Below are 72,089 nucleotides of genomic sequence, written 5' to 3' on the forward strand. Positions count from 1 at the left end.
CCATGATTCTAAAGCTGCCAAGAGTGAGCTTTTAATGCCCACATGGATTTAGTCATCAGCATTCATCTTGCAACAGGGCCATAGAAGTCAAGTGACTACAATAAGAGACGGAAACATTTCCCAAGTTCTTACATTTTCTTTTCCTTCTATAATGCATACTTAAGAAAAAGAGATAAAGGCCAACTTTCTCCCTTTTCTCCTTCATCACTTTCCAGATTTCATCATTTTACAAATTTTATTATTTCTATGTAATTAATGAAGTGTTTTGTGCTTTGGTAATTATCATTTGAGCCTCTTATATCTAAACCTTTTTATACTCCAAGAGCTTATGCAAGACTTTAATTTTATACTTTTTTATTCTAGTAATGTGGGAGTAATATTGCATGCATTTCACAGAATACTGAACTCCAACCAATTTTTATGTGCCAAAGATGATCCTGTCAACTGTGTTAAATAACAGTATTGTTTTTAATGTAATTTTTAAATAACTTAGTAAAAGTTAAGCACATAGAATAGAGAACAACCATAAGAATATAAATCCTGAGGGCTTTTTAAATATATTAGTTGGAATATTATGTGCAACAGTTAGCTGTTTCTATCAAAAAACAGACATATTAAAATAAAAAATAAGTTGGAATAAACCATATGGATGAAAATTTCTCATCTGTTAAATAAGATTATCCCAAATAAAATATTTATAACACTTAACTGTTTTCTTTCAATACAAATGGATTCTAGCAGGTAAAAATGATATAAGCTCATAATGTTCACTCTGTGAAAACTGAGTAAAATACCAGAAACATAAGTAAGGAAAAAATACAATAGTATTTCATATGAAAAGGACTTAAATATATGGACAAGGATTAAAAAAAACTGTCTCAAATAACAGAAAATGGATATACATCTTTTATTTATTTAGCTCTGACCAAAATTATGTATTTCTTCAGAATTACAACTTTGTCTTAACAACACACTTTTATTTTCAATTGGCTAATTCTCATGCTTTTGTTTCTGACCTTCGAAACATATCTTATTGTACCCATGTAGTAGTTCTATTAGGAGAAACATCAAAAACAGCGGTGTTCAGCAGGTCTTTTAAAAATTGTACTATTAAACAAATAACATGAAAAGACTCAACAGATCAGCTAACAATGAGGTACTGGAAGCCAGCCAGTCTTCAGGCAATAAAGAGACGGTTATTAGTTCACTTGCCTACTAGGCTGAAGATTTACAGGGAATAAATACAAATAAAATCCAAAAGCATTCCTGTAAAACATTACATACAAAAGGTGAAATGGGGGTAACTAACAAAGAGAGAAAGTGTAAACATTTAAAATATATATTGAATTATGACCTCTAGCAATATGACAATGCTATAACCTGCTTGGCAGGAAAAATGGCACGCAGAATTACCAAGCTGCAAAAATAGAACAAATAAAAAAGGAAAGAAAAAGATTGGCCATGTTGAACAAAGACATTAAAAACAACCGACTGCTTTAATAAACATAATTCACAAACAAACATGCTAAAGAAAGAGTAGCTTCTCCTGCCATACACAATATATTTTATATATGAAGTGATTGAGTTTACCTTGGTCTTTCTTTTCTTAAGCACTTAACAAATGCCCTTTTAAATATAGATAGATTAGATAGATAGATAGATAGATAGATAGATATAGATATCCACTACCAGAACTCTGCATTCTATTCTGGAGTGAGAAAATTATGATGTAATATAATATATGTTTTTTTTAAATACTTTTGTTCACTTTTCTGCTGAACAACTAGAAGGAAATATCCAATTGGTTGTTGAATATGTAGCTCACAAGCTTGAGCAAGTGAGAATCATGATGATTGTTGGTGGTAAAAGGCATGAGCATGAATTAAGAACTGAGAGTGAAAGTAAGAGTGAAGTAAGAATCGAGCCCTGTGATACATCTACAGGTAAAAAAAAAAATAGAATTAGAAAAAAAATCCATAAAATAGAGACTAGACAAAACAGAGGCACAGACTGGGAATAAATGAGTAATATAAAAAATACTAACTCTTTGGACCTATTTAGGTGAATCAAAATGTTGCAAATTTTGAGTTGTACATAATGCACTAGAGGGCTCTATAGCAGGTCAAGGTCATGGTTAAAATTGCACTCTTTCATGGGCTATGTCAGCCAGCCAATCCAGTGATGTTAGAGCTATATCGACTATAGATGAGGTTGTTACATACAGTCTAACACAGATTTCAATAGAAGACTCACAGTGTGGACTGCTGAGGCTGAGAGAAAGGCTGTGTCTTATGTAACAGGAACTATTCAACATTTTCAAAGCAGAACCTCACTTGTTACCAAACTCTAATAGACATAGAGCTTCTGATCAAGTGGCCAGCCTCAGGAATATATGAAAGGAGCTGACCATAAAAATAGTAATATTCTCAGATATAAGGGTCCAATATGATGTAAATGATACTTTTGAGATAAGAACTTCATGTGTAAAGAAGGCACAAGTAAATACTATGAACGAGTGGCCTAGTCTACCCCATCACCCAACTCTGTTACACTGATGCCCAACCTCATGGAGTTTCACCATACAGCTTGTGAATGATGAAAAAACTCATATCCAGTTGACAGATGAATCAGGTTCCCATGTTAGAATAAGCTGAAGATAAATTGCTGCCACACTGAAGCCATATTCAGGGTGGATCTAAAGAATAATAGGGAAGGAACATTTTCCTAGCATGCAGATCAGCAGGAAATATACTTGACCATTTAATTTTCATAGAAAGATAAGATTCCCAACATACAGCTATCCTTGGATTCCTTTTTAAAAATTAACTAAATGGATTTGTCTTTTCTCCTTTTTTGTATGCAGGGCCTCTGCCTGTACCGCCAACAGAAGATTTGCAGAATTGTTATTTATTGCCATGAAATTCCTCACAAAATTGTCTCACATCTAGATGTCTTTAGGTGAAACACCATGGAATTTATTGGTCACACCATATTTCATAGACTGAACTGTTCTGGTCCAATGAAGTGATTAAAGACCCCTAAAAGACTACCGAAGTTACTAGCATCCTGCATAGGAGGGATAATATCCTCCAGAACACAATATATATATATATAGTATATATGTATTATATATATGTAATTTTAAGTTCATCTTACCACTGAGGCACTGGCTGCCAACCATCCACTATGGCTGATGCAGTATACATATTGAAAAAGTAGTATGTGGTGCTAGGTTTCCCAAAGCTATGGTTTAATGAATTAATGGAAATCAATCATTCCCTTTGACTCAATTATACAAATTTTACTTCCTATCCTGATAAACACTGGCTGTGCTGGATTAGAGGTCATAGTTCCTTGGAGGGAAATTTCCACCAGCAGAGAGATTAAGATTTTAGTAAACTTGAAGTTGTAAGTTATACCTGATCACATCAGTATCCTCATACTAGTAAATATGAAGAAAATAAAAGAAGGAGGGTGCCTGGGTGGCTCAGCTGGTTAAGCGTCCGACTTCAGCTCAGGTCATGATCTCGCAGTTCGTGAGTTCAAGCCCTGCATCAGGCTCTGCGGTGACAGTTTGGAGCCTGGAGCCTGCTTTGGATTCTGTATCTCGCTCTCTCTCCTCCTCACCTGCTTGTGCTCTGTCTCTGTCTCTCAAAAATAAATAAATGTTAAAAATTGATTAAAAAAGGAAGGATCTAGTGGTACATTTAATTTTTCCTCATAGCTATGAGAAACTAAGGTAGATTACTAAACAATAGAAGAGAAGATTAATAGGTTATTTTTGGACTTCCACATCTGATAAAAATTGTGAATAGGCAATTGAAGAAATCAAAGCCGAACAAAAGCAAGTTACCCTGAGGTAACTCAGGGTCCCTGACCTCAGGGAGAAAGTCTTGGCCATCCCTGTGGTCTCACTAAAATGTTTATTGACTCTAAAGGGAACTGATGAGGAAGAGGAAGATAATATCAACAATGTCTTCAGGGCCAGTTGCCATAGCAAGAGCTTCAGGTTGTTATCCCCCTGCGTGGAGATTGTAGCTTGTTGCCACCTTGAGTTGTGTGGTGATTGCTTGGATTCAATGGACTGCAGATGCATATGTGAACAGTTCAAAGGATAGACTGTATTAAATCTTTGCTGTTAACTGCCTCACATCTTCTCAGCCTCGATCCTGATTACAACCCCAGATAAAGTGCATTTTTTTCTGTGCAAGATTTTATTTGTTTTGTTTATAGAGATTCAAGTACACACCATCATTTCTTCCTCACAAAGCTTCTCTAACATCACATTGTGGTTCCTAAAGCGGAGTGCACTCCCTTGGCCCTCTTAAATGTGCAAAATGAAAATGTAGTGTCCTTAACACAAGGGAACAACTCACAGTTAACTGTAAAGGAATCTAAGGAATAGATGTTTCTACTTTTAGTTTTCATCACAAAAATTTTTGAGATGTTTTTGATACAATTCCTCAGAAGAACCAACAAAAATAAGAACTGGTCTCCTATGGTAATTGCTAACTCAAGAACAAATCCTACATTTGTATTCTCTCCTTCCTGGTCGCCTTCCCCTCCGTCCCCGGCCTGCTAACTGAAATAAAAATTTTTGTCTCAGGTTGTGCTCTGGGAAAGCCAAGCTAATCAAGCAGTCATCATACTAGAAATGTATACATACCTAATCTAGATAAGAGTAAAACAATCTTTTGTTTATGAAAACCTTCAGACCCTGGTATATTTTTAAAATTGTGATTAAGCATAAAATTTTAAACATACTTTAATCAATTGTCTCTCCAAATATGGTAGAATGCATTATAATTCAACCATTTTTAGCAGGTATTTGCTAAATATTGGCCACATAAGAGGTCTTATACAAATCAAGATACACTACTTTATACTATTTCCAAAGTATTTCCTTTAGGAGATTTCAATTATGTTTCCTGTGTCATCAATTATTCTTAATGGATAAAATATAAAGTGATGATAAATTATTTTTAAAGGTGTAGGAATAAAAACAAAACAAAAGCAAAAAGCAAAAACAGCAAACAAGCATAAAACCTTACTTACACCACGACTACTTCTATATCCACCCCGACCACCACCACCACAAATCTTATTAGCTAGTGAAATGTTTTGATGACTAATCAGATACTGATATATTCACTGAAGACTCAAAATCATATTTTCTATGAATAATGAAAATAAATTATAGCTCAGTTACATATACTTGAAATCAGTGAACACAGAACTATTTTCAACCAGTTTTAATCAAGAGAATGAAAGCATAAAACACACACACACACACACACACACACACACACACGGCAACCTTTAGGGGTGCCTGGGTGGTTCATTCGGTTGACTGAATCTTGACTTTGGCTCAGGTCATGATCTCACGGTTCATGAGATCGGGTCCTGCATTGGCTCTGTGCTCAGCATACAGCCTACGTGGGATTCTCATTCTCTCTCTCTCTCTGTCTCTCTCCCTTTGTCTCTCTCAATGCCTCTCCTCTGTGCTCACTCTCTCAAAATAAATAAATAAACTTAAAAAAATTGGGGGGACGATTTTTTAAAAAAGAATAAATACGCTGTTATTTCTTTATATTAATTATAAATATTGATTCTAAATTTGGTTACCGGACAGTGCTTTTATTTATTTTTTTCAATTTTTTATTTAAATGTTAGTTAACATACAGTGCAATACCGTTTTCAGGAGTAGAATCCAGTGATTCATCACTTACATATCACACCCAGTGCTCATCACAAATGACAGTGCTTTTCTTCCCCCGTGAAGACTACATCTCCAGTATGGTCTTTTCAATTGGCTTATTATATATTTTTATTGAAAAAAAAAAACCCTAATTTCTCAGAGTTGAAAGCAAGCAATAATACTAAGGCTTTTAAAATTGGAGACAATGGGGTGCCTGGGTGGCTCAGTCTGTTAAACATGTGACTCTTGATTTCAGCTCAGGTCATGACCTCATCGTTTGTGGGATCAAGTCCCATATTGGGCTCTGCACTGAGCCCAATTATTGACATTGGCACTTCAAGGTTAAGTTACCAAACTTTGCACTATTCCAATTCTGTCAGTAAGTTGACAATTACATCTGGAAATTTGAGGCTACTGTGCATATATTTTGTTGATATACAAACTGATTTCAGTAAAGGGTGAAAGTGAATACTAATATAATGCAGTCAAGATTATTTCACAGAATATAAATTGACCTAAAATAATTAATATACGGACTATTCCCTAAAATGTTAGAGTTAATAGAATTTGAGTTACAGGTGTAATAGATAGAGGTTGTAATGAATAAATTATTATAAAGAAGAAATAACGATTATTTTTTGAAAAATTCACCTATCATTTATTTCAAGTGATATTTATTAAGTGCCCATTATGTGCCAGATTGGGTCCTGAGGATATCATGGTTAAGTAAATGGCTCTTCTAAATCATTTATAGATAAGTTGAACTTATGTCCAGTTTTCCCAGGAACGTGCATATTTATGTCTGTTTTAAAATATTATTTATTGGGGCGCCTGGGTGGCGCAGTCGGTTAAGCGTCCGACTTCAGCCAGGTCACGATCTCGCGGTCCGTGAGTTCGAGCCCCGCGTCGGGCTCTGGGCTGATGGCTCAGAGCCTGGAGCCTGTTTCCGATTCTGTGTCCCCCTCTCTCTCTGCCCCTCCCCCGTTCATGCTCTGTCTCTCTCTGTCCCAAAAATAAATAAACGTTGAAAAAAAAAAATTAAAAAAAAAAATAAATAAAATAAAATAAAATATTATTTATTAAGAAGACTCTTTTTGCTCTCAAATGTACCATTGTATACATGATAATATGATTACTCTATTTGAAAACCTGATAAAACTCTTATATAGAGAAATATTGAAAGAAATTTAAGTCACTAAAGTAGATCCTTTTTTTTTTAAAGTAAATTAGATCTTTAGTTCCTTTTATACTTTCAATCTTATCTTACCTGCATCTACTGAGGCAACTTCTTTTAAACCGCAGTGAAGCTGAATAAATATCTGATTATCTATCAACAGAATCAATCTTACACCACAGAAGTCAGTAAATTAATTTCATCCAGCGGTGTTAAATCCTGTTTGGAGAAAACTGTGTAAAGAGGATTATGACAACATATTATAAATTGACTGTAAATAAACTTGTAGCCTTCTCACGGGGAAAGACATATTTGCTTTTACAAATGAGTGTTCCATCATGCTCTGTTCCCCTGTTTTAGATAAAACTGAGATATAGGGTATTTATCATTAGCACTTTGTAGATGTAGAATGTATTTTAAAGGTATTTATTAAATAAATACTCTTTTGAAAACAACACAAAGTCCTAAGATGTAAGTCCAATATAAATTGAATTCTATAATGTGATAGAACAGGAGTGGAGTCCAGATAATTAAAAAAAGTTTGCTCAGAACTCCAAAGAAATAATTAAAATTTCTCACTGGCCTAAAACATTATTCTTTAACTGTGCTTAGGTTGGATCTATCTACTAGGAAAGGAAAAAAAAAAAAAGGAGAGGTTTTGATAATTCATTTTTTAAAAATTCAAATCACCACATAACATTTTGAGGCACAGAGGTATTAGAAATGCATTTTGCTAATTTAATGAAGTTTTTCATGTATTTACAAATATGTAAGAGAAATATAAACAACAATGAAATCTATTTCTCCATAGAGATAGTAAAAATAAAAATTATAGCTCTTCAAATTACATCAACAACAAACTCTCAAAATAATTTGTTTCTTATTCCAATGAACAAGATATTACTAATCCTAATGTACATAATCTGAATACTTTTGCTGCATATTTAAGAAAAAAAAGCTTCTATCATATTTCAGAGTGGGGAGAGAGTGGCAATGACTTCTTCACCACTCTTCCTACACATAATTCCTCTCCACCATGTTTCGTAAAGTGTATTTCTTATAGTATATGCTTATTTAATATTTGATGGATTTTGAAATTTAGAAAATAAACTGAGAAGAATAGCTGAGCATTTGTGGTTCTTTGGGGGAAAAATGAAATGATAAAATGGATACAACAGACTTGTCTCTACATTTCTAGATTTAAAATAATAATAATAATAATAACTTTGCTAATTCTGGTAAAGTGAGTGAATGGAACTAGATCATTTTCAAACTGCCTTACACTGTTATTTTTTTAAATGACTTCCTTTCCTTGGGGGGAAAACAACAACAAAATTTTTGAGTTATGTTCATCAAAGAGACCTGGGAAGTGCCACAGCTTGCAGCTGAATTTAAATGGTTTATAAGGAGATAACAACATAAAGGTTACGATTCAAAATTAATTTTTTATAATTAGCCGAGAGGATTTTTAATTGCCTTAAATATAAATATTACAGAGTGTGCTACCTAAGGCAAAATGAGTTTCCTTTTTGAGATTAACCTTTTTTTCTATATTATTTACTAGGATTTTCAAACATTTATTAACAAATTTCTATTTAAAGGTCTGAAACTCATTCTCAAAACAAAAAAAAAATGCATGTTGAGTTAAAAATTCATGTGATTAAAGTCATATTTATTTATGTATATATAGTAGTATCAAAAATACTTAATAGACAATACATTTTGTATAAGCTTATGATTTTGAGTGACAAGATAATAGCAAATTAAAATTTTTTCCAAATAAAAACTAAAATCATCCTTCATTTTTATGAATCACAAGATAATTATTTACCAACTTTACAACAGTCTACCTATCTACTAAGATAGATGAATAACTATAAATATAAATATATCTTCATGATAGTTAATTTTATGTGTCAACTTAAAGGGTGTTTTTTGATGAGGTCAAAATTTAAATCTGTGAATTTTGAGTAAGGCAGATTGCTCTCAGAAATGTGACCTCATCCAATCAATTGTAGGCTTGAATGGAGAAAATAATAATAATTTGAGTCTTTGAGGAGCACATGAAGAAATTCTCCAGATGACTGCCCTCAGATTTCATTGCACCATCAGCTCTCCTGAGTCTCCAGCATTCAGCCACACTGCTGATTTTGGATTTGCTAGGCAGCAAAGTAATGTAAGCCAAATCCTTAAAGTAAATGCATAGATGATAGATACAGATAGATGATGATAGATGATAGATAGATAGATAGATAGATAGATGATAGATAGATGTGAGAGAGAGAGAAAGAGAGGGAGGGCTGACCTTTGAACCATGTAGAGTTTAAGGGCACTGAACCCCCATTATGGTCAAAATCCATATATAACTTTTGACTCCCCCCAAACTTAACTACCAATAGTCTACTGTTGACATCAAACCTTCCCAATAAACAGCTGATGAACACATATTTGGTACGTTATATGTATTATATACTGTATTCTTACAATAAAGTTAGCTAGAGGAAAGAAAATGTTATTAAGAAAATCATAAAAAAGAGAAAATGCATTGATAGCACCGTGCTGTATAAGTGGACCTGTGCAGTCCAAACCCTTGTTGTTCAAGAGTCAACATATACACACATAAGGGTTGTACATAATACATATATAATATAATATAATATAATATAATATAATATAATATAATTATGTATCATATAATATATTAATTTTGTCTCTCTGGATAACCCTGGCTAATACACTCTTCAAAATCAATGTGATTTAAATGATATGTATTTACAGAGCCATCATCTCTGACCTTGTAGTAGCAACATAAATGATTACAATATGAACAAAAATTCAATCACAATGCCATCAAAAGGAATTTCTAGATAAATTTCTTAAATCAAAAATTTTATTTCTCATCTTATGTAGACTATCATAAAAAATAATCTGACCTTCACAATAAAGCAAGTTCCATCACTTCTTCATCACAAAATATGTGGTGCCACACTAAGCTAATTTTTATTTTGTTCCAAATTGATTTTAATAAAGTTCAGTTACAACATTTGTTAGTATGGATATAATATTCTACGTTGTGTTAATAAGCAACTCTAAGAATTAATGGTCTATGAAAAGAAATTATTTTTCTATCTCATGCTAAATGTCCATTGTGAAATGAATGCACCCCTACTACAAAAAGAGAGATAAGTTTAGGTAAGAGAGATAAAAGAGATAAGGTTAACTGTGAGCTTAAAGCTTTAGAAGTGACACATATTACCTTGACACAAATTTTATTGGCTAAAATGATTTATATGACCTCTCTTGATTTCAAACTCCAAGGATGTACAGTTCTCTTTCTAGATGGATCATCACAGATCACAATTACTAAGTCTGAGATAATTGGCAGCGATGGAAGGATTATCATTCTGCAGAAAGAGTCACTGCAAATTACGCTGCCAACATTGACATTGATAAGGTGCAGCAGTATAATCCTTCCCCAAGAGAAGCAGCAAATATTTTGAATTGTAATACAATATCACACCTATTTGGTGTCAATCTTGTAGAGAGAACTGCATACATTGTCAACAGACAGAGGTAATGGAAAGTGATATTTTGGTGTGTTAGAAAGATATTTTTAAGCGAGTGGTATAAAAACAAAACAGTAGAAGTGTGAGTTTTTTGGGTAGTAATAAATATCTTGTTTCTAAAATATTAAAATATGAACCCAACAATCATATCTCAAACAATGCTATTTTAAAAGTCTCCTGGAATCAATAACCTCCAATTCCCATTATATGGCAATTGCATATATTCCTGATTTGAAACACTTCTTTGTTCTTGAGAAGTTTGCAAAGAAGAATGAGACCAAGAAGAAGAACTTGAAGGGACAAATAAAGAAGAGGAAAAATAAGAAGGAAAGGAAATAAAAAGAGAAATATGGACTTAGAAATACAATTTTTCTTATCAGTACCATTTTTATTTCTCACAAATCTGTGATGTAAATTAAAAAAAAGAATCACCATTTGCTGTAAGAGAATAAAATTTTGATAGCATCATAGTCAAACCTTTTTATTTAAAAACACACAAAAAGAATTAACAGAAAATATTTATGTAAATTAAAGCTTTATAGTGAAATAACATTATGATTTGTATTTTTAAATGACAGTGAAATATGCTTTTTCCTAGTAATGATGAAGATGTGTATGTGTGGGAGGGTGGTAAATCTTTTCTTTTTCTGATGGCTTCAACTGGATTGTGAATCTTACCAATTATCCAAAATTGTTTTACATGAGATGACTGGACATTTGGGAAAGTGCACATGTTTTGGAATGTAGATTTGAGTTGCAATCTTGACTCAGAATGGTAGCTAGTGATTATGGACTAATAGTTACCTTTTCTGAATTTAATTTAATGTATAAAATAATGATAATCATAGTGAAATCTCTTGTCATGATACTTTTTCTCCAGCCTTATGAATACATTGAAAACTATCAAAACACATTTAAACTATTATTTAAAACTCATCATTTCACAAGAAATAAATACATGGTTTCTTCTGTATTGTTTTAGCTGAAAATAAGACCATTTGAATTTTTTGCCTCCTTTTTAGTAATTTCTGCTTCAAATGTACTTATACAAAGTAAGATTCTATAGATTTGCTAATTAAAACAGTAAAGTTAAGGAAACATGTTAGAGAATTCAAGGAATGTTTATGGGGACTTTGTACTTAGTATTTACAGTGTAAATTAACCATATACTTTGGTTCTAATTTGTTGTAAATTGAAAGCTAAAGTGCCATCTTTTCCATATCATTTTTTCCCTTACAATCATTTACTTATCAGTGATAGATGGAGCATTTGCTTGTCTTGAATAGCATGCTATACATCTATTTTAATGAATTTTAGCCATCAACTTAATTGATAGTTTCAAACAGAGGGATAGATTTATTCCCGCAATGAATAAAACTACTTAACATTTGCAGCCTGAATAAATTATGTTAACACTTCTATTGGCTCTCCATTTCAGCCTAATATACTGCTAATTTTAAAAGAAATCAATCAAACAATGTATAATATATCACTAGACCACAGTTTCTATATAAAGCAGAGTAAGTTTTTTTTTTATACATAATACTTTAAAACTATGTGTTAAATGATTTTGCCAGGAGCCTTCACTGAACCAAGAAGCTTTTGACTTGTCTGATGTATATCTCTGTGGGCTCCCTTTATCATTTTTTACTTTAGACTATTTGTCTTTTCCTGGCATCCCACCTGTACAAGTGAGATGTCTCTATTGTAATAATTTATTATACAGAGTTTCAGAAAATTTGTCTTCTAATTAGAAACATAAAAGAGTCTAGTCCATATGGTTTACTATAGAGAATGAAATACAAAGAGTGAAGATTAAATATTGACTTCTGAATATATATATAAAAATTTTCTCATATAAGTGAAAACCCCCAGTCAAATATATAGATCCAGTACTTATGTTAGTGTGATATGGCACTTACATGAGGAAATATTATGGTTCAAAATTTATATAGTGTAATCATTTACATATCTTAATATTTTGTTATGTAACTAAATCATGTAGGTTATTTATTTTTACTGCATTATTAAGATTCATTATTTTATTTTATTCTAATGAAGAACTGTAATTATCACTGAATAATATTCTCAAATAGATTAGTGTTAACATGCTGCACAGAGGCAGAAGTTTCATTGATAAAAATTGCACTTATAATTTACCACAATATTTTATTATATGATATATAATATTGTCCTATGAGCCTTTATTTTTTCGTAAGTGAAATTATATAACCCTTTTATTTTCATTTCTGTAATATTATTTTCTTTTAATGAAACTGCACAAAAATTTATAAATTGAGTGCCTCACTTTAATTTTATTTTAATGTGTTTAAAGAGAAAAAAAACAAAGAAACCATAGGGTGATGTTCTAAAGTTGTTAATGTTAATACTATAAAATTAAGATACATTTTATAAAACAGAATGTAATCAAATATAATTTCCACAAAAAGAGTTATGATAAAGAATGGACGAGAAAGTACAGCCTACTGGAGAACAGCAAATTCACAGAAGCGCTAAACATAAGTTGTAATGTCAACTGTACTAGATGGAATCTAGGACATACATATTATTTATTCCATGTAATGTAATGAAAGGACCTCATTCGAAATTATTTTTGATGCCTATTTATTTATTTTGAGAGAGAGAACATGAGCAAGTGGGGGCAGGGGTAGACAGAGAGACAGGGTTGAGAATCCCAGGCAGGATCTGTGCTGACAGCACAGAACCCTATGCAGGGCTGGATCCCACAAACTGTGAGATCATGACCTGAGCGGAAAACAAGAGTTGGACCCTTAACCAACTGAACCACCCAGGTGTCCCTAAAATGACCTCTTTTTAAATGCTCTGAACAAATATAAAAGGCCCACCTGACTTGGTCATCACTGATTTAAAGAATGGACCAGCCAGCATAGCTGAGTTTTAGTTTTTTGTTTCCAGTTATCTTCAGTTGCATAGGTATACATGTGGCTAGTCAAAGTTGAATCCAAGGTTGGAATTTTTACCAGTTTTGTGAAATGACCCAGGAAAGTGACAAGCATGTTGAGGTTTTACGTGAGGCAATTATTCTACTGTTGGACAGAATCTAACGTAGGTCATTAGAGAAGTAAAAACTTGATAATGATGATTATCAATACAAAGATGACATACTTCAGGCACTGTACTAAGTTATCCTAAAATTTATTGTCACTAAATACCCATATTGTTCTTATCAATCAGAATATTGAAAAAGGCAGAGTGGGGATTCCTTGTATAAGCTCTGTGATCTCTATGGCCTGAGGTTGAAGAATCAAAGATTGGGTACTGCAACCATGTGATGGCTCATGAACTCACTTGTCTAGTTGTTGATTGTTACTGTCAAACTAGGACCATAGTTTCTTTGTTTACGAGCCTTGAATTGTGAAATCAGTTCAAGAGGTAGTTTGGGTTTCCCTACAGCATGATATGTATTTCCAAAGACAAGCACTCTCTGACAGAAAAGGCCATGTGGAAGCCCTATGTTTATGATGTAACCTTGGAAGTAATGCAGCATCACTTCTGCCATGCTCTTTTTTATTCCCCCAGAACTTACATTTTTAGAGCAATTTTAGGTTCACAGAAAAATTGAGGGAAAGGTATCGAGATTTCCTGCATACCCTCTAAATTACACATGCATAGCCTCCTGCATTATCAATATCCTTCTTCAAAGTGATACGTTTCTTACAACTCATGAAACTACACTGGCTCATCATTATCATCCAAAGTCCACAATTTAGGGGCACCTGGGTGGCTCAGTTGGTTAAGCGCCCAACTTCAGCTCAGGTCATGATCTCGCGGTCTGTGAGTTCGAGCCCCGCATGGGGCTCTGTGCCGACAGCTCAGAGCCTGGAGCCTGCTTCCGATTCTGTGTCTTCCTCTCTCTCTGACCCTCCCCCGTTCATGCTGTTTCACTCTCTGTCTCAAAAATAAATAAACGTTAAAAAAATTTTAAAAAAAAGTCCACAATTTATATTATAGTTCACTCTTGGTGTTACACAATCTTATACAAAACTCATGTTGCCAATAAGTTTTGAAATATGTATAAAGGCATACATCCACCGTTATAGTATCATACAGAGTAATTTCACTCCCCCAAAAGGCCTTCGTGGTCTGTCTACTTATCCCACCCTACTCTCCAACCCCTATCCACCACTGATGCTTTTCATGTATTCTTAGTTTTTCCTTTTCCAGAATGTAATATAGTTAGAATCATACTGTATGTAGTCTTTTTGATTGGCTTCTTTCACTTAGTAACATGCATTTAAAGTTGCTCCATGTCTTTTCATGATTGGATAGATCATTTCTTTTTAGTGCCTAATAATATTCCACTGACCGGATGTACCACAGTTTATTCATTTATCCACTTACTAAAGGGCATCTTTGTTATTTCTAAGTTCTAGAAATCGTGAATAAAACTGCTATAAATATCTGTATGCAGGTTTTTTAAAAAATTGTTTTGCATGTTTTGCTTATTTTTGAGACAGAGAGAGAGAGAGAATGATCAGGGGAGGGCTGGAGAGAGAGAAAGACACAGAATCCAAAGCAGGCTCCAGGCTCCGAGCTGTCAGCACAGAGCCCGACACGGGGCCAGAAGTCATGAACCACGAGATCATGACCTGCATCGAAGTCGGACGCCCAACCAACTGAGCTACCCAAGAGCCCCTGTATGCAGGTTTTGGTATGGATAATAAGTTTGTAATTCCTTTGGATAGATATCAGAAAGCATGTGTTCTGGATCATATAGTAAGAATATGTTTGGTTTTGTCAGTAACTGCCAGACTGCCTTTCAAAGTGGCGTGGTATTTTGCATTCCCACCAGTAGTGAATGAGAGCTTCTGTTACTCCACATTCTCACCAGCATTTGGTATTGTCATGGTTTTGAATTTAGCCATTCTAACAGGTGTGTGGTAGTATTTTACTGTTGTTTTCATTTGCATTTTCTGAGGACATATTATGTGAAGCATCTTTCCATATGCTTATTTGCCTTCTGTGTATCTTTGGAGAGTGTCTGTTAAGGTCCTTGCCCATTTTTTAATTCTTCAGAATTGTTTTCTAATTCTTCAGTTTTAAGATTTTTTTTTGTATATTTTGGGTAATAGTCCTTTATCACAATCCTTTAGCATATACATTTTTTGCAAATATTTTTCCTTTAATGTGGCTTGTCTTAGTCTCTTCATGTTGTATTTGTAGAGCAAAAGTTTTAATTTTAATGAAGTTCATTTATTAATTATTTTTTCTCATCATCATATCTTTTGTGTTTTATCTAAATAGTCATCATTATATCCAGTGTCATTTAGGTTTTGTCCTATGTTTTCTTCTAGAGTTTTATAGTTTTGTGTTTTACATTGATGTCTGTGATCCATTTGGAGTTGATATTTGTGAAGGGTGTAAGATCTGTGTCTAGGTTCACTTTTTTGCTGTTGTTGCATGTGGATCTCCAGTTGTTGCTGCACCATTTGTTGAGAAGACTGTCTTTGGTTCCTTGTATTGTCTTTGCTTCTTTATCAAAGTTCAGTTGACTATATTAATGTGGATTTGTTTCTGGGCTCTCTATTCTGTTCCATTGATCTATTTGTCTGTTTTTTCACCAATATCCTGCTGTCTTGACTACTATAGCTTTATAATACGTATTAAAGTTGGGTAGTGTCAGTCCACCAATGTTTTTCTTCTTCAATATTGTGTTAGCTATTCCGGAATTTTTGCCTGTCCTATAAGCTTTTGAATTAGCTTTTAATCACCCACAAAATAGATTGCTGGGATTTTTGTTGGTATTGCATTGAATCTATTGATCAAATGTGAAGAATTGATATCATGCTAATATTGTATTCCTATCGATGAATATGGAATATCTCTTCATATATTTAATTGTTCTTTGATTCTGTTCTTCTGAGTTTGTAGTTTTCCTCACATAGATCTCACACATATTTTGTTATACTTGAGAATTAAGATGTAGACATGTTTAGAATTAAGGCATCATTCTGTGTACCACGTGAAGCTTCAGTCTTTCCATTCCTTATTTATTCAGTTTGGTACATGACTTTATCCACAAAATGTGTTTATTTCATTTATATTTTTAAGCTACCTAGCAAAAATTTTTGACAGTAACACACCATGTTAATCTTTCCTGTATTTATATTTATATATGTTTCTATCCATATTATTCTCTATATTCATTTTGCTCAACATTTTTCCTCTGTTAGACTTTTCTCCTTCCTCTCAAGCCATCCTCCAATTTACAGTCTGAGTGATTGTTAAATATATATATCTGATTATTCCATTTCCTTTATTAAGATCTTTTAGTGTTTTCCCAATATACTTAGAGTAAAGCCCTTATATCACTTTCAACACTTCCATTATATGGTTCTCACTTAACTATGAAGAGTTTCTAACCCAAAAAAGTTTTCAAGTATATCTGCTTGTGTGTGTTGTGTATGTATGTGTGCGTGTGTGTGTGTGTGTGTGTGTGTGTGTGTGTGTCTGTAGGATTTTAGAACTGCTGCTCCCCTATGTAGAAAATGTATTTTCTTCTTCTGAACTGTTCTTTTATAGGAATAACTACTATATGTGTTTTAGTTCTCTATCTTCTTCATTCTCTTCAACTGGACTTTATTCTCCTTTTCTTACATAACATCCTTATTTTTATACCACAGAAATCAACATATTGTATTCTATTTTTTTATTAAATTGATTGTATATCCTGGATGACTGACTATAAATTCAATTAGAGATCTGTAGCAGTGACCATTTTGTCTCAAAATTTAGCAGATTTCCTGTAAAAAGTAAGCAATTCTTTAATTAATCAATTATTTATTTGATGGAAGGGCCATTGATTATAACAGTATAATGTATACATATTTTGCTGTATTTGTGTTCAAAGATAAATTAGGAGTGAGGATGAGTGAACTAGGAGTGAGGATAACTGAATTATATTGTTTTGTCTTTATACAACTGTAAAATTTACAAAACCACTTATATTATAACAGTCTAGGAAAGTATATTTCTATATATAAAGAGAAATTTGAACTAGATAAATTTTCCCCAGCATAAAATGAGCTTGATAGAAAACCAATTTTCCTTCTAGAAAATTTTTTTCATTTCCATACCTATAAAATAGAGACAACTTCACTATCTTGCAAGATTATGGTTAGAATGCTATAAATATTTCAATATCATATATAAACTTTTTTTTTATTATTTTAGAGAGAGAGTGCACAAGATGGGGAGAAAGGCAAAAGAAGTGAGTGAGAATCTCAAGCAGGTTCCACTCTCATCATGGAGCCCAATATGGGGCTCAATCCCAAGATCCTGGGATCATAACCTTAGCTGAAATCAAGAGTCAGATGCTCAACTGACTGAGCCGCCCAGGCGCCCCACATTTTTGTTTTAATGAACGGTAGAAATTATAAGTATTTACTTGATAATATAATATTTTGCAAACTTGTGTAGTATTAAGTAAAATAAACCATTCATTACTAACATAAATTATATTTTTTAAATGTCCTTTCTTTGGGAAAATAATACTCAACAAAAACAGTTGCTTAGTTTAGCTCCCATGTCAAATTCTGGGTTTTGTTGGATGAGATAATATGATTGGTAGCTTCATAATATTTTTTTGGCAAAGCTGTTGCCTACCAAAAGGGATGCACTTACCAGAATAAAGGCAAGAGAATACTAAGTTTAAAAATTAAATAGATTCTTTTCAATTACATATTAATTACTTCTACGTGATATATTTGGTTTATTGGTAAATTACTCAGATACTGCAACTTTTGGTGGAGTCAGATTTTTTTTTTTTCTAGTTCTGTCTTTCCAAAATCCAAATCCAAATGATCTTCAAGTGGTATTGAGAAGAAAAAGCAAGAGAAGAGTAAAAAAAAGAAAAAGTAAAAGAAAACCTAATTTCTCTGATTTCTCTCCTCTACGACTTTTCTTATATTGAAATAATAAAAACCTGGGGAAGAAGAGTAAGTTTATAGGCTCTGTTTTGATTTATCCATTTTTATTTTGGGGTCTATCTTTTTGGCTCTAGTTACTCCTATTGTGAAAATAAATAAAAGAAACCTCATTTAAAATGGAGTTAGGAAGCCCTAAAGGCGATTGTTTTAAGTGCTTCATCTTCAAACAGATTCATGAAAAAGACTTTGATGAATACTCTAACACAGGTTTTGATACATTTAAGATCATAACCCTGAACTAGTAAGAATTTCCAAAACCCTAATGGAAAACTGATTGTTACAAAGTTTTGTTTTCCAGATTAAAAAGACCCCTCTTCTTCTTCTCCTTTAAGTTGTCTTTAACTTAATTGAGATTTGGTAAAGTGTACCTTTACAACAAAGTTTGAAGCATTTACTCTTTCTTCTTACCAAATTTCTCCCAAATTCTGAAACTCTTATCAAATATTCTTATTTTTCATGACAATGTGTCCATTTGCATAAGTTCTGTAAAACTCCCTTCTTGTAATACGATGCCCAATAAACCTTGTTCCTGCTTCTTTTAATACACAGCCTATAAAAAGGACATATACTTCAATATTGTAAAGACCTAATTGTTTCTGTTAACCAAATACAGCAATATTGTCAGTGTGATCCTCTGAAAGAGAGACCTTAAACATCAGTCTTTGCAACTCTGAGACTTCATCTATTGGAAAAGACATCTCCAGATAAACTTTTCTGTGACCCCGTTGGAAAGACCCTTATCAGTTACTGTTAACCAACCCTTGTGCTAACAAACTCCAAGGAATAAACTCTTGGATTTACACGTTATATCTAAAGAAAGTACCAAACCCAGACTGGTCTTGCACACCAACTAGTGACCTGAAAGTAAAGATTTCCAGGAACTGAAGCATACAACAGCAAAAGGAGACAACTTTCCCAAGATGAGCAGACCAGGACTGTCTTTTTGCTTTCTTGCTGCTGCTGCTTCTTACTTTGTTTGTTTTTTTTTTCCCCTTTTTCTCTTGGAGAGACAATGCTTTTATCTAAATTTCTCAGTCTATTTATTGCAAAAGGGGGAAACATCTCTGACTGTTGGATCTGTCACCAGAAACTCTGTTCTGTTCATTCACAGTGTCAGAGACTCTGTGGTCTTAACCTGTAGCTAATGTCTCTTTAGTCCCAAATGACGCTGCCAGTTATACTTGCAAGCCTATGGGTGTTTCCTATCAGATTAGGTTTTTACAACTTGGTGTTCCCATACCTTGTTTCAACCTTTTCCCAGTTATAACCATGCTAGCTCAACTAAACACCTCCACTTTTGCTGTATGACCCTTGTCCTCCCACATTCTTTTCTTTATCTAAATATGATCTGTTTCCCTGAACCCAAGGGAAGTGCAAATGGATTATACCTCTTTGCAAGGTTTTAAGAAAAGATCTCCTTAGGAAGGGATAGGCTTTCAGAATGTTATCTCAATTCCTCGGACCCATGGCTTGAAAGGGTCAGTCAGAAAATCCCAGCTAATGAATCTATCAATAACCAGACCTTAGCTGGAATCCTTACACTCCACCTGGTTTCATTTCTGTTTGAGGTGGACAGCATTTCCCAAGGGCATGAGAATGTTAAGATAGCTGACAAAGCAGAGGTCCATGCTTATCGGGACCTAACTGTCCCTGTTAATATCCATAGAAATCAGAAGCTCGCCTTGGTCCATTCTATTGAACATCCATAGCCATCTTAAACAGGAACTTTCAGGAGGCATACATAACTCTGGATTTGCTTCCCTAGGGACAGCCTTTCTCCCATGGATTGGAGTAAATGCCAGTAAATGCATAAGGAAAAATCTTTCCCTAACATTAGGAAAGCTAGCCCATTCCACAGCCAAAGCAATAACAGCTTTACAACTATCACTGGACTCATTGGCTAAAGTAACTTTGCATAATCAGATAGCTCAAGATTATCTACTTGTTGAGTAAGAAATCATTCATGTGATAGTAAATACCACCTGTTGCACATGGATAAATTTCTCTGGGTAAGTAGAAACCTAACTGCCTAAAATCAGAGAATGACCACACTGGCTAAAGTGAATGCCACATAATAGTACTTGGACCCTTGATTTATGCAGCTGGTAACCTTCAGATTAGGGGTTCTGATTTAAGACTATTTCCCAAATTGGGGTAATTATTCTGTTCCTGTATAATCAATTTTATTTTATTAATTTACTTATTGAACTCATGAAACTGCAAGATCATGACCTGAGCTGAAACCAAGAGTGGGACACTTAACTGACTGAGCCACCCAGGCACCCCTCAATTTTTTTAAGTAAACTCTACCTGCAACATGGGGCTCAAACTCACAACCCTGAGATCAAGTGTCATATGCTCTAATGACTGAGCCAGCCAAGCACCCCTGTTTAATCAATTTTAAATTTTGTACTTGTTGCCTATCAAGTTGCTGCAGAAATAATGCACCAAATTGGGTGATGCTGGCTCAGGCCTTTGAGATGATCTCCAACACTTACGACATTGATAAGGCACAGATTTTAGGTGGAACACCCCTGAGCGTTCTTCCTCCTACCTTCCTTATCGCTAGAATGTGGTCTTCACAATTTCCATTCGGTACACTTTTCCTCACGTGCACATGGGACAGGACAACCAGGAAAAGTCCATTCTGGCACTGAGAGACAAAACCACTAAATGTGGTAAAATGACCCTAGACCCATGATGCTTTTGAGGAAAGATCTTGATCAAAAGGGTAAAATGTGAAAAGAAAGAAAGAAAACTTCATTTATCATGAAATTGAGAAGATCTGAAGGGGGTTCTCATGCACATACTACTCACTGCAGCCTGCATAACCAGAGGAAGAGGGAAGAATTATTTTGACAAAAAAGGGACATTTATCACATAGGGATTTTATCTCTTGCTTTTAAGAAAAATAAGCAAAATCCCTTTCTCTCCCCCAGCAACAACACACTAACCACTGCTGGCAGCCAATGAGAAATCTTCACAATCTCAAACTCTTGTTCTTTTCCAGTGAACTTTTGTTCCAAACAGTCCTCCTCAATTTCCTCCTAAAACCTAATAAAAGCTGACCTTGCCTTTGTCTCTTCTGATTTGCCATAGCTTTCATGTCCCAAATTAAAATTCCTCTGCTATTCCCCAATAAACTCTTTTTTGCTGGTAAAATAACTGGTTATTGCAAGGATTGACATTATGTTAAACTTGTTGCAAACTCCTCACGGAGTCACTAATCACAGAACATTTCTTTCTGTAGTAGCTGTAAGTTAACTTACCCAAAATTAGACCAAACGCCCATTTTATAAATCTTAATGTATTTCTGAAACTGAATATAAATTTATGACACAGTTTAGTTAATTCAGTTAATTTTTCTCACAGGCATATGTGTGTAGTCTCAAAGTGTAATTATAGTAACTCATGATTTTTGTGAACAGATATTTCAGAAGCAAATTATATATCTAATCACTGAATAAAAGAGCTTTTTTTCAAGGATTTAATTCATTGTTTCTTCTTGTGCACATTTGACTATAATGAAATGAAACAAAATTCAAGTTGAGATTTCATAAAATAGCATTGAATGAATGAATTAATGAATTTCTATCTTTCATAACTAGGAAAATATATCATTTTCTGGGTTAATGTATAAAATTGTTTCATGCATAAAATTTGAAGAGTATAAATTCCAACATCATATTTAAAATGTTATGAAATTATAAACCCTCCTTTTTTCCAGTTCTATTTGAATTTTGAAACACACAATATTGATATTTTAAATGTATGTCAAATCGTTTGAGTAATAAGGTAATATATGGTGTATAATATAACATATCATATATGAAACTTATTGTTATCTGTTCTTGAAATCCACATTGCCCTGACCCCACAATGCCCTGATAATGGTAAGTCAATAAACGACTAAGCTTCAAAGTTGACTCAATGCTTCTTTTGATTTGAAGATTTCCTAATTGTTCAACCGGATGCAATTGTCCACTACTTTAAGCACCATGACATTCATAATTTACCTAGAATTATGATGTTTATGCTTATATAATTTCTCTGACGTATTTTCCACTGTAAATTCATCTTGCTAATGCACAAAAGCATTAAATTGAAAAATACAAAAATACATAAGCATAGCAAAATATTTTAAAAAAGCAAATAAAGCTTACAAAAGAAACACAAATTAAGATATTGCAGAAACTATACATTAACAGAAAATGCCGGAATAAATAATTGATTCTTACTGAAGAAGATAAACTTCAAACATATTTAAGTAACTCTGTTAAAGGAATAAAAAAATGGAAAGGAACAAAGGAAGCTGTAATTTTAGGACTAATTTTGAACAGAGGAAACTTAATTTTAAAATATTCATACACATGTAAACTCATACACATCTTCACACATATACCTCATACAAATATACTTTTAATAGGGTGCCTGGGTGGTTCAGTTAGTCATCCAACTTGTGATTTTGGCTCAGGTCAAAATCTCGAGATTTGTGAGTTTGGGCCCCCCATCAGGCTCTGCGCGGATAGCTTGGAGCCTGCTTGGGATTCTGGCTCCTTCTATCTCTGCCCCTCCCTCACCTGCTCTCTATCCTCCTCAAAATAAATAAAAATAAAACTTAAAAAAAAACTCAAAATCACCATGTTTTATGAAATTTCCAAGGCTCTATGTTACAGGAAAAAAAATGAACTAGTCTGTAACTTTTGGGTAACTTTTTCTATATCCATTGAAGGCATAATAAAAGAGGAAAAAATCTGCAACATGTTTTTAGTCACTTATTAATAAATATGGTATAATTGTGAGAAAGTTGTAGAATCATTGAATCCTGGCATTTTTATTTTACTAGAATAACTCTAAAGCCTGTTTCAGTTCTATCATGAGGAATTTTCATAGCATTTTGATCAGGGTCTATCCTTTCCTTCATAAGAGAGAGAGATGGAGAGACAGACAGAGAGAGAAAGGGAAAAACTTGAAGAAAGAAGCCTAAGGCCAAGGAATGACTTCATGAAAGTATGGAAAAAAAACACAACTTGTTTTATGAAAATTTGTTATTTTATTATTTTAAGAAAGTATAAAGTCACTTTGCTGTTTTTCTTAATTCTAGTCATAAATTAGTATTATCCCATCTAAATTGACTTACTGTAGTCACATAACTAAATTTTCAGATATTACGTAGGCTAAACTATAGATGTTTACGATAGAAGTAATTAAAAAAAACTCTCATGATGTTTTTCATCTATGATTATTATAAGTTTCTGTTTCCTTTAACCAAAGTTTTCCTATTCCTTTTTCATTTTTTTTTAAAGTATTGAAAAATTCTCACTGGACAAGGTGACAATAGACACCTGATACGTACGTAGTGAATCAATATATGCTTTCTTATTAGTAAACAGACCACAAAACAACATAGAACAAGTAAAGACTACTAGATCATCAGTATTAAAAAGACAAAAAGTAATAAAAACTTTCTCTTCATTTCTCAATATTACTTTTTTCATTTAGCCTTGAAAGATGGGAAACAGGGGAACCTGCATGGCTCAGTCGGTTAAGTGTCCAATTTCAACACAGGTAATGATCTCGTGGTTCATGAGTTTGAGCCCTGCATTGGGCTCTGTGCTGACAGCTCAAAGCCTGGAGTCTGCTTCAGATTCTTTGTCTCCCTCTCTCTCTCTGCCCCTACCCTGCTCACGCTCTGTCTCTTGCTCTCTCAAAAATTAATAAACATTAAAAAAAAGAAAGAAAGGAAAAATAAAAATTCTTAGTATTTTTAGCAACCTAAGGAAAAGATAGAAATATTAGTTTATAATTGTTAGCATACCTTAATGTCAAGATGGGTTGGTTCCTGTGTGTAATGCAATAGGACTTGAAGATGAAAATGAAAAATAAGAAAAGGCAATTGTACAAAAAAAAAAGAAAAAAGAAAAAGAAATAGGGCTCTGGCTCTAATAACTAGCAATAAATAAACCAAAACTAGTAAGACGTTGTTACTGATATAGAAAACTTGCGAGAAATGGAAAATTGGGGAGGAAAGTACATTTCTTTTAGTAGTAAGAAGCATAAAAAGATTATGAAAGCAATAAATGTTTGTCACAGGCAAATGGTGACACAGTTGATTACTGAATGCATCCTGTGTGGTGGTCTGAATAAGAACTTCCCAACATGCTCATGTCTCAATTCTTATAACCTGAGGCTGTTAACTTACATAGCAAGAGGAACTTTGCAAATGTGATTAAGAATCTTGAGATTATACTAGATCTTTAAGATGGCCCCTAAAATAATCATAAGTGTCCTTATAAAATGGAAACAGAAGGGAAATACAAATCAAAATCACAATGAGATACCACCTTACACTTGTCAGAATGACTAACATTAATAACTCAGGCAACAACAGATGTTGGTGAGGATGTGGAGAAAGGATCTCTTTTGCATTGTTGGTGGGAATGCAAGCTGGTGCAACCACTGTGGAAAACAGTATGGAGGTTCCTTAAAAAACTAAACATAGAACTACCCTACAACCCAGCAATTGCACTACTAGGCATTTATCCAAGGAATACAGGTGTGCTGTTTTGAAGGGACACATGCACCGCAATGTTTATAGCAACACTATCAACAATAGCCGAAGCATGGAAAAAGCCCAAATGTCCATATATACAATGGAGTACTACTCGGCAATCAAAAAGAATGAAATCTTGCCATTTGCAATTAAGTGGATGGAACTGGAGGGTATTATGCTAAGTGAAATTAGTCAGAGAAAGATAAAAATCATATGACTTCACTCAGATGAGGACTTTAAGAGACAAAACAGATGAACATAAGGGAAGGGAAACAAAAATAACATAAAAACAGGGTGGGGGACAAAACAGAAGAGACCCATAAATATGGAGAGCAAACTGAGGGTTACTGGAGGGGTTGTGGGAGGGGGCAATGGGCTAAATGGGTAGGGGGCATTAAGGAATCTACTCCTGAAATCATTGTTGCACTATATGCTAACTAATTTGGATATAAATTTTAAAAACTAAAATTAAAAAAAAAAGATGGAAACAGGGAGAAAATTGACTATAATAGAGGAAACTCTGGAAGCAAAGAGTGGAGTAATGTGGCCTGGAGCCAGGGAAAGTCATAGCCTCTAGAAATGGAAGCAGCCAGAGGCACCTGGGTGGCTCAGTTGGTTGAGCATCCGACTTCGGCTCAGGTCACGATCTCACAGTCTGTGAGTCCGAACCCCATGTCGGGCTCTGTGCTGACAGCTCAGAGTCTGGAGCCTGTTTCAGATTCTGTGTCTCTCTCTCTCTCTGCCCTTCCCCCGCTCATGCTGCTCTGTCTCTCTCTCTTTCTGTCAAAAATAAATAAACTTAAAAAATTAAAAAAAAAAAAAAAAAAACAGAAATGGAAGCAGCCAGAAAGAGGTTCTCTGGTTTCTCAGCCAGAAAGAGGCCTCTAGAAAGAATACAGCCCTGAGGACACTTTGATTTTAGTTCCTTAAGCTTCCTTTTAGATTTCTGTCCTCTAGAACTGTAAAATAATACATGTGCAGTTTATGTCACTGCATTTGTGATAATTTGTGAAAGCATTAACCAGAAAATTATACACCCTGGGATTGATTCCATCCTTTAACTTTCACTTACATCCAAATCTCTGGCAGGTACCTCAAAGCAACCAAACTGTTGTTCAAGAGAAGCCAAAACCATTGTGCCCATCATCAGTCACATTTGACCTAGAAAAGATTGTTTTATATACCTGGTTATCTCCCGTGAGGTCATGGAAAAGAGAAATGAAGAATGGAGCAGGCAAAGCCCTTCATCAATTCATCCAACAGATAATGAAACAGGACTAATCTGGGGTACAATGGAGAAAATACACAAGAATCCCTGATCTCATGGAGATTACATTCTAGCTTTCTTTTTTATAGACTGTTTCTTCTACAAAAATGTGACTGCTTTTTAATAAAAGTATGAGTATGGTGCACTTGATGCATATTTAATTTTGCTTGCCAAATGGGTGATAAAAGGAGAGGGAAAAGAAAATACAGTAGCAGATACATTTCAGACAGGTTTTTCTGTGAGCTCTGCATCAAATATAATCTCTGGGAATAAACCCAGGCATTGTAAATGGGCTGAGCAAGAGAAAAATGAAGCCACAGAAACTATTTCTTGCCAGATACTTGCTGCAGTGCAGATTTAATAAGACTTGGATCAGGTGTTGGAAATTCAGTACTTAGAGGGACTTTGTAGGTGATGTTTATGGGTTGTCCACAGTGTCTCAGTGGCAATTTATTAAAACTATCCTTTAATTTAGCATTGTATCTCCCAACTCATAGATACTCCCTGTGTTCAACTATCTGAGTGGAGTCATGTTTAAAAGGAACTAATTTAAAATGCTTAGTTTTAGTGATCTAGATTGTTATTCTAATTTACTTATGTATTATGAATGAAAATTATACTGGCTTAAAGCTCAAATCCCTCACCTGCAAGATTTTAATTCACTAGGCCTAACCTATAAAATTGAACCTATTCCACTGTGGTAAATTCTTTAAATAAATGTAAGTGATAAAAACAAACAGAGAACACATATTTTGGGTTAAATTTATAGATTAAACTACCAGATCTTCCTATAAAAGATTATATTACATAATAATAAATGAATATTTGGAGAATTGGGTGCCTTGGTGTTAACCATAATTATAATTTTATACGGCTAAGTCACCTTTATAAAAGTGAAGGTATAGCTGTGCTTTTGTTTTTTATTCTAACCACACATTCAACCACAATAAGAATTTTAAAAAAGCAAACTCTTGCTTTTAAACAGATTTATTTGGAATTTGTCATGATAATGTCAAGAAACTGAAGGAACCAAAGTTTGAACAAGTTTATTCATGAGGAAAAACTGTAAAAGGAGAAAGTTTTGCTAGAATAAAAATGAACAGAAAAACTGATGAAACTATCAACAATACTTTTACTTTTTATCAGAAGTTGCACATCATAACTCAAATCTGTTTCTAAAGAGCTTATTCTGTTTCCCAATTTGAAAAACGCTTAATCAACACTTTTTTTTTTTTTACCTCTTTTATGGAAAGTTTGACCAAGGGAGAAGGAATTGGGTTATTTTCCGCATGTACATCTCAATCTTTTCACACGTAAACTTCTATATTTTCCTTTTTTCGGGAAAATACTGTGACTCCCTTCATCAAAGTCAATCAAATTGAGTTTAATTTTTACTTACTTGAGAAAAGTGATGTTTAAATATTGATAATATCTCTAATAATAAGAAAACTAAGGAAATTATAAGATTCTGTGACCAAATAAACTTAAGGTACTCTAAAATAAATTTTTCAAAATAGATTACCATTATATGATAAATTACGCTTGCAAATGATGGCTAAGTATAAAAATATATAATCACCGTGCTAAGATTTAGGCAATATTAAGTAATAATTTCATAGTACATTATTGTTACTACTATTTATTTCCTGAGTTACTTATTCGCCCTAGTTTATACAAGCTGATCTTAATGTTCAGAAATCCTTAGCTGTATCTCAGATGATGTAAATCAAACTACATTCCTTCCATTGCCAACATCCCCTAGGTTAGTTTATTCATTCTAAAGCAGTCAATCAACAATGCGATGAGTGAGAAATACAGCCGGGGATGTCTTATTTAAATGTGAAAAACTTTTTGGTGTAATTGGTGCATATTCCTTGCAAACTTTGGAATCTACCTTCTTGGGAAAGTTTATGGGAAAATAAAAATTTGTTCTTTTCTGTTCTATAAAGTACATATTTGTTTAGGTAAAGGCAGAAGCTAGGTCACCTGTTATTTTGAAACGCTTTAAATCATTCTGTTTGCAAAGAAGGAAAAGTTTGAAAGATTTGCAATACAGTATTTAAAGTGACAGTCCATATAATACAAGGTGGAAAAGATTACTTGCCCAGAATTCCCAATCTAACTGCCAATATATCTACTATTTCTGAGATTTAATTACATCCCGCTCTGATAAATTTTCATGGACACTAAAATATAGTAAAGCAATTTTGTGTGGTTCCTTCTAATAAACCTGAGATGTATGTCATGCACAGTATATATCTACTGATAGGAAGGATACTTACCTATTTCTCTGTAAGAATATCAAAGCAATGTCCTGAGGAAGTTTATACATAGAACCTGCAAAGATGTCATACAAAGAAAAGAAAAGAGGGGAGTCAATTTTGGCTGAGGTGGACTGGCCTAAAATGGCAAGGCAGCACTATCAAGGAGTAAGCAACCATTGGAAAGAGCTTGGACATCACTGCCCATAATCTAGTGACTGCATATAGAAATATGTACACCTCAAAGTAGAATGTATGATCTTTGCAAGTGCGAAGAAATAGAGCTCTTTTTACAGGGAGTCTGATTTACAACTCTTGATGTATCACAGATAACAACTTGCATTGGGCTGGGTGATATTTCTTTCTTTGTTGTTTTCTAGACTGTAAATGTATTATTAAGAACAACATATTTTTAAAAACTTGCAAATAAGAGTAAAAATATAAATTCTTCAATTCAAAATTGTAATTCAGCAGTATTCTTTAAAGAAAAATCTTTTTCTCAGATAGCAGTGTTAAACAGTATATCCATTTTTCCCATTATTTCCACCAAATGAAAAATGATCAAAACAATTCTCTTTATCCATTTCTTCAGTACAGAACTAGCATAGCACAGAACCAGCAGCTAAACACAAGTCTACTAAGGATACATTTTTTTAAAAATAGAACTTTTTAAATATGGTTTCAGAAACCATATTTCAAAGACAACTTATTAATAAAAACTTTGAGATAAGTGTTGACAATGTGTCACTATAATCAGAATTTATACAATAAATGAAATATCATTATATATATCAATCTAATACTTAAAATTACAGGTAGTGATAACCTGTGTAAAATACAGATTTTTTATTTTAACCTATTTCTTCACATTTTTAAAAAATGTTTATTTATTTTGAGAGAGAGAGCACAAGCAGGGGAGGAGCAAAGAGAGAGAGAGAGAGAGAGAGAGAATCCCAAGCAGGCTCCACACTGTCAACGAGGAGCCAGTGTTGAGGTCTGATCTCATAAAGAGTGAGATCATGACCTGAGCTGAAATCAAGAGCCGGATGCTTAACCAACTGAGCCACCCAGATGCCCCGCATTTCTTCACATTTTAAATAAAATAACAATAATGCCTCTTTTCAGGATTATGGTGCCATATTACAGAAAAAATAGGCAAAGTGTCTAGGAACATATTTGATATAGAATACACATAAATAAGTGATAGGTGATTTCACCTAGACCATCACAGTGATAAAGACTTTCTGAGTTTCAGTAAATATGTTTAAACTATCAAACATAAATCATGTAGGTGAATTCTTTGAAATTTGGTACCTCTGGTTTGGCAATATAAGTTGCATCTTCTACAGATGGCAGACGATTTCGTACTGTTTTCTTTATTTCCTATTAAAATGAGGCAAGCTAACTAGCTCTCTCTTAGTGTACTGCAAACTGACTTACTGATTTCAAACAGGTATCATTTGAATAAATGTTCAGATCAGCAAAAAGCAGGGTATAAACTGTTTCCTAGTCTGGATGCATTGTATACACACATATCTAAAGTTATATATGGATATAAATACACACACATTCTTGATGTATATATTTTTACTCTTACCTCAAATAATAATCTACCATTCATATCCCTCTCTCTCTCTAACATAGTACCCCTCAGGTTTTTTGTTTATCTGTTCCCATTTCCTACCAACTTTACCTGGAACTATTAATAAAATTGTTCTTATTATCAGATCACAGAATATTTAGAACCTAGAAGATAATATTGGGAGATAAGAAATAACCTTTCAAAAAATTAAATGCAGTCTGAGTATCTTGTGTATTATATATTTTATTAAGGTCATCTAGAGCATAATTGAATAAGTCAGAAATGCAGCATTATCAAATTATTCACAAGGGTTATCTAACTCATTAGAAATAATTGAAAATATCTTTAAAAGGTTGCAGATACGGCTGATGGAAGTTGGTGTGAGCAAAAAGAATACAACTACTTAATCAAAAAACTGGAGACTTTGGGGCGCCTGGGTGGCGCAGTCGGTTAAGCGTCCGACTTCAGCCAGGTCACGATCTCACGGTCCGTGAGTTCGAGCCCCGCGTCAGGCTCTGAGCTGATGGCTCAGAGCCTGGAGCCTGTTTCCGATTCTGTGTCTCCCTCTCTCTGACCCTCCCCTGTTCATGCTCTGTCGCTCTCTGTCCCAAAAATAAATAAACGTTGAAAAAAAAAATTAAAAAAAAAAAACTGGAGACTTTAAAGTTGCCTTTTGGTCTTCCAGTGATTTCTTGGATAAGACATGGACAGCACTGTCAACAACTATACCAAATAGAGAATTTCTGCACAGCAAAGGAAACAATCAATAAATTGAAAAGGCAAATCTACACATTTGGGAATAGCAAAAAAGCAAAGGACTTGAGTAAATATTTCTCCTAGTTAATACAAACATATGCACATGATCATCACTGGTGAATTCTACTTCACCACTGGTGAATTCTACTTCTCTTCACCAAGAGAATGCTTGAAACAGACTCTTCATGATTTTACAATTTTCTTAATGTAGCTCATAATTCTTTTAAAATGTATAAGGACATTTAACCCAACATACTATTCAATTTAACCTAAGCATTTAATGCTTTCTTTGAACCTAAATGATCCTAATAATAGCATAGTTGACAAATAGCAATACATATATAATATACATATATGTTTAGTATAAAATGATAAACACATCTTAATTAATTAATATACTAGATACAACAGATATAAACACTTTATACATCCTAGTCATACAGATTGGAAAAATGTATTAGAATACAAAAAATTAAAAAATATATATATTTTATTTTCACTTCGACCTTCTTAATTTGTGATTTCTCTCTCTCTCTCTCTCTATCTCTCTCTCTCTTTCATAAATAGTCTTTCTTTTGAGGAAGATGAAACTCACTTCATCCCATGGATGGATACAATTATATAACACCTACATCAGTGTAAATAACCTAGAAATCGACTGAAGCCTTGCAGAACAGACTCTCCACAGCTAAATACAGAGGAGTCCACATCTAAGAGGCTAGGAAAGGCAGAGATGTGATCTAGAGCCAAATGAACTGTGGGGCTATCCACCAGAGGAGAGGAGAAAGCCAGACCCCATACCAGGCAACTCAGGCATGGGAGTTCCACACAGGGAAGACAATTCCCATAATATTTGCCTTTGAAAACCACAGGCGTCTAACAATCAGTGGGGCCTGACACGTGTCACTTTAAAAACTAGTGGACTCAGCTCTGGGAGTGCCTAAGAGTGATAGGAAACTGAGTTTCCACACTTAAAGAGACAACACAGCAAACAGACTCATGGAGATACAGCAAGATGCAGAAATTTGAAAAACACTGAGGGTATATGGTAAGGAGATTTATTTACTAATCTCAGAGCATGTGCTGAAGGGGCGGGGGTCTTTGGAGGACTTGAAAGGACAAAAGAACTAGAAAGCAGCATTTCCCTCCCTTGCAACCCAGCCTAGATACACAGACACCTGTTGGAACCAGTATATAGCCAACAATTGTTACATACTTGCTAACAGCCAGCTCTTCCCCCATTCCTCTGCAGACACCCCTGCAGCTTTCTTGGGCAGCTGCAGCAGACCAGTGTGGACCTTGCTGGCACTGTATGCCCTTTTCCCACATTCTACTGTGGATCTGCCCCCTCCAGTACAACCCCTCCAATATGCTCTTGGCCAGAGCAGTCCCACAAGACTGTCAGCCCCAACAGGGGCCAGCACCACTCTGCCCCAGAGAGAACAGAAGATAATCACAAACACCAGTCTAAGTGCAGTCCAAACAGTGGGGGCAAACATTAGGTCTGACTGCGGGCCCCCACCCACCAATGAAAGCATTCAGGAGACAACACAGGGAGAGTGCCCTGAAGTTTGGTGCCACCGCATCTCTGGCAAATACTTGGTCTTACTCAATTCAAGCCCAAGGCAGCCTCAGACTGGCCCATTGACAACACACGGACCAAACTATGACCAAAGCAGGCAAAGAGAGCCGCTAAAGACAACTGGACTGAAAGCAAACACTGCTCAGCCATAGTAAAGCACATGCAACACACACAGGAGACACTCCTGAAGCCAGGTTCTGGTGAACAGGGAACTTTGCACTGTAGGGCACTCCAGGACCTCTTCTTCACAAGGCCACTACTTGTAAGAGCAGAAGACATGGCTGATTTACCTAACACACAGAAACAGACAGAGTTAGACAAAATGAAGAGATGGTAAAAAAACAAATCGGAGATGAAAAACTCAATAACTAGGGGCGCCTGGGTGGCGCAGTCGGTTGAGCGTCCGACTTCAGCCAGGTCACGACCTCGCAGTCCGTGAGTTCGAGCCCCGCGTCGGGCTCTGGGCTGATGGCTCAGGGTCTGGAGCCTGTTTCCGATTCTGTGTCTCCCTCTCTCTCTGCCCCTCCCCCGTTCATGCTCTGTCTCTCTCTGTCCCAAAAATAAATAAACGTTGAAAAAAAAAATAAAAAAAAAAGAAAAACTCAATAACTGAAATTAGAAATAAATAAACTAGATGGAATAAATAGCCTACTAGAGTAATCAGAACTGATCAATGACCCAGAGGACAGAGTATTGGAAAGCAATAAATATGAACAAGAGAGATGGAGGAGAAAAAAATTATATATAATATACATTATATATAATATACATTATATATAATATACATTATATATATAATATACATTATATATATATATATATATATATATATATATATGAAAATAGACTAAGAGAACTCAGTGACACCATCAAGGTAATAACATTTGCATTATAAAGGATCCCAGAAGGAGAAGAGAAAAAAAGGAGGGCAGAAAATGTGTTTCAATATATAATAGCTGAAAACTTCCTGAATCTGGGAAAGGAAACAGAAATCTAGACCCAGGAGGCACAGAGAGTCCCCAACAAAATCAGCCCAAGGAAGTCTGCACCAAGACACATACTAATTAAAGTGGAAAAAGTACTGATAAAGAGAGTATTTTAAAAGCAGCAAGAGAAAACAAAACAGTTACATTTAAAGGAAACCCCATAAGGCTATTAGCTTATTTTTCAGCAGAAACTTTGCAGGCTGGAAGGGAGTAACATGCTGTATGCAAAGTGCTGAAAGAAAAAAAAAAAAACTCTGCAGCCAAGAATACTCTATACAGCAAAGCTATAGTTCATAATATGTGAAATAAAGAATTTTCCAAACAAATAAACGTTAAATAAATTAATGACCACCTAACCAGCCCTACAGGAAACGCTAAAGGGTACTCTTTGAGTGGAAAGGAAAGACCATAACTAGAAGTAAGAAAATTAGGAAGAACAAAAGCAAAAAAATTAACTACATTTATAAAAATCAGTCAAGGGATTCACAAAATAAAATAAAGTGTAACATCACATACTTAAAACATGGGGGGTGGTGAATAAAGAATGTATTCAAACTTAAGTGAGCATCAACTTAATATAGACTGTGCTATGCACATGTTACATATAAACCTAAAGGTAACCACAAATCAAAAACCATTAATAGATATGCAAAAAATAAAGAGAAAGAAATCCAAATATATAACTAAAGAAGCCAACTTATCATTAGAGAAGAGAGTAACAGAAGAAAGGAGCTGAGGAAAACTACAAAACCAACCATGAAACAAGTAACAAAATGGCAATAAATGCATACCTCTCAATAATTACTTTGAATGTAGGTGTAGTAAATGCTCCAATAAAAAAAAACAAACAGGGTAGGGGTTTCTGGGTGACCTAGTTGCTTAAGTGTCTGACTCTTGGTTTCAGTTCAGGTCATTATCTCACAGTTCATGAGATTAAGCCCCGTGTCTGGCTCCACACTGACAGCACAGAGTCTGCTTGGGAGTCTCTCTCTTCTCACTCTCTGCTCCTCCTCTTCTCTCTCTCCCCGCCACCCACCAAATAAATAAAAACATAAAAAAGAAACAAGGTGAAGGATTGTTTAAAAAAGCAAGATCTGGGGCGCCTGGGTGGCGCAGTCGGTTAAGCGTCCGACTTCAGCTCAGGTCACGATCTCGCGGTCCGTGAGTTCGAGCCCCGCGTCGGGCTCTGGGCTGATGGCTCAGAGCCTGGAGCCTGCTTCAGATTCTGTGTCTCCCTCTCTCTCTGCCCCTCCCCCGTTCATGCTCTGTCTCTCTCTGTCTCAAAAATAAATAAACGTTAAAAAAAATTTAAAAAAAAAAGCAAGATCTATCTATATGTTGTCTATAAGACCTAAAGACACATGCAGATTGAAAATGACATCGTGGAAAAGCATTTATTATTCAAATAGAAGTTAAAAAAAAAGTCAGGGTAGCAATACTTATATTAGACAAAATAGACTTTAAAACAAAGACTGTAACGAGAGGTGACAGACACTATATAATAAAAGGAAAACTCCAACAAGAAGATATAACAATTAGAAATACTTATGCACCCAACATGCAATCACCCAAATGAAGCAGCTAACAACAAACATAAAGGAAGTAAGTCATAGCAATACAATAATAGTAGGAGACTTTAACATCCTACTTACATCAATGGATAGATCATCCAAACAAAAAATCAACAAGGAAACAGTGGCTTTGAATGACACATTAGACCAGATGGATCTAACGGATATATTCAGAACATTCCATCCTAAAACAGCAGAGTGCACAATCTTTTCAAGTGCACATGGAACATTCCCCTGAACAGATTGCAAATTACACCACAAAACAAGTCTCAAAAAATTCAAAAAGTTGAAGTCATACCATGAATCTTTTCTGACCACAATACTATGAAACTAGAAATCAACCACAAGAAAAAATCTGGAAAGAACACAAATACATGGAGGTTAAATAACATGCTACCAAGCAATGAATGGGTCAATCAAGGAAGGAAAGAGGAAATAAAAAATGCAGTGAGCCAAATGAAAATGAAAACACCACAGTCCAAAATCTTTGGGATGCAGGAAAAGTGGTCTTAGGGAAGTACATAGTAATAAAAGAGTACCTCAAAAAGCAAGAAAAATGTCCATATTACCCAAAGCAATCTACAGATTTAATGCAATTTCTATCAAAATACCAACAGCATTTTTCACAGATTTATCCATTCTTCCCAAATTATTTATTTATTCATTCAATCATTCATATGACTATGAATTCATTCATATCTATGTGTATATATATATATAGTATATATATTTATTTATGTATACATATTATCTATATTTGTGCATAAATATTTTCAATATGGACTGCTTCACAATTTTTGGTGTCATCCTTGTACAGGGGCCGTACTAGTCTTGTCTGTATCATTCCAATTTTAGTATATGTGCTGCCAAAGTGAGGACTTATTTTATATTTTGAGTTATAATCTAGTACTACCTAATTTAATTACTCAGACTGTTTCAGCATTGGCCTGAGGGAGCTTTTTTATTGGTTCATGTATCCCTTTGTTATTTTTCACCAAACTGGAACAAATAATTTTACAATTTGTATAGAACCACAAAAGACCCCAAATAGCCAAAGAAATCTTGAGAAAGAAGTGTTTATAGACTGTAAATTCATCAAAGAAAAGAAAGACAAGCCTAGGGCTAATCAGACTCTGAATCTAAGACTGATTTGTTCTCCACACCTTATTGTACACTGAGAAAATTTTCAGACTTACATTGTCTTATATTTTGTAAAGAATTTTGAAATAGTAATATCTGTTGTAATTAAAAAAGAAATGAATTCAGTGAACCTGAGAAAAGATAGCATTATATATTTTTTTCTTTAGACACTCCAAATAACCTGAGTTAGAATTCTCAAAACTATTAAGCTAAGTACCACATTAATGAAAGTCATACTTAGTATGTTCCCAGGAAACATGTGGCAAACACTTGTTTGTCAATGATACTGTACTTTGTACTGGACATTTAGTTTTAATTCTAGGAGTGCACTGCTTTGAAATAATCACGTTGCAAAAATGACAAAGACAAATGAGTTTAATTCTACTAATTCATATAAGATTTCTCAAAGGAAAGTAGAAAAATAATAAAAGTATTTTAACATTTTATTTAGAATCTTAGATATTTAATTCAGAATAGGCCAGGTAAGGTCAGTTAAGGCCCACATGAGCCTATGTGAATACACATAAAATTAAATTTCAAAAAATTATTATAAGAAAAAATTAATTCAGATTGATATATGAAGATAAAACTAAAAAAAATTCACATCATATTCAAGACTTAAAGATTTTTAAAACAATTTAAAGTAGAAATTAGAAATAAATGGGTAAGCTAAAAAGAATAATTAACAACTGTTATGTTAATAAAACAGTATTTTATTAATTGCTTTAAAAACTGATTTTAGGGCTAAAACGTGTGATATATTCATGAGGCTTCTTGAGTGTTGTGTGATTAAGTCACAACTCAAATTACTACATTAGACCATCTACAAAATTGACCTTGAAAGTGATATGTCCTCAATTTTGTTATGGTCATTTCCTTTGTTCTTTTTTTTACAGAGAATTTTTACTTTTGAATAAAGGCAGGTGCCTAACCTTTTCTTTCTTTAGTAATAGATTTGCATACTGGTGCCTTGCTTAAAAGTAAGGTATTCATCGATGAGATCTAGACCCATAATTTATCATCTAAAGAATTTACATGAATGGGTTAAGAATATCTTCTAGTTCTACTTTTTAAAGAGTGCTGTGATGTGCTATTTGCTATTTTTGAATGTGCTTTGGCAGGAATACTTCAAAATTTTTTTGAATAAGTTCCCAAGGGATTTCTTAAATATAAATATTCCCAATATGTATACATACTGTATCCTTAGGAATAATTGATTATAATGGATCTTTCAATAAACAGTCCAAACAATTTCATACACAGATACACACACACACACACACACACACACACACACACACACACACCTAGGAATGTTGAATTAGAAGATTAAAGCACCAGTATTATTATCTCTAGGACTTATTCAGAGACATTTAGAGTGACCTTTAAATTCCGTGGATTTCTAAATTGTATTATTCTTAATTGTTCTTACCTTTTTGTTCTTTCTTATAAATGAAAGCATCACTTTGTTTTGTTAAAAGGGTAGATCTCATGTTAAGTGTTCTTACCACAATAATAATATGAAAAATACAGCCATTCGTTTTATGAAATATTATGTGGCAATTTAAAATAGTGGAACAAATACACATTTATTCACCTTAAAAAACTCTGAAATCTCATAATCTACATAAAAACTCATAGATTTTATTATATATATATATATATATAATAAAATCTGTTTTTTAACTTAAAGAATAACAAAAGTAGAGTTCGTGTGAATGAGAGTCATTGTCTGTGTCCACTACCAGTCCCTTAATTGTCTCTATTTCACAACCTGCTTCAATCAAAATAAATTTTCAATTGTCAATCAGAATGATTAGTCTACAATATAAATGTCATTACGATGCACCCATGCTTGAAGTTATTTCTACTTATAATTAATTTTAAACTTGGTTGGAACGCCCTTGCTTAAATAGCTTCAGCTTCTACCACATCATGCTATTTGTATCCACATGAAGTTTTACTGTCTTGGATAAATTTTCTACCTTTTGCTTTGTGGAGTTTTTGAACATATACTATGCTCTCAATATGAGCCAGTTTTGTGAGACACTTTGCCTTTCACCACAATTACATTGGATAAAACCTTCCTGAACCTATGATTTACATTGTGCCCCGTATGCTCTACTATCACAAGTAATACTTCTTTTATGATAAATTTGAAACCCTTAATTGAGTTGCATATTTAATTGTCTTTTTCTTCTGCTAGATTGTAGACTCCTTAATGGTTAGTACTACCATTTTCTTGTTCAGCAATTTATTACTGGTACATGTCAGAATGTATTAAATATATATTACTGAACACCTAAATTGTGGCAGATTTCTTATATATTAATGAAAGGAAGAGAGAAAAAAAACACACAAAATATATAAATGTGATAAAGATTCAAAGATATGACAAAGATAGTGATGTACTATGATGTAAATTTTACAAATACTAAGATAACAATAAGATAGAGAATAGTTTAGGGGCACCTGGGTGGCTCAGTCAGTTAAGCGTCGACTTCGGCTCAGGTCATGATCTCGCAGTTTGCGAGTTCAGGCCCCGCGTTGGGCTCTGTGCTGAGCTCAGAGCTTGGATTCCGCCTCAGATTCTGTGACTCCATCTCTCTCTGTTCCTCCCCCGCTCACAGTCTCTCTCTCCCTCTCTCTCTCTCTCAAAAATAAATAAGGAATAAAAAAATAAATTGAAAAAAAGAGAATATTTGGATTGGGAGGGATGGAATCTCTGAAGACATGATAGCTGAACTATCTGTGAATACTAATACTAAGAAGAAGAACTATATAAGGATTAGAATACACCGTAAATAAATAAAAAGCCCTGAGAAACCATGCTCAAAACCTACGTATATTAAGAGAACAAACAAAACAAACAAACAAACAAAAACAAATGAACCAAAAGTCAGGATACTGCATCAGGTCCTTGTGAGATAAGGGAAAGTGACTGGGGATAAGGCCAGGGAGTTGGGAAGAAGTTAGCTTGTAAAACATTCTATAGGCCATGGTGGAAATTTAGATTTGTTTTTGCTTGAAATGGAAACCATCAAACGTTAAGAAGCAAGACTTTCCTATGATAATGTTTATTATATAAATGAAAAGATCTTATAACTGCTATGTCAAAAATAAAATGTGCAGTCTGTTTTTATATAAACGCACACGCACACATATACATATATATGTATATGTATATGTATATACACGCACTCTGTTCAAAAGATGGTGGTGGCTTAAAATAAGTTGTAAAATGAAGACAGCAATTGTGATTAAAATTGGAAAAAATATTTTTGAGGTTGAACCAAAAGAAATTGCTTATAGTTTGGCTTCAAGTATGGGGAAAGAGATAAATAAATAGTATCTTCTATTTTGTTGTTAAAATTTTCAGTGAACTAAATGAATGGTTTTCTTACTTATGCACTAGAGAAGGAGCAGATTACAGCAGAAACTGAGAGGTACATTTTGTCTGAATTACATTTGAGATGCCAGTTAGTCTTCAAAACGAAGATGCTAAACAGATAGTTTCACGTGTGTTTGGAGCCCAGGGCTAGATCGGAGATGAAGATTTAGACTTGAGACCCATTAAGATACATATGGCAGCAGATTTATGAGATTTTTCTGATTGCCTAAAGTAAAAAAAAAATGATTAGCTAGAACCTTTAACACTGAATCCTGTGTAGTTTTCCACTTTCTAACTATAGCAGAAGAAAGAGACTAAGAAAAGACAGGGAAACAATTAAATTTTCATGGAAACTTAGAACAACCAAAAAAAAAAAAAGGCTTTCAATTATAGAAGAAATATACACCAAGCTAAATATTATTGAGAGTTCAGACAATTTTAAGGAAGATAAATGAATACTGCATTTGCCAAGGTTGAGGTCTTAGTGAATCTGAGAATTATTTTTGTGGGTCATGAGAATGAGTGACCAAATGGAATAAAACAAAGAGGAAATAAGGGAGATGTCATGTATCAATTACTCTTTGGTGGGGGGTGTTGTATGAACAAATAGGGAAATGTAAAAGATAGTAAAAAAGGACACTAGAAATTAATCTGTTTAAAGCAAAACAAGTGATATCTGCATACTAATTGAAATGATCCAGCAGAAGCAAAAGCAGTAACAGTAAAAAACAGAATAATTATAATAGTAAATGTTCTTGAGTAGGCTCAATGGTGTGAGATCCAGACATCAAGAAGAATGACTTTTTACAGTAGTCTGGATAATTCTTAGATAGTAAGAGAAGAAAAGATACAATAATCATTAACAGATTTAATAAACATTTAGTGAGTATTCCACTAAATACTTACCAATAACTCAAAGTTGTCAACAAATCCCCATCTCTCCCTCCTTTGCAGAAACACTAAATGTGAAACATACATATGACCAAATGGTGGAAAGTCAGAATTATTCTTTGATGATATTTTCAATGAATAAGTTTGGTAGAGAGGTAAATAAGAGAGGTAACAGTTTGTAAAGTAAATAGCAATACCTAAGAAAGTAACCAGTGGCTTTGAGGAAGGTATGAGGACGAACGGTTTGGAAGTAGAAATGAAGAGTAAGTCTGTCTATAGCATATATATATATATATATATATATATATATATATATATATAGTGTGTGTGTGTGTTTGTGTGTGTGTATCGAAAGAGAGAGAGAAAGGGTTTATAAGTCAAAATAACTCATCAGATTAACACAGCTCTCAGAAAAATAGTAAAAATGGGTTGTGTCATTGGAGAGAAATAATCTGTCAATATGGAAAGGAAATAAAGGGAATGTTTCCAGAAATCTGAGGACATACAAATGTTTACTCATGACTGATTTGAGATTCTAGTAGGCATGACAGAGAGCCTGAAGTCAGAAGGAAGAACCTAAAGGTGAAAGGAGAACCTAGATGTGACACCAAATGGGATTATCCTACTGGGATATGGTCTCCCAGTACTGTGAGGTCATAGGGATGGGGCCAAAGCTTTGAATGAAGAAGCTAAGCAGTGCTCCTGTCTTATTCTTCCTGAGGTATGAAGTTGTGCCTCAGCTGGAGCCAAGGGTCCTACACAGATCTCAGGAGTCACTAGCAATGAGGTGGAATTAAGCCCCTTTGCTTCCTAGAACAATGTTACCAAAAACATAGTGATACCACTTCCATCTGTGAGAAGATACAATATATAATCTGAGATCTTAATTTTAATTAACTATCTTAGAGAATTTAATTAGCATCTAAAGTATGAGAGATGCTTAGCAAACGTTTAAAGACTTCTAGTCCTAGACAATACAGGGACAAGTCTAGGTATAGAATAGTCCTTTTAGGCCTGAGATTCAGTGAGTAAATAAATGGTAGAGAAAGTATAATACAAAAGGGTAGAACTTTAAACATGAAGACAATAGACATAAAACAGTCTGGAAATTTCAGTTAAAGGGAAACACTCAAAATACGACAGTGGGCTAAAATAGTATCATCACTACAGCATTATTACAATGGTTTAGGTTTCTAGAGATAATATTTAGTCATCAAGGCAAGGAATAAGTTTTATTAGCATAGTAAGTTAAAAATCTTTACCCTTAAAACTATTCATTTCATAGAGGTTCATGCTCAAATTTGTTTAAAATTTTCCTGGGTGCCTCATGAGCTAAAGCCTCAGTTTTCTGGAAATCACAGCTAGCCTGGTAAACAATATCCAAACATCTCTAGGTAATTTCACTCTCAGTTAAGGAACATCTTCTATAGAAATCAGTAAGAGAGTAGATATTTACCAAATTTTATTTTCAGTATGAGTTTTTACTTTACTTGATCATTTTCCTTTAATTAATTTCTTGTTTCCACACCTCTCTTGACTAATTAGAAGGAGAATCTTGGTTGATGCTTTGAACAGCTGTTACAGTAAATACAAATTCAACTGAGTTTTTTAGGAGACAGATAATATGAAAAGCAAATAGATTTTTGGAACTTAATGTTGTAAAATACAAGAGTAAAGAAATTTATTAATAATAAATCAAATGTTTACCTCATAACCTGTGAACCTGAAACAAATGAATTTCTACTTAGCTCTTTTGTTTATTAGGGTGAGATCAGACATTTTCATTTTAAGGTTACATAGAAATCTTAAAGTGTTCCACAGAACTTTGATCTATACATCTTTAAAAAGTGTTGTGCCGAGCAGATTTATGATTTACAAACCAGGGATATGATTAGTAAAACAACTAATGTTTTTATCTCATAACTTCTCAAATCCTTTATCGAGTAATGTGCTGTTTGATCACAGGATCTATTTTTCAGGACATTTCTCTTAGATTGATATTCCATGGAATATACTTTGAAGCATATTGTTATATTTATTTAGTTAGTAAACCACTCTGAAAAATTAAACAAGAAATAATGAAACAGAAAAATCTCTTCTCTTATTCTCCAACAAAAATGACAGAGAAAATGCCAAAAAAGTTTTAAAATAATATATCTATCCCCACGCTACAATTATGGAAGGTCAAAAACTGCAAATTATATCATATGATGAAGAAATTATCTTTTGCTTTATACTTAAATTTTATCTCCTTAATCTCGTTTATTTTTTCTGCTCTATCACTTTGGCCACTTTCTTTATAATGAAATTATCTATAATTGAAGTGATTACTACTTCCTTAAACACAATGAAATGCAGCTGGAGGGGACTAAAGGAATGAATAATTAATACTGAAAATATAAGTAAATGACATCATTACAACTAAAAGGTATCTCACTTGCATTTTAATATTAGACAACACTTACTTCTTGTGTGTTTTCCCCAGCTTTATTGAGTTATAACTGACATATAGCTACATATGAGCTTAAGGTGTTGATTTGATCCACTCACATACTGCAAAATGATTGCCACCTTTTCTCTGGCTAACAAAATTTATCAGGTCACATATACACTTGAAAGTAGCCAACACGTGTATGACACTGTATATTAGGCACAGCCTTAAGTGTTGATTTTCTCCCTAAATTTTTACCACCATCCTACGGAGTTTCATTATGATAATCTCCCCATTTTATAGTTGAAGAAAGAGGCTGATTGAAGTAAAGCTGTTTGCTAAGGGCCAAGGTAAGGACATGGTACAGCCATGTTTGATAGTAGATAGTCTGCCTTCAGACTCCAACTCCTCAAACCTTCCTTATTCTCCAGATCATCATAACGATAAGGACTGATCATTCGCTATACTAATAATACTTTTGCTTGGGCTGCTATTCACCCTTTTAATATAAATTCACCCTTTTAGTGTAAAAGCATGTATTTGGCAAGACGATAGCTATTGGCATCAGTAATTTTATTAATGATCATAAAATTATTTCCTTGCTACATGAGAGAAAACCTTACCTTTATATAGAAAAAAAGAAGGAAGCTTAACACAAAAATAGACTCAATCAGGGCTGCGAAAATTTGTCTTTATAGTGGTAAAATCCTGGTTAAATAGTTAAATAGATATTAAATGATTCACTTTATTGTTTCTAAAATAATAAATACTGTGTATTTTTTTGTATAATCCATCACTCTATTTAACAAATATATGATATGTGTTAAGTGAGCACACCAATTATAAGTGCTTAAATAAATGTTATTAAATAAAATCATTCTTTTTTTAAATTTTTTTTTCAACGTTTATTTATTTTTGGGACAGAGAGAGACAGAGCATGAACGGGGGAGGGGCAGAGAGAGAGGGAGACACAGAATGAGAAACAGGCTCTAGGCTCTGAGCCATCAGCCCAGAGCCCGACACGGGGCTCGAACTCACGGACTGTGAGATCGTGACCTGGCTGAAGTCGGATGCTTAACCGACTGCGCCACCCAGACGCCCCATAAAATCATTCTTAATATCTTTTTTTTCTGTTTAAATGCTTCTTTGTATCATCCATAACAGAAGTTAATCTATTTTAAACATGGACAACATCATGTTATTATTTTCTTATTCAAGCCTTTTTCACGATTTTCAGTCTTTTTCTAAGTACTGTACAAAGAAATGAGTCACCCATTCAAACACTAAAGGGATAAAATGAAAAAAACAAACAAACTACAGACAGTGTGATATTTACACAACAGTTGAAACTTCTATCCTCACAGAAGGAAAATAGTGTTTTGACTTGTAAACAGAAAAAATAACTAGGGATGTTAGTATTGGAGAATAATACAGACTATAGATGTTATGTTCTTACATTCTCACTTTTCTGACCATAATCACAATTTAAAATGAAACTTGTGAATAAAGATTATTTGAAAATAATGTAAGATATAATGATGATAACACATTACAGGCAAAATGACTACATTTGTTTTTCTCTAAGATTTGATCACCCCTATTGAACCCCCCAACTAAAGTTATGGATTTAAGAAATTGTTAAAAACTGTAGTTCTGAAAAAAAAATTGGGGACTGATGTACTTGCATAGCATACTGGAAACCAAATTGAATAACTTGTATGTCCAGGAATTATTTTTCCAAGATTAAATTTTTAAAGGAGCAATGAATTATTTTTTTGAAGTATTTTATTCCACAAGAGCAAAAAGGGTAAAGATACATACCCTGCCACCCTTTTTTTAAATTGCCATTATATTCTCCTAAGTGCCATGTCTATAATTAGATGGCCATTGCCATCACACTATGGAATGTGTAAGGAGATTCCTAAGTCTCATCATCATATATCATTTCAATTATTTTTTTCAAAACAGGTGATCTATTTATTATTAGACCTCTGTGAACAAAAATGTCTCTATACCTTTGGAACCCAGTCCATTCAATCACTTTTATCATCGGTATTTATCATGTGAAAATATTACCTGATAAAAGTTAAGAACTTTTATTTCGCTTTACCCTTTGGTGAGATTAAAGGTAACTAGCCACCAACTTTGTCCTAAAGGTCCTTAATAAGCAGGGGCAAGGTTATTCATTAGCACTAGATAGCAACAGCAAAGGAATCCTCTAATTGCCAAATTATGGTCAGAATGAAAAATGTATTTATTAATATTTTTCTTAAATACAAGAGAGTAATATCAGCTTAAGGGAAAAAAGGATAGAGGAAAAAAATAGAACACTTTGACACATCTAAAATTTCACAGAATGAAACATATGACCTGAAATATTATGTTGTAAAAACTGGGATGGATAATTATATCTAAATTTTTTTTTTTATGTATATTTGTTTATTTTGAGAGAGTTGGGGCTGGGGATGAGAGAGAGGGAGAAAGAATCCCAAGCAGGCTCCACACTGTCAGCATGCAGCCCACCTTGGAGCTCCATCTCACGAACTGTGAGATCATGACTTGAGCCGAAATCAAGAGCTGGTTGCTTAACCGACTGAGCCACCCAGGTATCTGTGAGATGGATAATTATAAATGCAAATATATCTATGTAGATTTAATAAGATTTAAGGAAAAATAATGCACACTTCCAAATAGAAGCAATATTCTGTATATGATGTTTCTTACAAAATTGAGGCCCTTTATGTCTAGGAATCCTGACAGCAGTTGACCAAGATAAACAGTCCCAATCTGAAAGGATAATCTAAGTCAATACTTTGTAACAACTACAAAGAAGGTTATTTGACAATAATTATGTTAACAATTTAAAATGAGAATTATGTTTTCTAACCAGCATAATTATGCACACCAAAATATAATTTTGGATATGATGAAAATCCTTGTAGTAATAATGGGAGGCAATTGTCTCTGCTCTTGTCCCAGGGCTATCTCCTCTTTTTTTTTTTTTTCTTTAAATCAAGAGAATTTTTCTCTTCTGATCATTTTCTGCACATACCATCTTATTCTTTCATGTGTCCTTCTACCCTGGAATGGTTGGTAATATCTTTCAGCTAATATTACCAGAATATTCTTCTATGTCTGCATAAAAATATTTCAAATTTGGCCTTTAACGACTTAGTTTTTTATCAGTGACATGCTCTGGAGGATTTCTTTGCTCCCATTTGCTTTGAAGAAATTTTAACGATTACTTACTTATTAAGGAGGAATGACTTCTCATTCTATTTAGGTTATCTCACATCTATAAATGTCTTTAATATGAATTGTACTTCTTGAACAAGTTGTCATAATATTTTACCTAATTAAAATTTTGCTCTATTACAGCAGTGGGTGAGATGCCATATATTTGTTTTCCTTGGATGAAAAACAATAATGCCTGGTCTGTTCTGGTACGGATACCTTACCTAATGCACAAAATTACCGATACCACAGGTTTTTGTTTTGTTTTGTTAATGAAATGTTAAATGTCTCTCTCATACCAAATTAGCCTTTAAAGTTTATCTTTTCGGGGCACCCGGGTGACTCAGTCAGTTAAGCGCCGACTTTGGCTCAGGTCATGATCTCATAGTTGATGAGTTGCAGCCCCAGGTCGGGCTCGGTGCCTACAACTCAGAGCCTGGAGCCTGCTTCGAATTCTGTGTCTCCCTCTCTCTCTGCTCCTCCCTACTCTCTGTCTATCTCAAAAATAAATAAACATTAAAAATTAGAAAAAAAAGTTTATCTTTTCATTCCAGCTTGGTGATGGTAGTAAAAGTTGATAAGAAAGAATTCTACCCTTGAACTCACAAATCAGTAGGTATAATCAGAAATAACTGTATTTTTTTTCTTCTCGATACTTTTAACGATTCTATAAACCTGTTTAAATGATATGATTAAAATTGCATGCAATTTTGTCTCTCACTTATCCAACTTTGCTCTAGCTTCTTAAAAAGATATTCTCATTCACATAAAACCAAGTTATGCTATGTGCATATAACATACTGCATATAACCAAGTACCCAGTAAAAGGACAATGTTTGGCCAATAAGATAATATAGCTGGGAAGGTGTCACTCTTATTTTGTGATACAATGATTTCCAAGTCAAATATCTTTCTTAAATGTGATTCTAGATCCAAGACAAAAGAAAATCATTTGCAAGAAAATGGAGTGCATCTATTCTCACTTATGGGCAATCCAATCCAAACTCTAGAAAAAGCATGGAATCAGTAGTATCACGGAGTACTTACAATGGCAGCAACGTGTAATGTGAATGAAATGAGGAAAGCTGTGTGACAGTGAAAAGGTAGGGTTTCACAGAATTTAAACTTTCAGTAATAAACTTTGAGTTGGACACAGCTATAATTGAGTTATTTCTCTTTTATTTAATCACTTTTAATGTGTGTTAAGTGAGGTTAAAAATACCTATTTCCATGTGTTAAAATTATACTAATGAAAGTAAGTAAAGTGTAAAAATGTTTACTCACCAGTCATGGTTACTTTTCTCAGTTAAAGTCCAGAGACCATCAATAAATGAATTCTTAGGTTTTAGGAAGGAAAATTTTCCACTCAAGTTTTTTATATTAATTTTTTTGAATCAGACAGGGTGCAGTTAAATTGTACTGCTAGCCACTAAATTGTCCATGAGTGATTATTACTGAGTTTATATGACTTAATATATCCACAAATGTCTCAAAACTATAGAAACTGTATTATGTGAAAAGCTTATTGACAATTCCATGTTAAAGTAAGTAATGGAAAAATCATTCTATTTAAAAGAACTTCACATACGATTAAAATAACTATTTCAAAGCCATAAAGTTTAAAACTAAATTCATTTTACTCATGCCCAGAAGGTATTCACAGTTCATCACATATCTGATGAAAGCTGTCTTTGCACATTAACTATTTCATTTTTCCCAGCAACAAAACCATGAGGAAAAACAAAAAAACAAAAAAACAAAAACCCTCTAGGTGTGAAAATCTTGGCATTCCAGCTGTTCTCAAGGATAAGCCTATGCATTTTTGACCTTTCAATTTGTTCCAAGAATTTTCAACCAGCTCTTCCCTGCATTATTTTCTGGAAATTTTATGATATGGCTTTCTTGTCTTACTCATAATATGGCTCAAAATGAATAAAGCGTTCATTTTGTTTTTTCTTACATTACATGGAATAATTAACTTTTTCCAAAAAAGAAAATAGCAAGAGAATGAATGAAAACACAAAATAACTGATTTTGAATAATCGGACAAAAGTAAGAAAATAAGTTCCCAGTGAGACTGGATCTTTTCATATCAGAATGGAAGTGTTGCTTTAATTTTTGATATTCTGTCTTTATTATTTTTACATTTAGCCTTTTTTTATAGATGAATTTGCATAATTGAATCACACAGTGAAATGCACACTTCTCTCCCTGTGCTCCGGCAATCTGCAATTCCCACAGATAATTGTATTTGTTTCTTATCTGTCATACCAGAGTGGCTTAAAGAAAATTCTTCCACTTGTGAATGTATGCTTACCCTCCACTTTTTATGCACAAAGTAGTATACTGTACACATAAACCTCATCTCCTTGATTTCTCACTTAATATATCTTAGAGTCTATTTTCATATAAGTAAACAGAAAGCTTCTTTATTGACTAGAGTAGCACATCATAATATTATTTGCTATAGTAGCAATGTATTTTAACATTATTTTCCCCAAAGACATTGAGATTATTTTATTTAATTATTGCTTTTGCTGTTATAAACAATGCTGCAATTAATGACTTTAATGCAAAAAGCATACATGTAGAATATTTCTCAATTGAGTCAGAGAGTGAATCCATTTGTATTTTTAATATTAATATTGTAAGTATAATGAAACTAACACATCCTCCCTACAGATCTAATAGTTTGCACTCCCACTAACTTTATAAGAGAATGTCTATTTCCCAGCAGCCTCATTAACAAAGCACATTGTCATTTATGTTTCAGGTTTAGATGGAGTAACAGGGACAGGATACACTTCTGGAACTAAAAGACCTTGTTCTGGCTTTCCTTTGATTAGTGTTAGCATGACCTACAGCTTTCAATCACTTTCCTTTTAACCTACAAGAGTCTTTGTATTTACATTTATACTTTAAGTGAGTTACTTGTAGGTAGAATACAGTGGGTTTTCTTTCAGATCTCCATTTTCAACCATCAGCAAATGCAGAGGTATTCCAATAGAGAGGAATTAGTGATGATGGATGTTTCAGTGCAATGCTGCTTATATTGTAGTATTTGTTATATTATGTCTTGAAGAATAATGTGTGATATGTATACTGTCATAGAGTAAATAGAACTGTGATTTATGGTTCACCATTTACATAACTATTTTAATATGCCACCCTCTATCCTGCTTTAATACATTTCAAAGCAAATTAATCCTATTCTCCTTTACAATTCTTCTTTCTGCATTGTGGGCTATGGAGGCATTGTTAAAGAAATTATGGGGCTCTGTGATAGATTCCTGATGCTGTGTTCTCCCTCCCCCCTTCCTTTTATTATGTCTCACTACAACAATGAACTTGAAGATGAAGTAACAGATTTGTGACTTTCAGATACTTCCCATATTTATACCCGTAATATCTTACTTAGGTAATGCTGGCAGGAGGACATGGAATCCAATAGAATTCTCTTTATTATAAAACATTTTGTTTTTCACAGGGTGTCCGTTTCTAATTGCTAGTTTCAGGCAATGCAGATCCGCTATTTGGATGAGAAAATTTTTTCAACACAATTTATGAAAAGTTTGCAAATTTCTAACCTTCTATTTTTTCATTAATTTAATTGAGGGAAACTTAGAAATTAATATTCTTGTTATAAAACATTATTTTGAAAAAAAACAGGCTGTTATTTGAAGAATTTCATTATTGGGACAAGATGATAAAGGCAAAGAACTTGAGTGTTTGGGCAAGTACTAATGAAGCAGCAAATTTTTCTTTCAGGACTATGTTACTACCACTATTACAACATTTAATCTCCAGATATTAAAGACATTTTTCTCTAGATAAAATGTTCAATTAATCTCATAGGTAAATTTGACATGCAATCCACAATTAATTCAAGTTGAGTATACTTCAATTTACGCCAACATGTTATAGAATGACAGTGATTTTCCCTAAGTTTTCAAAATTGTCAACTTATGATTACTTCATAAATGTTTTAGGTTTTATATTATTTTATTTTTTTTTCAATTTTTATTTAAATTCTAGTTAGTTAACATATAGTGTAATATTGATTTCAGTAGTGGAATTTAGTGATTCATCACTCACTTATAACACCCAGCGTTCATCACAACCAGTGCCCTCCTTAATATCCATTACTCATTTAGCTCACCCCCTGTCCATCTCCCTCCCTCAGCCCTCAATTTGTTCTCTATCATTAGAGTCTCTTATGGCTTATTTCCCTCTCTCTCTCCCTCCCTACCCCATATGTTCATCTGTTTTGTTTCTTAAATTCCATATATGAGTGAAATCATATGGTATTTTTTTTCTCTGACTTATTTCACTTAGCATAATACACTCTTGCTCCATCCATGTCATTGTAAATGGCAAGATTCCATTCTTTTTGATGGCTAAGTAGTATTCCATTGGGTATATATACACACCACATCTTTATCCATTCATCATGGATAAAGTCAATGGACATTTGGGCTCTTGCCATAGTTTGGCTCTTGTTGATAGTGCTGCTGTAAACATCAGGGTGCATGTACCCCTTAGGTTTTATTATTTACATAAAATAGATGTTACATATTACATGTTAACTGTGATTAAAATAACTTTTTTATCTTAAGGAATGCTATGATGCTCCTTCTTTATGATCTAAAAGGTACATGATCTAAAAGGTACATGATCTAAATTATACTGAGAAATATTTAGTACTTTGCCTAGAGTAGCTTTGAAAATATATTTATCTGTTGATTGCTTGACCTGTAGGCTTGATTTTGATATCCACTATAATGTTTAATTCATTAATATTTTCAATACACACACACAGGAAATAATGATACATTTTGCATATTGGCATATAAGAAAAAAAGGAAAAAGTCAATTAAATTGATAACTGTAATGTCACTGTATTAGCCTGTGCCTAAAAATCACTAGATTTGAGAAATTGTTACTACCTGAGGAAATCCATTCCATTTTGTAACGTCTATTAGCAAGTCTCACTCCATGTCCACATATACAACGTTTTTTTTGTTTTTTTGTTTTTTGTTTTAAACAAAGATCATTCCTAGCACCTCATTTGCCTTCAAGTTTATTTAAAGACCAAGAAAGAAAACCAACATTTAGTACATTTCTCCCACGTGGGCCATTTCTTTCTCTTTTACCTTATTGTTGTTCTACTTAAATATATTAATTTACCCTAAATTTCTTTAATAAAATAAGATTAATTTAATATTTCAGTTGTGGCATGTTTCAAACAGACTAGTCACATTGCATCGATTCTAAATATATTTACCTTACTATAATAATTGATTAAGCTATAGAATCTATAGCAAACACACTTGACTTTTCTCTGAGAAATGAGTAAGTTTTCCTTAAATATTCATATTTTTGCTGATATTTTAAAAAAGAATAACAATCTACCCATGTTATTAGTTTATTCCTTAAACTTTGTGTTGAAGATATGTATTTTACTTTACTTTCCATTCTCAGATAGAGCTGTCAATAGAAGTATGGAACAAATGAAAAAGCTCAGAAAATATAAACCTTAAATAAATTAAATACATCAGTGGTTAGTAAAATAATTCTCAATTTAAATTATAATCCCTTACATTATAAAATGACATGAATTTATTTATGCATTTATTCATGATGTGAAATAACCTAACAACATATTTAATCTTAAGTCCATTTTGGATCAATCTAATTAGGTAGACTTTTTAATCATAATATAGTTTGATCACACTGTCCTAAAAACTAATTTAACCTTTTCAGTAATAAAACTTGTGTTTTATTCTAACAGCAATAAGGAATAGTAAAAATGATTTCTATTTGGAATGACATACAAAATCGGATGAGGGTAAATCATCAGACTGGTCACTTATAAAGTTCAAAAAAATCTTCCATTATATTTATTATAATAATGAAATTGTTATTATTGTTATGGTTGCTATTTAGGGAACCCTTGCTAAATCTACAGCTAGGATAAAATAGCAGATGTAATACAGTGCACTCAAACCATGAATAATAACATCTACAGAGAGACTTTTTTAACTCTTAGAGATGAAGACAAGGGTCATAATGAGTGTGTTTGGAGGTGCTAGGTTGTTAATGCAAATAAATGGAAGAGATTATGTCTGTGAAAAACTGGAAAACACATTTATCCTTTAAAGGAGGTAACTGATGCTTAGCTAGCTAAATTGTTAAAAATGTTTAACCTTTTAAATTCTCATTTCATTGTCATGGAATTTAAAACAAATGAACTACATATGAGCCAAATTTTTAAGAAATGTATATTTGAAGTAGTCTACTTTGTCAATTTCCATGTTGCAAAACTTCCAATATGGCCAATTTAAACTTGTCAATGTGGGGTGCCTGGGTGGCTCATTCAGCTAACAGTCTGACTTTGGCTCAGATCATGATTTCATGGTTGGTGAGTTCCAGCCCCATGTCCGGATCTGTGCTGACAGTTCAGAGCCTGGAGCCTGCTTCAAATTCTGTGTCTCCCTCAATCTCTGCCCCTCCCCTGTTCTCTCTCTCTCTCTCTCTGTCTCTCTCAAAAATACATTTAAAACATTAAAAATAATAAATAAAAAGTAAAGTTGTCAATGTGATGTCATTGAACACAGGACTGAGAAGAGTCACATACAAACATTCCATACAAGCATGTAAAATTCATCTTTAGCACACCACTCTCACAGGCCATGGACTTGCTATCTCAGCTTTAACAAGCTTTTTGACATCCATAAGCACAAAGAAGTATATCAAAGGGATCTTATCTACATATTGATTCATTTGTAAACAATTCAACTCTCTCTGTACTCTGTTCAGCTTTCTTGGTCTTAGTACATACCCTCTAATTCATATTTGCTTCTTGCTTTTCTATACTTGCTGCTCAACTCCTTCCCACCCACTCAATTTTTTTCATTTATAGTGACTAGTATCTTTTGGCTTCTCTAGGCCACTTTACCCAACATACGGTTTCTTGTGTTTGGTTCTCTATGCTTCCCACCAACATACCCAAGACAGTCCTGCCTCTCTTCCAGTCCTGAGCCCACTTCCAGAGTTTCTTGGACTTGGCTCAGGAGAGGATAATGGAAAATAAATACAGGTTTACACTGACAACATAGTTTTTCTATTACCAAACTGGGATAAATACCCTAACACAGGTGTGCACTAAGTATTGTAAAAATGTGAAAAGGTGACATCTAAAAAATGTGAGGTGGCTAATAAAGGATGGAGAAGAAATAATCCTGGAAGAAACTGGGAAGTCAACATCTTCAAAGAAAAGAGTACTAACATTAGTCCACATGATGATTCATTAAATAAATGTACCTTCACCATTTATAGGCAGTGACTATACTATATCTCAAATCCCAATTCTATTATCGAAAAAAATGTTTAAAACACATACGTATGTGCACACACACACACACACAAACACACACAACATGCCACCAGAGAGATGTTCACCTTGGGGTTCGGCTTGGATTTAAAACAAATCTTTAAGGGTGCCTGGGTGGCTCAGTCAGTTAAGCATCCAACTTTGGCCCAGGTCATGACCTCACAGTTTGTGAGTTCAAGCCCCTCATCAGGCTCTTGCTGACAGCTCAGACCCTGGAGCTCGCTTTGGATTCTGTGTCTCCCTCTCTTTGCTCCTTCCTGCTCATGCTCCTCTCTCTCTCTCTCTCTCTCTCTCTCTCTCTCTCTCTCAAAATAAGTAAACATTAAATTTTTAAAAAAAATAAAAAAAACAAATCTTTAAATAGGAAGAGGTGGAATTATACAGAAAATTGTAAATAAAGAACTGAGCAAATTTTCTGTATTACATTATAATTCTCAGTGAGAAAGGAACATATACCTCTTGTGCTGAAATAAGATTGAAAAACCAAGTAAAGGAATTGCAAAATCATTAAGTACAGATGAACTGGGAAAAGAAAAAGCTATCACCACACAGATATGCACACACACATGCACAATTCAAGATGAACTTACAAACCAAAATTCTAAATCATGTAAAGAAATCTTAGGCAGCAAAAACAATCAATAATCTAAATACAAGATTACTGCAGCAAAACATAATTTTCAGTCATATCTAACAAAATTGTTTTTTACACTTAAATGGTCAAAAGGAATTTTCATTTACAAAAGTAAAAACTTAATTATGATTTAAAGAGGCAGTTTAAGGAAAACATGTAAATTTCAAAAATAAATCTGTTACAAATCTTAGTATTAAAAGCATGCTCATTTAATTGAAGAAAGCAATAGAGACTCTATAATGAACACCAAAGGAGTTTCTTAATTCTAATATATAGCCTGGAACAATACTTCTAAACTAAAAAAACAGCCAAAAAAAAAAAAAAAGCAACACAGATAAATGAAGAGGCTCTAAAAATATCTAATAAGATTTAAGTAAACAAGAAGACCTGGAAATTGACAAAGAAGCAACATAGCAAGAGTTGGTGTTTGAGAATTCTCCAGAATTGAAGGAGACATGTGTCTCAAATCAAAGGTACACCCCAAATGTAAAGAAGAGTTAACATAAATCTACATTAATACAAAGTGTGATAAAACTATGAAATGTCAAAGATGTAGAGAAAATTTTTAAGTATCAAAAATAGTTTATTGCATGCCTTTTAAACAAATAACATTTGAGTGTGATAAGTCTTCTCAGTAACAAAGATGATAGGAATCAATGAAGTCATGCTTTAAATGTGTAAGGGAAATTCACTGGCAGTCTATATTTTTTATATAGATGAATTACTCACCAAGATTGAGTTAAAAACATTTTAGGCATACAAAGACCAAGAAAATGTATCACCTACATACTCTTATAAAAATTTATATTAACAATATAATTCAGCAAAAAGATAACTGAAGAGAAGGTATAGGGAAAAAAGAAACAAAAATAAGATAATTTTTAAAACATCAGAAATATCTGGGTGCCTGGGTGGATCAGTCGGTTATACTTGAGACTCTTGATTTCGGTTCAGGTCATGATTTCATGGTTGTGAGATTGAGCCTGGAGCCTGATTGGGATTCTCTCTCCCTCTGCCCCTCCCCTTCCTCAAAAAAATATCAAAATTGTTAATAATCTGGTAAAAATAAAAATAAAAAAACAATTATAATTTTGAAAGGTAAAATATAAATACTAAATGACAATATCAAGATATGGATAAGTGAATTGGACAGTTAAGTGTGCTAAGGTACTTATATGGATAGAAATGGATGTAGATAGTTAATCACTATATGCTTTTTAGAAGTCTGATTATTAACATTTTAAAGGTAATCACAGAAAAGAAACTCTATAGCTTCTGAAAAACTTCTCAAACCAAAACAAAGAAAGAGAAGAAAAAAGAAAAACATGGCAAAGTGAACACAAAAGCTTGAGTGAATGGGATATATTCCACACACATTTTAATCATCAGAAATGTATAGTGCGGTAAGCAGATAATAAAAATAACCAACTATCGGTTACATTCAATGACACCTCTAAAAGATAAACATTGAAAGAATAAGGATAAAGAGGTGGGAAAAAGTTATTATATCTAAATTCTAAAACATAAATAAAACCTGTGTCTCAGTATTTATATCAGTTAAATGTATTTTATGGCAAAGATTTAAAGGGCCAACAGAGATTCTGCATATAACAGTAAAGTAAATAACTTAAAAATTGTAAAAATAATTAAAATGAATATTATTACTACATTGCTCAGAAATATGCATAGTAATAATTAACAGATATATGAAGTAAAATGAACAACTCTGAACCAGAAAAAGATCAAATAGAGAAAAAAATCATTACTAAGAAATAGAGTACTTAAATCAATTTTATTAAGGCATAATCAAAATACACAGTAAAGTTCACTCATTTTAACTGTTTTGCCTAATGCATATTGGTACATGAATACCCCTGTAATCATCAACACAATATGTCATCCAAGAAGGTTCCTTATGTTTCTCTGAGGACGATACTCTCCCCACTTGGGCATCTTTAACTGTATGGGTATATTTTCATTTCTTTGGGTTTAATAAGTAATTATTACAAAACTTCCAGAGAACATTTTAGAAATTACTATGACAATAAGTATTATATTTATATTTACATATTATCCATATTTAAGATTAATAAAATCCAAGAAACCATTGACTGTACAGTGCAACATTCAAATATCACTAAGAAAGAAAAAAACACTCCCATTTAATGATGATGCAAAGTTTTGTTCCATAACTTAATTGCTTTCTTTCTTTTGAAATAGTTGCTTTGGATTACTTAAGCACAGTTTTTTGTTTGTTTGTTTGTTTTCAATCACATTGCATATTTTATCCTACATTGAAGGAAAAATATTGGCAATGGCATTATGTACTGATGTTACAAATGCTTATGCATGAGAAAAAAATAATACAAATTTAGATTAATGCCATACATTAAAATACATTGAAAAATTAAATAAAGCCCAAAGGTGTATCTCTAAATATTTTAGAAGGAAAAGCACATTTAATAAACTTATGGCAGTGTAGAGGTGTTGTTTTGTTTTGTTTTTAGCTAAGATTCTTTTTTTTCATATACAGACTTTATTTTGTAGAGAGGTTAAGGTTCATAGCAAAACTTGGCATAACATGCAGAGATTTCCCATATAATCACCACACACACACACACACACACGCAGACATGCATGTGCACGCACACACACACACTCACACACACACACACACACATAGTCTCTCCCTCCATCACCTTCCTGCATTAAAGTGGTTAATATCTATGAATCAATATCCACACATCACTGTCACCCAAAGTCCATAGTATATATCAAGTTTACCCTTGGCAATTCTGTATATCTACCTGTCTTTCCAAATTTGAGAATAGTAGTTATTCTTATGACCACAATTCTCTGACAGATCATCTAAATAATATTCTTTAAAAAAATTTTTTTTTTCAACTTTTATTTATTTTTGGGACAGAGAGAGACAGAGCATGAACGGGGGAGGGGCAGAGAGAGAGAGAGACACACAGAATCGGAAACAGGCTCCAGGCTCTGAGCCATCAGCCCAGAGCCTGACGCGGGGCTCGAACTCCCGGACCGCGAGATAGTGACCTGGCTGAAGTCGGACGCTTAACCGACTGCGCCACCCAGGCGCCCCAATAATATTCTTTTTGAATTTTAGTTCATTCAGTTTTTCTGTAGTTAGGACGGAGTGACAACTTCCAAGCTCTTTACATACCTGAACAGAAACTAGAAGTCTGTAAGTTTCAACAAAATCCACTGGGAAAAAAATGGCTTTATAAAAGAATAATGATTATAAAGAAAACTTTGTTGTTGGTGGTTTTTTTTTTTCATTCATACATTTATTACATCCCTCGACATCTGCCAAGATTTACTGAACATCTACTATCCATCAGGGGCCATTCTAACTAACAAGAATATATTGGTATAAAAAAATAACAACAAAATATTTGTCTGCCTGGGCTTACATTCTAAATGGGGACTTTAACACAGAATGTTATTAGTTCCACATCTGAAAAAAAAAAAAGTTTATTGTGGTTCTTAATGAAGAATGGAAGAAGGAAAGCCAGGCAGTTTTTCTATGGTATCAGAAGGAGAAAAGCATGAAGGCTTCCTGTGTGCCCCACCGCATGGAAGTACTCTTGATGCCCCCTTTGAAAGGCATTTTGTGCCTTTTTTTGACTAGAGTGGTACTGGCTTTTTTTGGTTCCATTCTATCATCTCCCCAGTGATCAAAAACAGTATTTTGAGAGGACTGGCTAAAGTTGAACTGCACTCTCTGCACCAGAAATGACCATTGCTGGGTGGTGTCTTTGAGATTCTTAGAATCAAGAAGTTATGCTTACCTATGCTGCAGGTTGAATACAGTATTTGAGTTAAAGGAAAAATACATGGTTAATTATTCAGTCCATTCCAGTAAAATATTCCTTTCTCCTGATGACCTATCTTTCTATGGTTTTCCTTTTCTTTTCACCTCTTCACCTTGCACACACATATACATAGTCTTTTATGGCAAAATGAATCCAACTTGGGTCCTACAGAGAATGCATTCAGACCCATGACTACATAATGGGAAGAGGCTAATCAGTTTTTCTCAGTGTGTAGTCCAAAGATCATCTGTATCGGTACCAGGGGCACTAAAGAGAAAATAACTGTCCAGAGTTCTGTGTGTCCAGCTTTTTCCTCTTGCACCAGGACTTGAAGATTCTAAATCTCCAGGGTTGAAACCCAGAATCCTCATTTCCACATATTATCTAAAGATTTTTTTGCTTCATTTCTTTCACCATAAGAACTAACTCAATCAACTAAAGATAAGTCACACAATTTAAGTGTCTGCTCATTTCTCCACAATTTGCATTTGGTAGGAAGCAGGGAATATTACATGAACACTAAAAAGCCGTTCACTGAGATTTGAGAGACAGAATGTCATGGTGGTTAAGAAGCTTTGGAGTGAGCCAGATCTAGGTTCAGTAATAACTACCTATGTAACCATGACAAATTATGTAATCTCTTTGAACCTTAGTTTTCTTCACCTGGAAAATGGAGACGTACTTGCAGAGAGGATTAGATGAAGCAAAAAGGGAAAGTCTTCAGAATAGATATAACATATACTAGGTGCTTAATACGTGACAAGGATTTTGACAATGATTGTTCTATGATTTTTCTCCTTCTCCTCCACTTTTGTTACTATTAGGACCTGGAGAGGATATTAGAAAATAAAAGATGAAAAGAGATTGCTAGTAAAAATAAAACAAAGAGTGGATATACCTAGTATTGATGAAAATATGCTGAATCTAGCATGTTTTTATGTGCTGTAGCTGATTCTATGGAACCTAAATCTGGCAATACCATACTGTGTTTAGGATTTTCTATGTGCAACCTACCAATATTATTTATAAGTATATATTTAGAGTAACTCACATATATTCAAGGTGATAGGTTCAATAATGTTTATTATAACTCTGATATTATCAATGTCAGAATTAATCTGAATAACTATCAAGAAGAGAATAAGCAAATAAACTGTAGTATTGTCATTTTTGCAATTGTCAATGTACTCCAGGAAAATATCACTATGACCCCACTCGTAGTTGAATGAGTTGGAGGCACAGTTGACCTTTGAACAACACAGGGGTTAAGGGCAACAACTACTGAGCAGTTGAAAATCCAGGTATAACTTTTGACTCCCCAAAAACTTAACTACTAAAAGCCTTTTGTTGACTGGAAGCCTCACAGGTAACATTAACAGTCAATCAACATAAATTTTGTTGTTATGTATTTTATACTCTATATTCTTACAATAAAATAAGCTAGAGAAAGAAAATGTTATTAAGAAAATCATAAAAGGGGCGCCTGAGTGGCTCAGTTGAGCATCCGACTCTAGGTTTTCGCTCAGGTCATGATTTCAGGGTCGTGGGATGGAGCCCTGCATTGTGCATGCAGAGCCTCTTTAAGATTCTTTCTTTCTCTCATCCCTCTGCCCCTCTCCCCTGCTCCCAAGCTCTCTTTCTGTAAAAGAAACAATTAAAAAAAAATAAAATTATAAGGAAGAGGAAATACATTTACATACTGTGCAGTGTTTATTAGAAGAATATTCACATATAAGTGGACCTACACCGTTCAAACCTGTGTTTTCCAAGAATCAACTATATCACTATTTGCAGCTAGACAAATCACACTGTGGAACTGTGGGGTGTCTAGTAAGAAGGTATGGAATGGAATCTAATTTGATTTGGATCTGTTAGATGATTTGGGGGAGAGTTCAAGAAAACTGGGCTTTGTTCTTATTCGAAAGCGGTTAGAAAGCAGGAGTAATTCTATCATCTGCTACCTTAATTAAGTCTTAAATAGGAGAGAAGACTAGCGTAAGACTGAACATGTAATTGGTAAAGAAGTGGCAGTCACTCAAAGCAGCCAGAGTAGTGGCACATTTGGTGCCTTTGTAATTTACACAGTATATTTATTGCTTCTTTCAGCAATTTATTGCTTCTATTGCATAGACAAACTCTTTGCCTTACTTCCTCACAGTCACAGGGTGTCCTTAATTGATGTTGATGTTCTATGAAATTGTTAACATTTAAAAGAAGGACCTTAGGCCTAGCTCAGAGCGCTAGGCCAGCTGGCCTGGATGTCTGCTTTTATCTTTCTTATGTGAAATAAAATATGGAAGCTAAAAGAAAAGAGAAATACACATATGAGCTTGCATTTATTGTATCTCCTCCTCCTCCTCTCACAATTTTAACTCTTTTTGTTTTGAAAATTCTGTGTCCTAGCACTCTGCTGTAGTTCTCTAGTCCCAATCTTGATGATTTCAAATAAGTTCTAATAACTTTGATTCTTGGTTTCTTTTCTCTCCTGTTTGATATAAAATATTTGCTTTAATGTTTAATGTTTCACTCTAAGCTAGTTAATATATAGCACTGACTTTGGGTGGCATGTCAGTAATAATGTGATGACTGTCTTTATTCAAAATTAATTTGAGAGACACCATACATCTATCTATCTTGAGTACTTTGATTTGGTTGTATAATGAATATCTTAGCAGATGGTAAAAAATTTTGACTTAATTAGACCTATTAAGAATAATTAAATGACTTTGACTTTGAAAATGATATTGCTTTTGTCTTCAGTAATTCACATAAAGCATATAAACTAATTGATTAATAAGGAAGAAGACAGGCGAACTGTACATACAATTTATGAATGTCCATGTTTGTGCCTTGGATTTTATACACACACACACACACAAATGCATACACAATATTTCCAAATTTCAGAAAATTATTAAAATATATTCAATGATTACCAGTATTAGAAAATGCCAAAGGTCGCAGAGACCTAGCATGGTATAATCTAAAATTATTTCTTACTGCTCATTTTATTTGCTAAATTTCTTTTTTTTTTAATTTTTTTTAACGTTTATTTATTTTTGAGACAAAGAGAGAGAGTATGAACAGGGGAGAGTCAGAGAGAGAGGGAGACACAGAATCCGAAACAGGCTCCAGGCTCTGAGCAGTCAGCACAGAGCCCGACACGGGGCTCGAACTCACATACCGCGAGATCGTGACCTAAGCTGAAGTCGGACGCTTAACCGACTGAGCCACCCAGGCGCCCCAACTAAATTTCTACCACTTAATTCCTAGATACGTAAACAATGTCACGCTAAAACAATGCAGCACCCACAGCTGTGATTTCATTACTAACATTGATATTGTGGAAATTATTAATCTGAAAATTATTTTTGTATTTTCAAATACATGATATTCTCCTTTATCTGCTCAAAGTATCAACTTTCTCAGGAGTACATGAGTGTTTGCTACAGAAGGAATACACATAGGAAGATCAAGGTATGACACAATTTCAGGATAAAAAAAATTAACATGAACATTTCCATTCCAAACAGGTAGTTTCTCCTCAAAAAAATAGTGACAATTTGTTTCTTACTTTGTTATTATATCAGATAGCTGACTTGTTCTCAACTTTTGTCCATTTGGCAAGCACTAGTTGAATTTGACTTTCACAAACTTGAAATACGCCTAGTCCAAATTAGTATCTGCTGTAAGTGTAAAATACAAAATTTGAAATATCTAATATGAAAAGTATTAAGTACATAATTGGCAATTTTGTCTGTTGATTATATTCTGAAATGTTCATTTGGGTGTTTACTGGATTCAATAAAATATATCATTAAAATAAAATTTACCCAATTATTAATGTATCTATTAAATATGCAATTTTACATATTGGTTCCATTATATTTTTATTTGACACCACTTGTACAGACTGTAGATAACTTTTACAAGGTACAGATGGAGAAAGGAAAGTAAAAGGAACTTCAGAACTTGAAGGAGCAGAAATGGATGCCTCCTCTGGTGGTGTGACTGAAAGAAGAGGTGAGAATAAAAAATGGAATAGCAAGGTTTAGTGAAAACACACGTACAAACACACAAAAGGACACACACATCTGTCCCTACTAACATTTAAATTTTCTATTAGGAAGAGAATGAGGCATGAAGGTCATGGTGGTTGAAAAAAAGTAATGCGATTGTTTAAAATATAATTTCAGACTCATGAACACTTTGTCAGTTTTACTTGCACAAGCCTAAATAGTTGTTGGGAGCTTAAAGCATGCTGGACTGGCTAGTAAATCATGTACAGAAAAAATCACCTCCTCTGTAAGCTGTTTCGTGAAATAGCTTTACTGTGTTATAATTCCAATAAAATAATATAATTCACCTATTTAAAACGTATAATTCAGTGATTTTTAGTATGTTTCCAGACATCAGTGAGCAGAATCCCAATTTCAGAACATTCCCATCACTTCAAGAAGAAATCTTACGTTCTTTAGTTATCCCCTTCCTATACATTGCTGGATTTGGTTGTCAGCATTTTGTTGAAGATTTTTGAAGTCATATTTATAAGATATACTGGTTTGTAGTTTTCTTGTGACGTCTCTGGTTTTGGTGAGAGAGTAACAACAGGCTCAAAAAATGAGTTAGGAATGTTCCTTCCTCTTCTACTTTTTTAAAAGAGTTGTGAATAATTAGTATTTAATCTTCTTTGTTGTTTATTTTGAGAGAGACAAAGAGAGAGAGAGAGAGAGAGAGAGAGATCCCAAGCAGGCTCTCACACTGTCAGCGCAGAGCCCAACACAGGGTTCAATCCCAGGCACCCTGAGATCATGATCCTGAGCTGAGATCAAGACTCAGACACTTAACTGACTGAGCCACGCAGGCGCCCCTATTCAATTTTCTGAGTGCTTTTAGAATTTATTGGTGAGGATTCTGGGCCTGAGCTTTTTACTAAGGGTACTTTTGATTACTGTTTCAATTATTTCATGTGTTCTAACTCTATTCAATGTGTCTGTTTTTTCTTGAGTTGAGTTTTGGTAATTTCCAGTATCTATTTCATCTAAATCATCTAATTTGAGGGGATATAATTGTTCATATTCTTGTATGACCATTTTTACTTCTAAGGTCAGTAATAATGATCCCTATTTCTATTTCTAGTAATTTGAATCTAGTCTCTTTTTCTCTTTCAATAGAGCTAAAAGTTTGTCAATTTTTTTCCCAAGGAATCAATTTTTTTGGCTTCAGAGATTTTTCTTTATTATTTTGCTCTTTATTTCCTTATTTTCCACTCTAATCTTTATTTTTCTTCTTATGCACTTTAGTTCCCTCTTCTTTTTCCAGCTCCTTAAGAGGTAGTTTTAATTCTTTCTTACCAGGTTGGATACTTTTATGTCTTTTTCTTGCCCTACTGCTGTGGCTTGTAATTCCAGCACAATATTGAATGGCAGTGGTAAAAGCACCATGTATGTCTTATTTCTTATTTTAGGGGAATATTTTCATTCTCTTACTATTGAGTATGTTAGCTGTGGGTTTTCCATTAAGTACTTTTTATCATATTGAGGATGTTCCTTCAATTCCTGGTTTTCTGAGTGTTTTTATTATGAAAGAATGTTGGATTTTGTCAAATGTTTTTTCTGTATCAATTATGATATACAATATATGTGTTTTTCTGTATTAGTTAGGATACACACACACACACACAATATTAATGTGATGTATTACATTGATTGATTTCCCTGTGTAGAATCAATCATACATTCCTGTGATAAATCCTTATTGGTCATGTTGAATAATCCTTTTAATATGCTGTTGGATTTGGTTTGCTAATATTTTTCTGAAGTTTGGCATTTTGGTCTGTTATTGATGTTCTTGTGGTCTCTTTGGCTTTCAATCAGGATAATACAGATCTAACTGAACGAGTGAGGACATGTTCTATTCCTTTTTTGTGGGGGGGAAGAGTTTCATAGGAATTCGGTGTTAATTCTTTATTAAATGTTTGGTAGAATTCTCTTGTGAAGTCCTCTGATCTTGCACCTTTCATTGTTTAGAGGTTATAGTGGCGATTTTAAAATATTTTTCTGTTAAATATGACATCCAGTCACTTACACAGGCAATCTGTATTGTCTGCTCTTTTTTTCTGATATATGTGTCATATTTACTGGTTTCTTTTGCAAGCCTTAAATTTTTTGTTAGAAAATAAACATTTTGTAATGTATATTGTAACAACTGAAGGGACTGCTGTCTGCTGCACTCCCCACAAGGGCTTGTTATTGTTTTTTTCTTGCATAATTTTTAGTGACTGGGTGGACTGGTTTAATGAAATCTGTTTGTCCCGTACTCACAATATTAAGCTTTTGACGGTTCTCCGAAAGCTAGTGCAGCCTTAGATATGCTTCTGTTGTCCTCCAGAATATCAGTGGTATGTTATTGATAGGGCTCTCTCTCTCTCTTTCAGGAATCACATTTGGCTGTTAAACTCCACTGATTGGTGGGCAGATTGCTCAGTTGTTTCAGCAATGTCTGGGGCAACAATTGCTCCACAAACTAATCCAATCAAAGTTTGGCTTTTTCTGAGGTCCATGGCTGAGCTTATTCTGACACCAAGAAAGCTCACTGCAGCCATCACATTACCTGGTTGTTTTCCACAAACTAGCCAGTTTACAGTCTGGACTATATCTTCAGTAAGTCCACAAATCTCCCCAGTTGGCTCTTACACTCCACACTTAATGATATTCATTTAAGGCTTTTTAATGCCTTTTCATGACTTTATAGCCTATTTGTTTTTAGCACTGAATGATAATATTCCATTGTCTGGATTTACCCCAGTTTATTTATGTATTCACCTACTGAAGAATATCTTGATTGCTTCCATGTTTTGCCAGTTATGAATAAAACTGTTAAAACCATCTATGTGCATAATTTGTGTGAACATATATTTTCACTTTCTCTGATAAATACCAAGGCATGTGATTGCTGGATCACATGTGGTTAGAGTATGTTTAGTTTTATAACAGACTGCTTAACTGTCTTCCAAAGTGGCTGTACTATTTTGCATTCCCACCAGCACTGAATGAGAGTTCCTGTGGCTCCACATCATTGCTAGTATTTGGTATTGTCAGTGTTGTGGAATTTGGTCACTCTAATAGGTGTGTAGTGGTATCTCACTGCTCTTTTATTCTGCAGTACCCCAATGACATCTGATGTTGAGAATCTATCCATATGCTTATTTGAAGTCTGTATATATTCTTTAGTGAGATTTCTGTTCAGGTCTTTTCGCATGTTTAATCAGGTCGCTTTCTTATTTCTGAGTTGAAGAGTTCTTTGTTTGTTTTGAATAAGAGTACCTTATCAGAATTTTTTAAAAGTTATTTATTTTGAGAGAGTGCAAGTGTACAGGGGCAGAGGGAGGGGCAGAGAGAAAGGAGAGAGGGAACCCCAATCACATTCAGGGCTCCATCTCACCTATCATGAGATCGTGGCCTGAGCCGAACCAGGAGTCCAACCCTTAACTGACTGAGCCACCCAGGTGCCCTACTTATCAGATATGTTTTGCAAATATTTTCTCCAAGTTTGTCTTCTCATTCTCCTAACAGTGTTTTTCACAGAGCTTCGGTTATTAATTTTAATAAAATGGTTGTTTTTTAAAGATAATTTTCCACATTTTCTCTGGTGAGTGGGTCAATGGAGCTGCTTATGCAGTCATGACAGAAGTTGATCTCTGAGATATCCTATCTCATGGAATTAATCACTATGAAAATAGTAAACTATGAACTATTCCATAGCAGGAGAAAAATCTATTAGTAATAAGTACTTAGATATTTTAGTACATATCCACATATTTCAATGTTCAGGGAATATAAAATTATCTGTGGAAAAGTCAAGATTATATCCTTCTGATTCTAAACCCAAATTTGCATCTGGAAAAGCAATGAGAAACTTAAACAAAGAATATCAAAGCTTATTCAGGCATTCAAAATTAATGAGAAGAAAATGTACTGAAACATTTAGGCAGTTATCTGCAAACTGCACTTCACTGTGAACTAAGCATAAAAAGAATAGGTTGGGATAAATAATATCAAATACTCTAATAGGTATAACACATGTATGAATAGTTATTCAAGATTCTATACGTTTTTTATAAACAGATTTTTCCCCAAGTTTTTATTTAAATTCCAGTTAGTTAACAAAGTGTGATATTAGTTTCAGCTGTACAATTTAGTGATTCAACACTTTCAAACATCACAGCAAGTGCACTCTTTAATCCCCATTACCTATTTAACCCATTCCCCCCCTCCTCCCCTCCCCACTGGTAACCATCAATTTGTTCTCTGTAGTTAAGAGTCTGTTTTGTGGTGTACCCCTCTTTCCTCCCCCATGTTTGTTTTCTTTCTTAAATTCCACATATGAGTGAAATCATATGGTATTTGTCTTTCTCTGACTGACTTATTTTGGTTTGCATAATACGTTCTAGTTCCATCCATGTTATTGCAAATGGCAAGATTTCATCCTTATGGCTAATATTCCATTGCATGCATATATATATATATATATATATATATATATATATATATATACCACCTCTTCTTTCTTCATTCATCAGCCAATGGACATTTGGGCTCTTTTTATAATTTTTCTATTGTTGATAATGTTGCTATAAACATCAGTGTGCAATCCTCTTCAAATCAGTATTTTTACGTTCTTTGGGTAAATATCTGGTAGTGCAATTGTGGATCAGAGGGTAGTTCTATTTCTAACTTTCTGAGGACCTTCCATACTGTTTTCCAGAGTGGCTGCACCACTTTGAATTCCCATCAACATTGTAAGAGGGTTCCCCTTTCTCAGTATCCTTGCCAACACCTGTTGTTTCCTGTGTTGTTGATTTTGGCCATTCTGTCTGGTATGAGGTGATATCTCATTGTAGTTTTGATTTGTATTACCCTGATGATGAGTGATGTTGAGCACCTTTTCATGTGTCAAACAGATTTTCTACTTATGATGAAATGCCTTAGCACCTCTTTTTTTTCTTTTGTTCTCTTCAAAACGTATTCAAAATTCCTTTAAATACGGTATCTTTGATAAAAACTTGAAATATACCGTAATCATAACTATTTCCAAACAAAGATCCACAAAGAAGGTTTCCAATTTGTGTAATTAATTGTGCCCATCTGCCAGCAAGAAAAAAGTGTCTAAGACCATTTCTTTAATAGCAGATATATTAGGTGGTTATTAGAAAAAACAAACTATTTCCATTTTTTTTCTCTCCAAAGTAAAGTTGCTATAAATTTCTTATACAAAACAGACCATGCCATTAAAACTATAAGCGTATTAAAAAAAGATATTTTGCTACTTCATTTAAGTTAATGTCTTATTACATCCAATTTATATATTTTTAATGACTTTATTTTAAAAAATATTATCAGTAGTAGTTGGGACACATCTACTCTAAAAAGTTCTTCTATATTTTTGTTTGGAATAAGATTATATTCAATTATTTCTTGTCAATTTTTGCCATCAAATACTACTATAATGATTAATACATAAGTATATGTATTTGTGCACATATACATTATTTTAATTGATTATAATATTAATACTATACATTCTTTGAGATGCTTAGATTGTATTACACTACATGCTCCAAATTTTCCCATGTTGTTTGTAAATTAGGAAAATTCTGATTTATTGCTATTACAAACACTATTGCAATACATTTCTTATAGATCTTTTCATTCACATAATTGTTTCCTTAGGATATATTTCTGAAGTGCAATGTCTTGCTCATTTTTAAGGCTTTTGCAAGTCATTACCAAATTGCCTTCAGAAAGGTCATACCAATTTATATTCTCATATTAATACAGTGTGAAGAAGACACTTTTTATGTTTTTAATTGGGAGGTTAATTGGCAGATGCTTTGTATAGTTTAAAGAAGAAAGTACCCAGTAATTCTAAATTAAAGCAAAAATGTATGTTATAGCTTATATATGATTATTATAGAATTTTCTTCCTATAAATCAGGATTTGGCAATTAGAAATAAGCACAAAGTCATATAGTCCCACTCTTTCATTTTTTTCTGATGAGAATGGTAAATTGATAAAATGACTCACTACAGAAAAGAAAGATTTTATACAAATTTTATTTTATAGTAGTTTAAGTTGTTGTCAATGGGTAACATATTTCAGATATGCAAGACAAATAGGCTCCAGAGATCTGCCCTTCAACATAGCACCTATGGTTAACAACACCATATTGTCCACTTAAAAATTTGTTTAAAAGGTAGATCTCATGTTAAGTGTTGCCACTGCAATAAAATAAATAAAATAAAGTAAAATAAAATAAAATAAAATAAGGCAAAATAAAATAAAATAAAATATTAAAATAAAACTAAAGGGGCAGGAAGAAATTTTTGGAGATGATCAATGTGTTTGGTAATCTGATTGTGATGATGTTCATGGGTTTACACATGTATATACTCATCAAATTGCATTAAATATATGCAGTTTTTTGCATATTTATTACATTTCAATAAAACTCTTTAAGATATAGCCTATAAATAGGAAACATTGAAGTTTATACCTCTATATTTAATCTGAATGAACAATGATCATTTAACCTAAACTCCTTTATTGTTCAAGAAAGTATATGGTAATGCCAATGCATTCTCAGTGAAGCTTTTATATAGATACTATTGATTCCATTGAAATATATATATATATATATGTGTATATATATGTATATATATATATATGTGTATATATATGTATATATATATATATGAAAAGTTATGTTTCTGAATCCTTATACACATTCTGATCTTTGGCAACCTGGAGGATTACCTGAAGCAGATTAGACAAATAGATTTATCAGGACAAGACCATGAATAGGTTTCACCATTAGTGATGACATCACAGTGTAATTTCCTCAAGATTAAGCTAGGTTCTAGCAATTGCTGCCACGCTATATCTGGTGTAATTGATTTGTTTAAATTTGGTCTTATATTCAATATAATATTTTGCATTTCTTCAGTTTATTTTTATACATGTACTAATGTTTATATATTTGCATTCTTTTTTTTAAATTATTTATTTATTTATTTTGAGAGACAGGGAGAGAAAGAGAGAGAGAGGAAGCAGGGGAGGGGAAGAGAGAGAGGAAGAGAGAAACCCAAGCTGGGTCTGTGCTATCAGCACAAAGCTCCACATAGAACTCAAACTCACAAACCATGAGATCATGACCCAAGTGAAAACCAAGAGTCAGTCACTTATCTTCCTAGGTACCCAGGTGTCCCTAAATATTTGGATTCTAATGTAAACCTCATATAAAACACAAAATCAATATATTAGAAATATATCAACAGACAGGATGACTGGGTAGTTCAGTCGGTTAAGCATCCTACTCTTGATTTCAGCTCAGGTCATGATCTCAAGTTTTCTGAGTTTGAGTGCCCTGTGGGGCTCTGCACTGACATCATGGAAGCCTGCTTGAAATTCTGTTTCCCTCTGTCTCTACCCTTCCAACACTCTCTCTCCCTTTCAATAAATAAAAATAAACTTAAAAAAAGAAATATATCTATAGATTTTATTTTAATAAATGATTTTATTTGTTCATAACTCTAAGTTAAAAGCAATGCACTTTACCATATTATAGAGACAAAGAGGCTGAGCTCTGGAAATCTTTGTGACTTAGATAAATCATCAATTCAACCTGTGGTAAATTGGGATACGTAGGTATATATTTATGCATGTAGGTGTATGTATAAAATCTGAATAGCAACCAAGAGTTGCTCACATCTTGTGTGTGTGCGTATATTCAATGTTGCTATCAAGATTTAATGAAACAGGGGCGCCTGGGTGGCGCAGTCGGTTAAGCATCCGACTTCAGCCAGGTCACGATCTCGCAGTCCGTGAGTTCGAGCCCCGCGTCAGGCTCTGGGCTGATGGCTCAGAGCCTGGAGCCTGTTTCCGATTCTGTGTCTCCCTCTCTCTCTGCCCCTCCCCCATTCATGCTCTGTCTCTCTCTGTCCCAAAAATAAATAAACGTTGAAAAAAAAAAAAAAAAAGATTTAATGAAACAATACTTGTGAAATATTTGGCACAATGAATGTCTGATACAGAAAAACATTCAGCAAACACTAGTTATTATTTTCATAAATATTTTTGCATTGAATATTCTCGATTATAAGTTAATTTATAAAAATGTTATGTAACATTTTGTGATAGAAGTATTATATTCCTTAGCATTGTGATGAGTAATACTAAAGATATCAATTCTTATTTGTATTTGCTATTATGAATGTGAAATAAAACCAAAAAGGATATTTATTTAAACATGGCAAGTTTTACCTCTCTAAATGTAAGGGAAAACCTTTTAAAACCTGTGTCAAATACTGCATTTCTATAATAGTCTAAAACTTTTTTTTTTTACACCAAGAAAGGGAGTTAAAGGGATTCAATATATTTGAGAAAAGAAAATAAAAGCTAAGAAAATGTGGCACAGAATGGCTGTGACATGTATATTATCTTACCTGGAATCATTTCATTATGAGGTCTAAAAAAAATAGCTGTTCTTTGGGACTGAGTGAATATAGCTCTAATTTCAGCTTCTAATTTCAGGTTCTCATATATAATTACTCTCTCTATGAGTGTAGAGTGGAGGGTTTTCTGCTACCTTGGGTATGAGCTTTAATTTAAATCCTCAGATTTCCAAAATTCTAATTTAAACTGCAGAGCAGCACAGCTATGATCAGATTGTTCTCTTGCAAATGGGGTTTATAATTTGCGAATCCCAAATGAAACAAATCATTTAGCAGAACTCAAAGAAGCCAGTTAGTCTATGCTTTAATTTTTTTTTTTCTTTTACAAAATGAAAGAAAAGAAAAGCTTAAATACTATTCTGAGAACCTAATCAAGAAGAACTACAGAGTTGCTCTTGAATTATATGCCCAATGGCAATTTAAATCCAATCCTTTGGAGAAATATTAATAAGTTAAGTTAAAGAAATGGCAAATTGGGACAGTCCGAAACTTTAATATCATGTAGCTGATTTTTCATGGTTTATATTGAAGAGAAAGAACCTTTCTTTCACAGATCATATCACACAAGTTTGATGCCATGCTACTATAGTAGAAAAGAATTCTCTATTCCCTATATGCAATTCTCTAGGATACCTAAAATGTCATATATCAAAAAACTAGTTATTTGCAATTGTCTTCTCTTTCCCCCTATTATGTATTTCCCCAGAAACCATTGACTCTAAAACAGGTGAGAAGAACAATTTAACCAGACATAGAAAGGCAGGAAAAATATCTTTACAAGCAGAAAGTGAGTTCAGAAGTGTGAAGGAAGAAGAGTCAAAATCAAATCAGGAAGTAGTTTGCAAGTCCTTTTAAGAGTCAAGTTGAAACATTCCTACCCATGTGGGCTTTTGGTAGAAGTTAGCTGACATAAAGATGTCCAGATAAACATACTGCCCTAATCTTAGTTTACCTCTCTTGGTGATATAGTTCAGGACTTCAATATTGATAATGGAAAGTTGCTGCACGAATTTAATGTTTTTTGAAGATGAATAGTTGTAATCACAAATATCACCCTACTGCATTCTCAAATGCTTCAAGTGCTAGAAATTTCTTAAGTACTGGCACAAATTTTGAAAGTATTAGAAAAAGTATTATTTTGATAATTTTAAATTATAAAGCAAGACGCAAAATTGTAAGTAGTAGGAAGGAAAAAAAAAGCAAGATTTTAAGCAGGGTAAACATGGTAAGTAGTAGCTACATGTGAACAGAGAGAGAATTTTTAATCAATAAGATTTATCTTGATTATCTTATTGTAATAGGCCCAGGAAATGGCTCTTGAATTACAAATATGGTAGAATCAGAATCAGATTAAGTTTTTAACTTGCAGACTTTCCTGTGGAGCCTGGAATTCAATGAAATGTTATCTTGTGGTTCCTTTTGGTGTGGCCACAATTAACTGTAATTGATAACACTGAGTTATAGTTTCAGGATGTATTTCAGCAGGTACAGATGGAAAACAAAAACAAAAACAAACAAAGCAAAAAGTGTTATGACCCTAGCTCTATTTTTAGAAAGAACTGGGATGATTCTGCTAGCTTAAAGATATTTGGTTGCTCCAGGTAAACAATCAAATTAAATACTTGAGTAAATTTGATGACCCAAAATGATGAGGACAA

At 33.6% G+C, this 72,089-nt stretch overlaps 1 non-coding gene and 1 pseudogene across 1 annotated transcript; both read right to left on the reverse strand.

The window, feature by feature from the left end:
- LOC123583060 overlaps positions 1–11 on the reverse strand; it is a 1,056-nt pseudogene extending 1,045 nt beyond the window's left edge.
- A 35,727-nt stretch (positions 12–35,738) lies between these two features.
- LOC123596562 lies at positions 35,739–35,845 on the reverse strand. Its single transcript, XR_006711737.1, has one exon. It is a non-coding gene; the product is annotated as a U6 spliceosomal RNA (small nuclear RNA).
- Positions 35,846–72,089: the final 36,244 nt, after the last annotated feature.

Source organism: Leopardus geoffroyi, chromosome B1, assembly GCF_018350155.1.
Source record: "Leopardus geoffroyi isolate Oge1 chromosome B1, O.geoffroyi_Oge1_pat1.0, whole genome shotgun sequence".
NCBI lineage: Eukaryota > Metazoa > Chordata > Mammalia > Carnivora > Felidae > Leopardus > Leopardus geoffroyi.